At 46.5% G+C, this 68,128-nt stretch overlaps 1 protein-coding gene across 1 annotated transcript; it reads right to left on the bottom strand.

Moving 5' to 3' along the window:
• Nucleotides 1–34,853: 34,853 nt before the first annotated feature.
• On the bottom strand, nt 34,854–61,927 carry LGI2 (leucine rich repeat LGI family member 2). Its single transcript, XM_079773995.1, has 8 exons — nt 61,707–61,927; nt 59,771–59,842; nt 57,894–57,965; nt 55,787–55,858; nt 49,865–49,936; nt 49,027–49,196; nt 41,428–41,592; nt 34,854–37,905 (listed from the first exon to the last, which is right to left on the bottom strand). The coding sequence occupies exons 1-8, from the start codon at nt 61,910–61,912 to the stop codon at nt 37,088–37,090; spliced, it is 1,647 nt and encodes a 548-aa protein (XP_079630121.1). The 5' UTR covers nt 61,913–61,927; the 3' UTR covers nt 34,854–37,087.
• Nucleotides 61,928–68,128: the final 6,201 nt, after the last annotated feature.

Below are 68,128 nucleotides of genomic sequence, written 5' to 3'. Positions count from 1 at the left end.
AGGAGCTTCAGCTATATTCTGTGTGTGAGATGCTCGTCTGGTTTTCTTGCTCACTCCTTTCAAACAGACAGTAACCTTGGTCTTAGATGCAGTGTCCTCAGACTTGGAAACTCATTGGACCAAAAATGTCTACAACTTATTTTTCCCCTTAGATTCTCTTTTTTTTTTTTTTATTGATTTTCCATTTTTAGCACAAGATTGATCACCAGCCAAATACCAATTTACATACAAATTCTGCTAAACTCAGCATCCTATATACTTGGGACTTTTTCATCCATAAACCAATTTTTTAAAGAGAGAGATTCTATTATCAGAAGTGTCCCTGATGACACCAAGATGGCCTATCGGGAGCAAACTCAGGGGGCCCTCAGCCTGGTGGGGTGAGCTCAGCTGATTTGTGAGCATAATAATTATGAAGTCAATGTTGTAGGCTGATACCGTATGGGCAAGTTCATATTTTGCTTACTTCTATGGCCACGAGTTTGAACTGCAAACCTTGGTCAGCTGTCTTACAATTTCACTCAATAAAATTTCACAAATGGTCTTTGAGTACCTACTATGTGCCTGGCTCTGTTTAGGTACTGAGATTAGAGCAGGAAATAAGAAGAACATGGGCCTTGTCCCCATCATGTCTACAGTATAGTGGTGAAGGAGATATCAAACAGTTATGCAAATGATTATTTTATTAACAGAGTCATAAGTGCTATAAAGAAAAATACAAGGATACTATGAGAGCATGAATAGGAAATCTAAGTTAAGTGTCATTTAAAGCAAGACCTGAAATATGTGTAAAAGTTCACTGGGAATAAGGATGAGCTGAGAAGGAGTGCTACCCAAGCAGAGAGAACAGCATGGAAACAAAAGAACTTCATGAAGACCAGCTTAACCTGAGCACAGAGAGGAAGGAAGAAGTGCCAGGAGATTGGGCTGGAGGGGGGATCCGAGCCTTAGCCGTGTTAAGAAAGTTGGAATTTGTCACACAAATCTTTTTGAGTCAGACCCTTCTGTCTCTTGGGCCCTGGTGTGGTTATTGTGGGACTCTGCCCTCAAGATTCTTAGTTTTATTGTTTAATGAAGAGAATCTACAAGGCACACACTAAAGATCCTTAGAAGGCCTTTTATCTTTTTGGAAGAATTTCTAAGGTTGCATCTTCGATCTTTCTGAGATTTAAACAAAAGATCTTATAGCTACATCTTGAACTTACATTTTCTCCAAAGCCATTTCTTAATTTGGGATCCTTTCCTGGCTGAAAAAACTGTTCTAGGATCTATAATAATAAAAGGGTAATATGCTTTTATTAGAAGATTAGACCTTTGACTGGAGTACCTATCAGTCTGGCTACTCCATGTTGCTTAGCTTCCTCACGGACGTCCTTCTGGATGTTCTTCCTTCTGGACAAAGCTGCAGCGGGCGGGGGCCGTGGGAGAGCCCCCCCCTAGCCACGGCTGCAGCAGGCAGGGGCCGGGGCCAAGGCCCTTGCATGAATTTCATGCATTGGGACTCTAGTATTTATATAGTCTCCAAATAGCTTGAAAACTTAAGAATTCATTCTTTAGTCTACTTACTCCTCTGTTGGTGTTTTGTTTTGTTTTGTTTTGTTTCGACAGCACCTTCAATACTCTTCCTGGAAATCAAGTTTACTAGCTTGTATAGATATATTTTCTACTGATGCATTACCATAGGAAACAGTTTTGCTGAAATCTCTTCCACTACATTCAAGGCTCTCCTCTCCATCAGTTTCTAACATTTCCCTCGGTTTGCTTTAAGCCCTCATCAGCTCTCCTGAAGGCCCTCCAGCTTTCCCTCACTGTCCTCACTAAGGGCTTCCGGAGCCCACCTGCCACTGGGTCCCTAAGCTAATGCCATATGCTTTAGGTGTTTGTTACAGTAGTCCCCCACTTCCAGATTCCAGAGTTTCTATTTCTATTGCTGCCAATTCCATTCCTGTTGCTTCCAAACTTAGTGGCATGAAATACTATGCTAACGGTTTATGTGGATCAGGAATTCAGAAAGAACATAGCTGGGATCATTTGTATCTGGCCTGTCTGGAACATCAGCTGGAAATACTTGAAGATTGGGAGTGACTCTACAACTGCGAGTTTGGAGCATTTGAAGGCTTTTTCAATCAGTCTGGCACCAAGCCTGGAAGAACTCGAAGATTAGACCTTTGACTGTAGTACCTATCAGTCTGGCTACTCCATGTTGCTTAGCTTCCTCACAGTATGGCGCCCTCAGAACAGTCAGACTTTTCCCATAGCAGCCCGGCTCCCAGTGTGAAGTTTCTGGTGAACAAGTCAGAAGCTACATGGCCTTGATGCCTCTGCCTCAGAACTCATGCATGGTCACTTCTGCCACATTCCATTAGTCACATGGAAGTCACAAGCCTATTCAGATTCTAGAGGAGGGGACATAGACTCTTCTTCCTGATGGGAAAGTGTCAAGTTCACATTGTAAAGGAGGATGTGGGATGAGATATTTTTGAGGTCATCTTTGCAAACTATAATCTGCCACATCCAGGAAGGTCATTACTGATGAAGCAGAACTGAAATGCCGTTATTTTATGGCCAGACCCCAATTCCTTTGCTATAGCATGCTGATGAGTCAATAGCATCATTTGCATGAATGAAGGACCTTATGTTATTAGGAAAAAAAAAGTTGAAACATAAGGCAAGAAGCCAAATTCAGTCTCAATTGAACATTCTCTATCTTACAAATGCAGCATAAATGTGTTTTCCATAGTTCTCGCAGAGCAAACAGCTGCGTTTATTTGCGTCCAAAAACATGGAAAAATTACCAACTGTAAGCAAAGGGGAGGAACTCGAGAAAAATATTCAAACGTTTATAAGTGTAAATCGTCATAAAAATCGTTGTAAGGTTGTCTAAAGCAAGTGCTGAAACCTTCTCCTAGCCTGAGTGTTCCACTTTCAAATGACCCCTTCCCATATAATGATGATATTCTCTAGGTACTACTTCTATATTTGTCTAAGCAGTCAAATGCTTATTATACTTTCTTATGTTAACTTGATCAACCACTCCCTCCTATCTCCAACATACACAAGTTTAGCTTCTCTCTCTCTCTCTCTCTCTCTCTCTCTCTCTCTCCCTCTCTCTTCCTCTCTCTCTCTCTTTCTCCCTCTCCCTATCTCCAAACATACACACACACACACACTCACTCACACTCACACACATGCATACACAAAATTTCCTGTATCCCTCTAGAGTCCTTTAGAGCTCCTTAGATTCCTTATACAGAACTAGTATATTTTCTATAGTTAAGACTTGGCTTGGACAAAAACATAGGACATATACACCTGTGCCCAAGTTGATTTGAAGTTGATTTTACCCTACGTGAATTCCTTCCTTTTGCCCCATGAATAAAGACACAGTCTGAAAGAAGATGGCACCAAAGAACCTTTATAAAATTCTCATCCCTTTCCCGCCAACCCTTGATCATATTTTTTCTCTGGTTTGTGAATCTGAAAATGTCAGGAATGCATTGTTCCCTACAATTTAGCATTAGCAAGAGAGCTCTTTGAAAGGATTCTATTACATCTTTATGTATTTGCAAATAAACTAGGTCTTGTCTAAAAAGTTTGATTTGCAGTGAAAATTCCGAAAGTTGCGGTAAGGATTTTAAGAACTAAAGAAGGAAATACCACTCAGTGCTTACTGTGTCCAAAGCAACATGCTAGGTGCTTTTTTAGAGAGATGTGCGTTGTAGGGCGTGGCATAAAAGAGGTCATGATACGTTCTGTGTGTAGATGGGTCGGGTGTCCGGGAAGGAGGAGGTGGTGGAGGAGAAGGGAGAGGGGCAGCATCGGGGAAAGTGGGCACCTGATGATTGTGAAGGATGTCTAGAATTCCAACTGAATGGATGGTATGTGTATTGCTCTCACTTTCATAATTAACCCATGCCTCCTTACCACTGCTTATGTGTGGTTTGTCCAAAACTCCTAACTCTGCTCCCACTTCCCACTACCCTTAATCTTGTTTTCTCTGTTCTAATAACACCGGCCAGGTTCCCTCCCACTACAGAGCCTTTGCAGTTATGGTTCCTTCTGCTTTGAACACTCTTCCAAAACTGTGAGAGAATATAATAAATAGCTGTTGTTTTCAACCACCAAGTTTGTGGTACTTTGTTGTGGCAGGCCCAGGAATCCAACAGAGATGTACCATCATCTGCACAGAGTAGAGGGGTTTCCCTGTCCTTCCTAATGTGTCTGGGAGCTGAAATGAATCTGGAAGGCAAGGAAGGAGAATAATAAGAGGCACATGTAGCACTCCATGTGATGGGCTGAGTAGCACACACCCCTTCTTTAGGTGACATTTATGGTCCACTAAAATGAACTTGAATTATTGCTAAACTTCACCTGCCGGGTTGCTACAGTGTCATGCACTTAGCTGGTCCATCTGCTTGATTTAAATGAAGACGCACCCTTATTAGCATAGTGCTCTGACCCGTATCCTTTGATGCTCCTCAGAAAAGCTGAGGGTGGAGAAAAGCAGTCCCAACCCCAGCGGTGTTCAGTCCCATGATCTGGTGGTGATATTTGGTCCCGTTCAGAGCTGGCCTAAATGTGCTGCTTGGTGGCTTCTGTGTTCTCCAGATGTATTGTCCCCAAGCTCTGCTCTGCTGATTCTCAAAAGCAGCCTGTAATTTGCTGCACTTTTTCTCGTGGGGGCTCCCAGGGAGCAGAGGTCAGCCCAGGGCAGCTCCTGAATGATGAGCTCGAGGATTCTCAGAGTGAGACAGAAAGGCTTCCGGGTAGATGAGGAAATTTCCCCAAATCTCCTCTCCCTCCTCATCATTAGCATCGCCACCACTACATTTCCATAATCACCTTCATAATTATTTGAAGTGGAAAGAGAGCAGGTTACCTGCGTAATGAAAAATAGACGGGGGGAAATAGAAACTGTGGAGATAGGTGATTGAACAGCCTCTCTCAGAAATGCACATCATCGTGTGTGATGAGTGAGTTTGAGGGCACTGCATCCAACACACTGGTCCAGCTTAAACTTGCTCTCTTCTCTCTGATGCCTTTCACTCCAGCAAATCAAATCTGACTTCCTGCCATAAAGACTCCCCAATTCCCTTCCTCTGTGCCTACAACACCCCTCTCCCATCACAGAATCCTCCATCTCCCCTTCTCCTCAAGAAGACTTATCTAAACCTCCCTTGGAGATTTTGTCATTTTTCTGCCTTATATAATATAGTTTGTTTTCTACTAGATGATAAACTCCCCGAGGGAGACTTCCTGTTGCATTCTCCTCTGCATCCCCCATCCCCCAGCCACCAAGCATGTGCTTTGAATAGAGCAGGGGTTTAATCGATGTCTATTGAAAGAACAAGAAGCTAGAAGTTACTAACTCATCCTTTTAATGGACATATATCAAGAGGTGTGGCAGAGCCTATATTATTCCCCAACCATTTTTCCTCTCCTTCCTGGACACAAGATAAATGGCACTGACCTACCTATTTTGCAGTTAAAGAAGAGCCTATAGGTGTGTTCTGGCCAATGGAAAGTAAGAAAATATTCTACCACGTCAAGGCCTGGCCCATTACACCTCCATGCATGACCTTCTATTCTCTTTCTCTTCCGCCAAGCTTGGAGACTACATCTGGAAGATGACAAAACCACAAGAAAGAAGGGTCCTGGGTCTTTGACACATGAGGAGAAGCCACCTACCAATCAGGAATACCATTTTAGAATTTTGTGTAAGAAATAAATGTCTGCCATGTTGGAGCCATTACAAAGTTTTGGGGTTTGTTTGTTTGTTTGTTTTGGTACAGTAACTAAGACTACCTTCACCAATATAACAGGTTTTAGTATTTCTGGGAAAAGGTGCAAAAAACATGATTCCTTATAATGTATATAAAATTTTATATTAGTCAAGACAGGCTAGGTTATACTACAGTGACCATTAAGCCTAACCTCCCAATGGCTTCCTTAGCATATGAAAGCTTTATGTTTTGCTCATGCTGCATATCCATTATAGGGTTTTTATTTGTGTTTGAGTCCAAGGAAGTCTCTACTCCACACTGACACTCAGGTACCCAGGCTGTGGCCTTTCTACCATTTGTAGCTACAACATCTAGGAGGGGTGGCCTTCTCATTCACTGCAGTAGGAGAGGAGAGACCAAATACACCCAGCTCTTCCCTGTTCATCCCATTGGCCAGAACTTGTCATGTGACCCTGAAAAAAAAAAGAGCTGGGAAGTACCCAAATTAATTATAATATTTAGTGAGCATTACTGTCTTCGCCACTTTCCAGAAAGCCTCCCAGGTTCCCTCCAGCTGCAAACACTGTCTCCCACCTCTGGATTCTGATAGCACTGTCTGTGCCCCTTCCTTATAAGAGGTACTTTTTTACACTGTATGAAGACACACACACGTCCATATCTATGTAAAAGAGAAATCACTTGCTACATGCCACTCTCCTGTTTTCATGTATTAATTCATTTAAAACCCCACAATAGGCCCTGGCCAGGTAGCTACTCTTATTGTCTCAAACTAACAGATGAGGAAAGTGAGGCTAAGTTACAAGCAGGATTCCAGCCAGGATTCTAGCACAGCCTGTTCACTTCCACAGAGCATGCTCTGAACTACTCCACTACATTGCAGCTTGTCTTTTTAACTTCCTTATTAGCAGAGATTAAGATATAAAATTGATTTATTGCTTTATTTCCCATAATGCCTAGTACAGCGTTGGACACACAGCAGGTTTCCTGAAGGTACTGCACACAATTAGTACCTTTCTAATCAAGATTATCAACAGAGCTGGTCTTTTAGTAATTCGATCTTCTGCAATGCCAGTTGCTCCTGAGGTTTCGGGCAGTATTTTAGGAGATGCGATTGTTTCTCCTTAAAAAGCTACAGGTCTTCAAAAAGGTAAAATGGCTTCTTTGGGGACATCTAGGAGATAGCAAAACAGGAGGCAGCAGAAGTGAAGGTAAGACACTGAGGAAAGACTTGAGCCACTTTGCTTATATTGTGTTTGATTTTGTGCTTAAGAGACTGCTAAATTGCAGTAGGGAGGTGTGGCTGCTAAATCTATTTGGTCTTCATTTGAGTCCCCAAACTTCGTAAATAAATCCAGATCCCCAGAGAGGACTTCCCTTGGCTTAAATGTGGATTCCTAGTAAGCTGTAATCCCCTGCCATTGGCCGTGGCCTTCTACAGACTAAATTTACAAAAATTAAATTACAACCCAGCAATGTGGCTCCCAAATGAAATGTAGAGGGCAGAGCACCTGAAAACACCAGGGAAATGATCGTGAGAGGGAAGTGTCAGGGACCCAGTGGCCAATCTCACATGTCTACACTCAGAAAGGCAAAGGTCCCGTTCATTTAGAAAGAAATGGGATTGTGCGAGCCAATTTAGAGCCATCAGAGCAATGAGCGGGGAGAGGCGCCTCATTCTAATTATGACTCCGTGGTCCAACCAGGCATGAATGACATCACAGTAAACCTATTTCAGGGGAAGGCATTCCCCAGTGTGGCCGGGGCTGATGTCGTATGTGCAGTGAGGGCCAGTGAGTCAGGGAGGAAAAATACTAGAAAATGATCTTCTTTGATGACTAAAAAAGAGGGGGCTGTTCTCGCGTTGCCCTGATGGAAAAACTGGAATTAATAAGGAACTATCAGCCCCTGCTTGGAGTTCTATGGTGAAAGTAGAGACTTGTATGTATTTATTTATTTTTTATTTTTGTGAATAAAGTTTTATTGGAACCTGGCCACGTGCATCATTTACGTATTGCCTGTTGTGACTTTCTTTTTATTTTCTTTTTTTTAATAAATCTTTATTGTTCAGATTATTACAATTGTTCCTCTTTTTCCTCCCCATAGCTCCCCACCACCCAGTTCCCACCCCACCCTCTGCCCTTACCCCTCCCCCCACTGTCCTCATCCATAGGTGTACGATTTTTGTCCAGTCTCTTCCCGCACCCCCCACACCCCTTCCCCCCCGAGAATTGTCAGTCCACTCCCTTTCTATGCCCCTGATTCTATTACATTCACCAGTTTATTCTGTTAATCAGATTTTTTATTCACTTGATTTTTACCTTCACTTGTTGATAGATATGTATTTGTTGTTCATAATTTTTATCTTTACCTTTTTCTTCTTCTTCCTCTTCTTAAAGAATACCTTTCAGCATTTCATGTAATACTGGTTTGGCGGTGATGAATTCCTTTAACTTTTTCTTATCTGTGAAGCTCTTTATCTGCCCTTCAATTCTGAATGATAGCTTTGCTGGGTAGAGTAATCTTGGTTGTAGGTTCTTGCTATTCATCACTTTGAATATTTCTTGCCACTCCCGTCTGGCCTGCATAGTTTCTGTTGAGAAATCAGCTGACAATTGTGTGGGTGCTTCCTTGTAGGTAACTGTTTTTCTCTTGCTGCTTTTAAGATTCTCTCTTTGTCTTTTGCTCTTGGCATTTTAATTATGATGTGTCTTGGTGTGGTCCTCTTTGGATTCCTTTTGTTTGGGGTTCTCTGTGCTTCCTGGACTTGTAAGTCTATTTCTTTCACCAGGTGGGGGAAGTTTTCTGTCATTATTTCTTCAAATAGGTTTTCAGTATTTTGCTCTCTCTCTTCTTCTGGCACCCCCATAATTCTGATGTTGGTACGCTTGAAGTTGTCCCAGAGGCTCCTTACACTATCTTCATATTTTTGGATTCTTTTTTCTTTTTGCTTTTCTGGTTGGGTGTTTTTTGCTTCTTTGTATTTCAAATCTTTGACTTGATTCTTGTGATCCTCTAGTCTGCTGTTGGATCTCTGTATATTATTTTTTATTTCATTCAGTGTATGCTTAATTTCTAGTTGGTCTTTTTTCATATCCTCGAGGGTCTCGCTAAATTTATCAGCCTTTTCTAGAAAATTCTTGAAAAACCTTATAACCGTGATTTTGAACTCTATATCCAGTAATTTGCTTTCCTCCATTTCTTTCATTTGTGACCTGTTTCTTTGTCTCCACATTTGCTTCCCTGAGTTGATAGAGTGGCTTTGTGTGCTAGGTGTCCTATAGGGCCCAGTGGCTCAGCCTCCCCAGTTACCTGAGGTGGACACTCTTGGTGCACCCCTTTGTGGGCTGTGTGCACAGTCTTGTTGTAGTTAAGCCTTGATTGTTGTTGGTATCACTGGGAGGAGTTGACCTCCAGGCCAATTGGCTGTGAGGATCAGCTGTGTCTATGATGGGAGAACTTCTGTGCTGGAGACACCCTTATGAGACAAGACTTGCTTCAGTGGGGCTTTTGTGCTCACTGAGTCTGCCCCCTGAGTGTGTCCCTTATGGATCTGAGGAGTTGTAATCTGGATGGTCCCACTCTGACCCCTGGGTACACTGGTTCTTGGATCTCCAAGAAGGTGCTAATTTAGCCTCTGCCTGAGGCCACCCAGCAGGAGCTATGGAGAGATCTGCAGATTCCTCTTCTTTGTTTGGGTTTTGGAGGTGCCTAGATGAGGTCCAGCTGTGAAGCAATGCAAGCTGCTGTGGGACCTTGAGCCTTCTTTTGGATGTTCTGGGTCTCACTGACTCAGCTGCAGTTTTTTAGGTAAGTTTAGAATTCAAAGGACCAGGCCATTCATATGCAAAAGCCTCTGTGCTCAACTTGGATGGGGCAGAGTCTCAGGGCGGAGCAATCAGCAATGGCTTCCCGTCAGCCCTGCCCTAAGAGGCCCCTGGGTCTCAGTGTTCCGTGGTAATCACTGCAAGCAGCTCTGAGAGAAAGCCGCTCTCGAGTTTCGCTTGCTGCCAGACAGTGCAGTTTCTCCCCATATGAGTCTGGGTTCCCAGAGTTTCGCCTGGAACTGGAGTTCAGAGCAGTCGGGAGCTTTTGTCTCCCTCCCAATTGAGAAAGCCAGCTGCATACTCAGTTGCCAGACCTCTCTGCGCACACGCACCTCCATACCTCTGCCTTCCACAGCTCCTGTGAGTCTCAGTGTGCTTTTCTCTTTCCTTCTACTTGTAGAATTTCCACTCAGCCAGAACCACTTCCTGTGGTTCTGGATGATGTTCATTTTGTCTTTCAGTTGTAGTTTTGAAATTGTTGTGCGAGGCAGCAGTTTAGATGTTTACCTATGCCGCCATCTTGGTTTCTCTGAGACTCGTATGTATTTAAATGGGAGGGATGGGGCGGCACAAGAAGTCTATCCTGAGAAGGCGGGACTAAGTGGTGCCTTGTCATTAACCAACCCACAGGATTGCTCTGTACTACCTGCTGAAAGTAACAATGCCCAAGTCACCTTAAAACACACTGCAGAGCCCTAACCAGTTTGGCTCAGTGGATAGAGCATCAGCCTGCAGACTGAATGGTCCCAGGTTTGATTCTGGTCAAGGGCATGTACCTTGGTTGTGGGCACCTCCCCAGTAGGGGGTGTGCAGGAGGCAGATGATTGAAGTTTCTCTCATTGATGTTTCTAACTCTATTCCTCTCCCTTTCTCTCTGTAAAAAATCAATAAAATATATATATTTTAAAATGCACTGCAGAGCTTGACCCAAAGTATTTTCTAGATTAAACAAATGAACAAAAAGCCTGAAGTTTTCCTGGTACCATACTAGAGATCTCAGGTTTAAAAGAATATTGGGATTTAAAGAAAAACGTTTCCATGAAGATGGACATGATTTTTGCAGAAAAGTAAGGCTCATGTATCAGTTAGGGTTCTTGGTATTTTAATTTATTCTACAAATATATTTTATATTTATTATTTATTTATTTTTGTATCACACAAGTTTTTATTTGCTTATTTATTTTGCAGCTTGGTGTCACTCAACAAATATTTACTGAGTCCTAAAATAGACCAGGGACTGTTCCAAGCCATCCCTGAGAATGAGGTGGTGAACAGACCAAGTCCTTTTCCACATAGAGTTTTCTATGAGACAATGAACAGTAGGCAGATAAACTAATAATTGTGTGATTTCTTACTGATAATTGCGATGAAGGAAAAAAACAGTGTCTTAGTTTGTTCAGGCTACTGTAACAAAATATCATAAGAATATGACATGACAAAATACTATAGGCTGGGTGGCTTATACAGAACAGAAATTTATGTCTCACAGTTCTGGAGGCTGGGAAGTCCAGGATCAAGTGCTGGCAGACGTAGTGTCTGCTTCCTGGTTGGTAGACGCCATCGTCTTGCTATGTCCTCACGTAGTGGAAGGGGAACAAGATGGCTCTCTGTGGTTTCCTTTATAAGAGCACCAATCCCATTCGTGAGCTCTTTCTCCTTAAAGTGATAGCTTTCTATGTTTTCTGTGCAGCCTGAATGCTGGCGTGGGGAATTGCATGTGCAGTTCCTCTAGGACAGTGGTCGGCAAACTCATTAGCCAACAGAGCCAAATATCAACAGTGCAACGATAGAAATTGCTTTTGAGAGCCAAATTTTTTAAACTTAAACTTCTTCTAATGCCACTTCTTCAAAATAGACTCGCCCAGGCCGTGGTATTTTGTGGAAGAGCCACACTCAAGGGGCCAAAGAACCGCATGTAGCTCGTGAGCCGCAGTTTGCCGACCACTGCTCTAGGACATTGGTTCTCATACTGTGGAGGACTTCAATCCCCCAGAGGTCTTGTTGAGACTCAGTTTGCTGGGCTCCACTCACAAAGCTTGTGACTCAATATGCCTAGGGTGGGGCCTCAGAATTTACATTTCATGGGTAAACTAAGTTAAATAGTGTCACCACCACCACCACCACACACACACACACACACACACACACACACACACACGTACAGACATAAGGTTCCTGTCTTCCCAGAACCTCAGAAACTGATCTTATTTAGAAGCAGAATCTGGTCATATGGATCACAGTGGGCCTAAACCGAAGATGACTGGCGTCCTTTGGAGAAGAGAAGAGATAGAGACACACAGGGAGAAAGCCATGTGCTGACAGAGGCAGGACTGAACTGGTGCATCCGCCAACCACGGAACACCAGGGTCGCCAGCAACTACCAGAAACCAGGTTGAGACAAGAAGGCTTCCTTAGAGCCTTCATGCGTGTCCTTGAAGTGGCCTACACTTAGCTGGGTTGCAGAGGAATGAGGACTTAACCTTGTTCTTCAATTTTTTTTAATCACTCTAACATGACATTGTTTCAATTACAATATCTTGGTTTTTCCCCCTAATTATAAAAGTAATGCACATGTTAGAACAAAGGAAGGGTGCTTTCTAAGGTGGAGTTTTAAAAAAATCCCTGCTTAAAAAATAAAAATATCCCTGCTTGCCTTCCATTGGTTAGACCCGTGGTCGGCAAACTGCAGCTCGCGAGCCACATGTGGCTCTTTGGCCCCTTGAGTGTGGCTCTTCCACAAAATACCACGGCCTGGGCGAGTCTATTTTGAAGAAGTGGCGTTAGAAGAAGTTTAAAGTTTAAAAAATTTGGCTCTCAAAAGAAATTTCAATCGTTGTACTGTTGATATTTGGCTCTGTTGACTAATGAGTTTGCCGACCACTGGTTTACTCATTAGTCAACAGAGCGGTTTGCTGACCACTGGGTTAGACCATGAGAAGATACAATATTGATTAACTAGACTAGAGGGCTTTCCCCTAAGGAGGGGACACATTAAATGACTGTCTAAAAAGCCAATCCTGGTAAATATGAGCAACTTCATCCCAGCAAAAGGTGGGAGTTTCCTTTTCCTTATCCTATTAGGTGAGTTAATATCAACTCCAGGTTTATCATCAGTCTAAGATTTGCCTTAAAATCTCATTTATATTAACTCGAGGTGCACTCTTAGAGTTCAAGACTTGTGTTTTTCATACACAGTTATTTGTGGTATCTCAGTATTCATATGCACGCATAGCTTTTCCTCCCTGAACTGCACATTTCTTCCTCTCTGTGACACCATCTGCTTCCTCCACCTAAGCCACTTTGCAATGCTATTATAAAGTGGGCATCAACAGCTTCCCATCTGACCTGGAAATCAGGTTCCTGTGGGAGACAATAATATTTTTTTTTCAAACCATTAGATAGATCACAGCAACTTTTCTTCTTTTTATTAATGCACGAATACATTGAAATAATCTCAGCCAGGTGTTTATACCTGCTCTTTGCTTCAATTCCATCCTCCCGACCTGTACTAAATCACAGGTGTTTAAGTCAAACATGAATCCCATGAGCCTGCCCCAAGTCCATCCTTTTTGCCCCCCAAGAAATCCCAGCCACCCTTTTCTGAACCTCCCCAGAAACTTTCTACGGCATAGCAAATAGCCAGAACTGGCCACCACCCCTCCTGCATGTTGCATCTAAAAATCAAAATGCTACCTTTTAAAAATGAAAAAGCCAGTAAAGTGCCTTTCAAGGTTCAATCCGAGTTTAGAAAATTCATTACAATGAGAAGAAAAGAAAGAGGATTTTTTTTTTTATTTTGCTGGATAGTTAGTGGCATTGATAGATCATGGCAGAACCATCCGCAATATGGCCAAATAATTTCACTGGAGAAGATTTTATATAGCTACAGCTAAAATCCAATGAGCTGATGCAGAAGGCTCAGTATAAAATATAACAGTGACTGTGAGCGCCAAATCAATCTGGGGGCTTGAAGGGATGGGGGAGCCCCCTTCATGGATGCGACTAAGTGGAGCTGTAAATTCAGAGGCATCGGAGTGGCCGGGCCGTGGGTTACAGCGGGTGATTTAAGAGACCTAGCACAAAACACCAGCAAGTGGTTGCGAACACCGATGCTTAGAGAAGCATGTGACTCTGCAGTATGTCTGCGAGAAAAAGCTAGAAGGATATTCTTGAGGACAACTTAGGGATTTGCAATCAGGTGGCTAGGTTTGCAATCGGGTCAAGACCCCATGTCCTACCTCAATTTCCTCCCATATCCGATGTAATCAAAATAGATTGAGCACCTATATTCATTTATTCACTTATTAACTAGCAATAGAATACCTCAATGAGCCAGAAGCTATGCTACGCTCTGAGGTTAAGAGTAAATAGGACGTGATTCTGGTCTCAGGGGCTCACACACATTCCACAAACACACAGACCAAATACTTTTTGTGTGATTCCCAGCCTGGGAGAGGGGGCCCTGTAGACAGCTCTCCTTCCCGGCGGCACCGAAGTCGCCAAGTGGGGGCTCTGGCTTGGTCAACTGCCAATTGCCATGGTAGAAGGGAGGCCCCGCCTCCACGAAGAACAGTCAGTTGTGCACTTCGGACCCAGCACCCTCTGGGGGAGAGGGCATGGGCAGAAGGATGAGGCAGACGTAGCCTTTCCCCCAAGATGCTGCAGAGATTCAGGCGCAGACCCGGGCTCTTGGCTTAGGCGGATGGTTGCTTTAGAAACCTGCAGGTGCATAGAGGGCGGCAGAGGGGGCCATGAACGGAAGGATGGGCGACAGTCAAAGGGCTGTGGATCAGAGGCACTCTTCCGGCCTGGCCCCTCTGCACCTGGGGAGGTGGGAAGGGAGTTGATCCACCTGATGAGAAGAGTAGGGATGGTCCCAACGTTCCTCAGCCCTATGAGGGGACAGAGGGATATGCAGGCACAAAGCTGTGAGCACGAACTCTGGAGCCACACTGCCTGGCTCGAAATCCAGTCTGTGTCACCTGCTGACAAGTAATATATTTATCTTCAGTCTCCTCATCTGTAAAGGCAGAGTCGAACCCCACCTGATGGAGAGTTGTGTAGGTCAATTAATTGACCTACACAAAGGATTTAGAGCAGGGCCTGGCACAGAGCACGTTCCATGTCAATGTTAGTATTACTACTCCATGTGAATGTTAGTGTTACTACTCTAAGCCACGTCACTACCTTCATTTCCTGGTGGCTACATTGTAAACATACTTCAAGATGGCCCCAAATCAAGTGGAGTTGGAGGTGAAAATGTGGTCGATGGGCACAAGGCTGGAAGGCAAGGTGGAGCATCTGAGGCTTTGGAATTGGAGAAATATTTGCATCTTAGTTCTGCCACAAGCCATCTCTGTGATCCTGGCAAGGACTTACCTTCACCAGTCCTTAGTCTTCTCATCTATAAAATGGGAATAATGATAGTGTTTACCTTCCAGGGTTGTGGTGGGGCTAAAAGCAAATCATTCCTTTATTTTTCATTTACTTATGTATTCAATTTGCAGATTTGTCCCACTATGCAGCTGTGCTTACAAGGCAACAAACTTGTTTCGCAATTTGAGGGTGGGTCCAAGACACATATACGGTCCTTCCGGGCTTCTGATGAGAAGGCCCAGGCCTCAGTTGCTTCTGAATGGGATGTGCCCCATGTTTCTCGGCTCCAGCCTTCAAGGACTCGGACTCCATCAACACCCCAGCTCAGCATCTGTGGACCCTAAGGGACCCCTTCTGGAGAAAAAGCAACTGTTCCCCTGCTGGGGAGGAGGAAAGGGGCCAGGGGCAGGAGTGTGCAGGAAATTGCTGCCCAGTGCTGGGTGATTACCGCTTGTGTGGGTACCACTCTTGCCTGGGCGGTTACCAGGACTACAGGCAGTGAGTGACAGGTCAGATGCACGCCTCCTCATTCAGATTGCCTGTTCCCAAGGAGCTTTCAGGGCAAGCTGCCCCGAATGTTTCCATTCAGAACGATGCATCCCCACTCATCTTTGGAAGCTTTTAAACTTCAGGGTGGACAGCGTGGCCCTTGGGAATGTGCTTTCATGCATTGGGAGTTGATTTTGGACAGCAAATATGCCGCAGTCAGTCACAGAGGGAAATAATAACACAACTTCAAAAGAGCAGAGGCCAAAAGAAAGGGTATTATTAATGGAAGGAAATTTTAAAGTCATATTAAACAGCCTCGAGTCTAGTGGAAAAAGCCAGGAAATGGGAACAAAATTAGCATTATTATAGCTTTTCATGGTAACTTACTCTGGGTTTTTATGGTGGCTTAAAGGGGAAGAAAAGAAGGGGGAGCCTAGCTGATAACGATTTCTCCGACCAAATGCATTTCCCATCCAAAATGCACCTGCGATAGGGACTGTATTTAAAATGTTTTCTTTTTCTCTCGCTTTGTGGCTGTTTACACCTCACAGTGTTATTGGAGAAAGCAGCGTTTTGTTTGGAACAGTAAATAGTAAAGCTCTTTGAGGCCTTTCAGGAAGTGGTGCCACTTAGGGCCAGGAATTATGATTATTAATTTGCATCTTAATATTCCAGGACTTCCCAGAAGCCCACGCTGCGGACACAGCCTCCCAGCTCCGCAGAGGGCCGGCACTGTATATAAATGGGGCTCTGTGGAGGCCAGAGGGCAAGGAGCTTCCAAGGGCAAGGTCTTTCCTTCTCTCTTTGCAACAATTCTCTCCTCTGACGCTGCCCACTTCCCTCTGTTTCAATCACCTCAGCTGAACTAGACCACCCTTGTCGTAGAGCCTCCTCTTCCCATCACTTAAGACACAAGACCACTGATTCCCAGGGTCCCCCGCCATTGTTCTCCATTTGGCTTAAGACACTCACAATTCCACTCTCCTGACCCTATTACGGGGCATCAGTGTTCACATCCACATACGGTGTGTGCCCATGAAACTCACATAATCTTATTAACCAGTGTCACCCCAATACATTTAATTTTAAACTAGAGGGAAACAATCTTTGCTTTCATTTTCACCCAAGAAGATGTCAGGAAGCTTAATGAATGTCTTAGACTCCAAAGGTGATTCTGAAAAAAATTGGGGCACATCGTTAGAATACTGAGAGGCAACAATATAAACCTCAACATGTTCATGTGTCTTCTACCAAGTTAATGGGACCAGTGCCGAGTCATTTCTCCCTTTGCTGAGGGAGAAGCCGAATGCTTCTTGTGAGATGATGGAAAACCTAGTTAACCCAACCCGACCCCCTACAAGGGTTCCTCTGAACTTGCCCGAGGCCTGATGGTCCCAACTCACCCTCTTGGTGACCCTCTATTAACATATGTAAAGACTTTCAAAGTGACTTCTAAAGCTGTTCTGTTTTGTTTCAAGGCTGCTGACAGCCTCTGACTCCCTTCTCCAGACTGAATTTGTGAATTTACTACACTCCCTCCTGGGAGGACTGAGCCGGATCTAAGCCATTTCAGGCTATTCATGCAAATTGTTTTAGTGACCGGTAACTTCAGTTCTTCCCAGTACACACCCCACGCTCACACTCACACCTACCACAGGCCTTCACCACCACTCCGTGGCTCATTGATGTTTCTAAGGGCAAGACCAATGGGCAGCCGACAAGGGTACTGTTTAATATGTATGAGCAAGAGATTAAGGAGGAGAGTAGACTGAGGTCAGCTGCCTCCATAGGAAGTCATGACAAGCGCTAATTCAACTCAGAGCAATCCAGGACACTCCACCCCATGCATACTGTATGATTCCATGTACATAAAACTCTAGAACCGTGGTCGGCAAACTGCGGCTCGAGAGCCACATGCGACTCTTTGGCCCCTTGAGTGTGGCTCTTCCACAAAATACCACGGCCTGGGCGAGTCCATTTTGAAGAAGTGGCGTTAGAAGAAGTTTAAGTTTAAAAAATTTGGCTCTCAAAAGAAATTTCAATCGTTGTCCTGTTGATATTTGGCTCTGTTGACTAATGAGTTTGCCGACTACTGCTCTAGAACATGCAGAGGAATATAAAGTGACAGCAGATCAGCAGTTACTTGGGATGGAAGAAAAGGAGGAGTGAGCAGGGGGAATCTCAAAGGAAACTTTTGGGTCATGGATATATATATATACTCGCCATCTTGATTGTGGTGATGGTTTCATAGGTATATACATGTATCAACACTTATCCAATTGTACAGTCTAAATATATAAAGTTTCCTGTATATCAATTACACCCTCATAAAGCTGTGTAAAGATTACCAGGGAAAAGAAAGGCTCTTTCGGTTGAACTTGGAGTGGTGAGTATGTAAACCGGAGGCTCCTGGCAGCGGTCCTGACATTCTGAGGAGAAACATGCTTGAGAGAGAAACCAACACAGAGGAAACAGAACCAAAAGCAGGCCCACTGAGCGCCTGGATCCAGCTGTGCCTGAAACTGTCCTGTGAATTTTTGCTCCTTGAGACAACGTGTGTGTGTGTGTGTGTGTGTGAGAGAGAGAGAGAGAGAGAGACAGAGACAGAGACAGAGAGAGACAGAGAGATGACCTCAGTCTGAATCGACTTTTCTCTGTTGCCACGGAAGAGTTCCATGGATACTGTTCATAGTCAGCCAGACAGACAGAGAGGCCCTTCCTGGCCAGCACATCTTAAGGAGGGATTCTTCTGGGGACAATGGCAGGAAGCAGCCCTGCTCCCCTGGGGTCCCCCAGCCAGAGACCCAAGGGGAGGCTTCAGCGCTTCACGCTCGTGTGCTGGGCTGTTGCTGGAGAGTCACGGTCAGTTGCACATCTGCTTTGGAGTATTTTTAGAGGCAAATAGAGTGGTTTGTGAAAAACAAACGCCTGGAACAAATCTTTGAAAAGGAGAGCGCCCCGTGTGCGGCCCACTGCCAAACTAGGTCAGCCTCAGGCACAACTGCTTGCGACAGTTTGCTCCCGAAGGTGACCGCAGGTGCGTTTCCTGTCCCCACCAATCAGCCATCTGTGGTTTGAGACTCGCGGGCCTGGAAGAGACCTGGGACGCCCGGGCTCATGCCCCCACTTCCATGTGGGTGTACCCCCATCCAACTCAGAACCCAGAGCGGGGAAAATACCCTGAATTCCACCAGGGAACCCTCACAGCTTCTCTGTCAGCAATCCCAGGAAGTGTCGCCTTGTCTAGCAGCTACCATTGAAGGGGATAAAACAAGGTGATATGAATCCAGATGAAATACATGTGGTGTGAAGGAAGCTACACAGGACTGAAATCTAGCTCAGGCCCCAGCCCTCCTACCCCTCCCCCCAAGGGGTAGAAGATAGCTTACCCTCCCCCTGAGGTAGTGTCAGGATGGAGATGATAGTACCAAGGGGTCTGCCTCTTGGGAATGTTGACCAAATGATAACAAGCACATGAAAGCATTTTGAAACTTACACAGCGACACGTTATGTTCTACACCTGTGCTGCCCAACTCAGTAGCCATCAGTCACATGTAGCTACTTAACTCTTGAAATATGGCGAATCTACTCTGAAATGTGCTCCATGGAAATGCACACTGGCTTTGGAAGGCTTTTGGTATTTTTTTTTAAATAATGCAAATACCACATTAGTAATTTTTATACTGATTACCTGTTGAAAGGATGCTGTTTGTGACCATTGGGTTAAGTAAAATATATTACTAAAATTAATTTCACCCGTTTCTTTCCCCCCATTTGATGTGACTACTAGGAAATTTTAAATTGCCGATGTGACTTGCATTTAAAGCTCTCATTGTATTTCTATTGCACACCGCCGGTCTAAATTTGAGGGGCGGTGTGTTGGTGGGGGAGGTCCATGAGTCTGGAGCAAACCTCCGGTCAGGCCATGGGGGTGAGGTGGGACAGCAGTCAAAACCAATCTGCTTTGGTTGTTTGGTTGTTGTGTCTCTAATTCCCTTTTCTCATCCTGCCTCCCACCATTCACCTTCCAACGTCCTCCACAGGATGAAATGGGCTCAGCATTCTATGTGCTGGTCACAGTGAAACCACTGGCAATCTGGATGCAAAATCTAATCTACTTATGTTCACTGGTTTCCTTCCCTCAGAGGAGCTCTCCTGGCTTCTCTCAGTGGAGTAATCTCCAGGACTTCTCGGTAGGGTGACATCTGTGTTCTGCTGTCCAATGTCCATGTGCCCCTTTCTGGAAGCAACATGTTTTGTCTTTAGCCTGATTACCACAAAAAGGTCCTGAGGCAAGGATTTGGGTGTAAGTGATTTTGGGGGAAGGGAACCCCAAAAAGCACTGAGAGGTAGTAGGGATGTGACACAGGGAAAGGATGAAAACCAATAAAGGGTGGATGGATAAGACCACTGTGGGAGTGAGGGCTCAGTTCCTTGGGGGACTTTGAGACATGGAGTGAACTTCAGGAAGCCACCACTTGCCGACACTGTCACCATGAGAGTGCACAAAGGACCTTGGGCGTTAGCAGGGCTGATGCTAAGCACCATTGTTAGTGTTGAGATAAGTGGTGGCTCAAGGCAATTCCCTAACCTGATAATCCTTTTCCTGTCTACCAAACTTTACCTTTGATATGCCTGTATGCATTGCTAAAGGGAAAATGTGTATTCAAGTAAATAAAAGGTGGACCAGGCCAGAAATCAGGTGTGCCTCTTCAAAAAAGAGGTCTCCACCTGGCCCCCCAATGTCTTCTAAATTCATATTTCTTGTAAAGCATTTTCATTTGCGCATTGGCCCCTCCTTCAGATCCTGAACCCCACCTCGAAGGTTGCGTCAGTGAATCGCATACCCTAATGGTCCCACTAGGAATTAGCAGGCTACGCTATTTATTCTCTAACTTCTATTTATGTTTTTTATATTGACAGTCAGTTTGGAGGTGTTAACTCTCTGGTGTTTCCAGCTTGTTGAGTATACTCATAGGGACAGAGAATTCCCTCAGTAAGAAAGATGTAGGGACTCTTTATATGGAAAATGTCTACAAGTGAGCTTCAAGAAAGGATAAGGAGGAATGGGAAAAGCACAGGCAGTGCCTGCTACACCTTAGAAGACAGAGAGGAGAGAGAGGGAGAAATGGGATCCTGGGTGATGGTTCTGATCTGCTGGATCAAGCCTTACCTGAAACCTACACAGACTTCTTATTTATCGGTATCTATAAATTCCATATACTATTTAAGCTGGTTTGAGTTGAATTTTCTGTTAATTGCAACATAATGATTCCTAACTCATTTCTTTCCTAACCTTGTTCCCACTACCTAGGAGTCTCCCCAGGGTTTCAAAATTAGGAAACAGGGCTGATGGGTAAGTCACAATTTTCTTCCTTAAACCAGAGAGCAATGGTAAAATGAGGAGCTGCATAAAATGGTGGCCAAGTTCTCCTTGTGAACTACCAGCCATTCCAGGGAAGGGGACCTCACTCAACTCTCTCTGAACACTGGCAGCTCCATGTTCCAAAACAAACTCCACGTCCAGAGCATTGATGTTTATTCCAGAATCACATCAAAAATCTTCCTATAGAAACACAAAGTTTAAAAGGTTTCTCTGATGCTCTAAGAAGTCTCACAGAGTAATAAATGGAAAATACCATGTTCCATACAATATAAATACATATCTTTTTATACAATAGAACATAATTATTTCCACCAATAACTTATGAAACATACCTAGGGAAGAATTTAAACAGGAGAAGAAAAGAAGAAATTTCTCCTGCCATTCACATCATTTCACAAAATTTCATGGATTCGGGAGGATATCCAGGCTCCAGGAAGATTAAACAGAACATGCGAGACTCCCCAAAAACCTGCTTCTCTAGTATCCAATCCTAGACCCACCAGGTTGGATCAATTGGTCGTCTCACTTTTGCTTTTGGGGTGAGTGGGGAGGTGGGAATTGATACAGTCCCATTCCTGATATGGCCACAAGAGGGAGCGCCCAATGGTTGGCTGTACCTGAAAGGAAATTACAGTCCAGTCCATGGAAAGTGACAAAGAAAACTTGATTTAAAAGGTGTCTTCTGATGGACCTCAGCATATTCTTGCTAACATGCCAAGAACATGTCACTGAACACTTCTAGTCTGTTTAATGCATCCTCTCAAGATCTAAGTAAGAAGCATTGTCCTATTAAATCTAAGTCATTTGATTTAGGGCATCGGGTTTTTCTTGGGAGCTGCTCCTATATTTTACAGGGTGAATTTTTGAGCAACAAGATTAAAGCTTCAGAAAGTGGGTAAAGTTAACACTGAGCCCTGGGGCCTGCTAAATTGACAATTGAGCCAGAATGACTATTTACGGAGGAAGCTCTGATCTGCATTTCACAATTGTTTCTGAAGAATGCCACCATCACCTCCTTTCCCAGTACTTGTCTTGAGTCTTTTCAGCTCATATTTGAATTGATTCTCTCTCCTCTCTCTTTCTCTGTTTTATTATTATTATCATTTTGCCAGGGACTTTGGATCATTACAAGATTGCGGGTAATGACAGACTATAATTAAGCCTGAAACAGATTTTTCTTTCGGGGGAGAGAAGAATCTGCTCTAGCTGAGACTCCAGATTGCCTGGGCTGTAATTTGTGCTGCTGTCACAAAGGGGTCCTTCTTCCGCGTGGTGCACCGCGATGATGAGCGAGGAGCTGGAGTTGAGGGGTGTGGGCCTCTCCACGCACTCTCTCGGAGCCAGCAGAATGGACGCCTAAATAGCTGAGTATAGCTTGAGGCTGATTACAGGCCAGATCCTGCTATTGTGCCTCATCAGTTGTCATTGTTGAGGTTGCAATTGCATGGTATGCTTCTCTTTGTCGTCTGCTCCAAACTCGCTTCTAGGACAGGAGGGAAACTGTGTGGTGAGCCTTGAGGTCTGGGGTGGGGAGAATTGTTCTTCTGGTGTGTTGCTCACACCCACAGAAGGGCTTGGCAGCTCTTTGGAAATGGAAGATGGCCTGGCCTCCGCCATGATGCCAGTAGCCTTGGTATCAATTTGGCTCCCAGACTTAAGGATAATCTCTAACAAAGAGGATAAAGTCATGGCTCTGCCTTCAGTAGCTGTGGGAACTTATGCAAGCAGTTCAACTTCTCTGGGCTTGGTTTTCTCAACTGTACAATGGGACTAATAATACTTACCTATTCTAATCGCAGATTTGAGTATCCAACAAAATGAAATATAAAGAGCCAAGACAAAAAAAAAAAAAAAAAAAAGAGCCCAGAATTCATGCACGGAGAGGGGTTCCTCAGCCCGGCCTGCACCCTCTCCAATCTGGGACCCCTTGGGAGATGTCCAATCCCACAGGGCCTAAACCGGCAGTTGGATATCTCTCTCACAATCTGAGACAACTTTCCTGCTCCTAACCACTTCCCTGCCTGCTTGCCTGATCACCCTTAACCCCTCTGCCTGCTGGCCTGATTGTCCCCACCTTGCCCCCCTGCTGGCCTGATTGCCCCTACCTTGCCCCCTGCTGGCCTGATCACCCCTAATCTCTCTGCCTGCCTGCCTGATCACCTCTAACTGATCTCCCCTGACGGCCTGATCTCGCCCCCCATTGCCCTCCCCTGCTGGCCTGATCACCCCTAACTGCCTCTGCCTCAGCCCCCACCTCCATGCCATTGTCTAGAAGGAAGTCAGACATCTGGAAGATTGCCAGTCGATCTGGTCTAATTAGCATATTACCCTTTCATTAGTATAGATAGATTATATAGGATAGGATCGCTTAAATGGGGGGGGGGGGGGGAGCCTTTTTCAGCAGGAGGAGATGCCCTTAGCAGACAAAAACACATAATCCCTATATCTGGACTGAAAGCCAGCCATATGCACTATACTGCCAAACCAGTCATTAAAAAATTGAATCACTTTCTTACACCTTGCACCAAACAGCTGTTGTCCTTAAAACCCCTCCTCAACCCCCACCTTAGGGTCTGCCTTCACAGTTCACCCAGATATGGTTCTGATTGGTTGGTTTCTATGCCAGTTAGTATCTCTGGGCCTAGCTCTGGGCCTGATCATAGAGGTGGGGCTGATCAGCAGCTGCCCCAGGCTGCTGGTGAGCAAGCTAAACTGCTGACCTCTGGGAGAGAGAGAGAGGCTTGGCTGCCTGCGAGGCCCATCTCTCTCTCTCCCAGAGGTCAGCAGTTCAGCCCGCTTGCCTGCTGCATGCGCAGCTTGGCATTCGGTCGAGCCTTTGGTCATTTTAGATGTTACGACCTCGGCTCTTTATATATATACTAGAGGCCCGATGCATGAAATTCGTGCACGGGGGGTGGGGGGTTGTCCCTCAGCCCAGCCTGCACCTTCTCCAATCTGGGATCCCTCTCACAATCCAGGACTGCTGGCTCCCAACTGCTTGCCTGCCTGCCTTCCTGATTGCCCCCTAACGACTCCCCTGCTAGCCTGATTGACACTTAACTGCTCCCCTGCTGGCCCAATTGCCCCTAACTGCCCTCCCCTGCAGGCCTGGTCACCCTTAACTGCCCTCCCCTGCCAGCCAGTCACCCCCAACTGCCCTCCTCTGCAGGCCTGGTCGCCCCTACCTGCCCTCCCCTGCCAGCCTTGTTACCCCCAATTGCTCTCCCCTGCTGGCCTGGTCACACCCTCAACTGCCCTCCCCTGCAGGCCTGGTTCCTCCCAACTGCCCTCCCCTGCAGGCCTGGGTCCCCCTCACCTGCCCTCCCCTGCAGGCCTGGGTCACCCTCAACTGCCCTCCCCTGCAGGCCTGATCACCCCCAACTGCCCTCCCTTTCAGGCCTGGTCCCTCTCAACTGCCCTCCCCTGCTGGCCTGATCACCCACAATTGCCCTTCCTTGACAGCCATCTTGTGGCAGCCATCTTGTGACCACATGGGGACAGCCATTTTTGACCACATGGTGCAGCCATCTTGTGTGTTGGAGTGATGGTCACTTTGCATATTACCTCTTTATTATATAGGATATATTAGAATAGTAGATATAGCAACTACTGATATATACAAGGTGTCCCCAAAAAATGTATACACACTTTAACAGCTGATAGCCCAATTTGAAAATGAAATGTATTTTAATGAACACTGCCTTTATAATGATTCAAAGTGTGTGTATACATTTTTGGGACACCCTATATTATTATGGGCATTGTGTGTGGATGTTTGTGTGTGTGTAGTTTCTTAGTAACAGGGGTCAGATTATAGAGGGTTTTACGAGCCAGGAGATGGGGTCTGGACTTGACTGACAACAGTAATAATAATGATAAGCTTGCATGAGTGTTTCCTATAAGCCAGGCACTGCTCTGAACACTTTACATGTGCCAAGGGAGTGATTCTCAATAGAAGCACTATTGGCATTTGGGCAGGACGTTCTTCCCCCTCTTTGGGACTGTCCTGATCATTGTATAGTTGTCAAGGGTCTTGCAGGACGCTCAGCATCTCTGCCCACTGAGCACAGCTAGCACACCCTCCGTCATTCGACGGCCCGACTTTCGCACTTTTTAAAATACCCAGCTTGAGGACCAGCTTCCTAAAGCATGGGCCGTGCTGTCCAGGACCGAAGCTACGGGCCACACATGGCAACGGGGTGCTGAAAATGAGCTAGTCTGGACTGAGATGCACCAGAAATACTGCACACGAAAAAAAAAGTTTCCTGTGACTATTTTTTATAATGATTACATGATGCAACGATATCGCCTTGGATATTTTGTGTTAAATGTCACCTTTTTCTTGGTATTTTTTAAAATGTGGCTACCAGGAAATGGTGAAGTCCAGCAGTAGGAGACATTTGTGGTTTGTGTTACATTTCTATTGGACGGTGCTGGTATAGACGTTTTTGGAGAGGTTCTGAGCCAGGTCTTTTCCTTTAGAAAATGGGAATAATATTTACCTAAAAGGTTTGCAGGGAGAATTCAATGAGAAATGTGCTTAGCCTGGGGCCTGGAAATAGCATGTTCTCAGCAAATGATAACTGCTAATTCTCTTGCAGCCTCTTCCCCAACAGGCTAAGCTCCCAGCTCGCTCGTTAACCCCCGTATATTCAGGGCCCTTGTGGGGACATACCTGACACCCACTGCAGCATCAGGGAAGTGGGAAGCCTTAGGCAACCAAGAATTCCCACAGGTGAGATTTTGGTTCAGTTCTTTCCAAATAGAAAGCACACTGAACTTCTCCTATGACGTTGATGTTGCAGAGGGAGTCTCCTAGACAACTCTGCGATGAGAAATCTAGGCCACGTGATTAGCCAGAAACGCACAGGATCCTGGCAGAGGCTCTGAGCTGCTTCCCTCTTCTGAACTGAGTATTGGGGAATCAGACAGACTCCTCCTGACGGCTCCTGAGAGTCCTCTGGGCCTCACCTCCAAGGCCAGCCGCTTCTGCAGCGACCAGCTCTAGGCAGACCCTGACCAGCTTTACACGGGGGCTTTACATTGTGTGGGACACGCACCTCTCTCCTGCCTTGGGAGAACATACATCCCGATGCCATCCTACAGGGCACCCCCAGAGGCTGCCCAACCCAGGGGTGGGCAACAGCAAATGTCTGTAAGGCCAACGGTGGCCAGTGGAGATGAGAGCTGATGGAGCAATGCTTCCCTTGCATCGCCTCTGCAGGCGGCTCTGAAACCCATCCACACGGACACGTAGACGGTCCAAGTGGGATCAGGAGGCAGCCCCATGGCCCCAGCCACCTTGCTTCTTCATCCTGCTCCTCGCTCCTGATCCAGGGATCACACTCCCCAATAGCAATCCCTTCCAACAAAGCCTGTGTCCCAGGCCCTGTGTGCTGGGGGACCCAGCCAAGACAATCCCCATGGCTCTCCTGAAATGAAATTCATCCATTATAACCTTCATCCACACATTTTTTTTAAACCAATATCATGCCATAACTGTATTTTAATGGAGAAATAATAGGAGTAGTCTATTAAAAAAATAAAATAAAACATCTCGCAATGTGCACAAGTTCAGGCAAAACTCTTGCAGATGAGCGTGAGAGCAGCGTGGATGTGGCACCTTTGTGTGGATGTGACCGAGTGGTCAGAACCCTCGGAGGCTCGGGGACCTGGCTCCGGGCATCAGCTCTGCCATTAACCTCCTGTGTCATCTGAGTCCTTTACTCTGGGCCCCGTTTCCTCAAGGATAAAATGTGGCTTTGAACTGTATGCTCACCGAGGTCTGGTTCTGCTCTATTTCGGTTTGGTTTTCTGACCTTCTCTGAACACTTTTTTTTTTTAATTCCAGTCTCCCTCCAGCTGTTAGAGCAGCCGTGGACAGTTAAAATAACAGCGTGCACATTGAGGACCCACCCACTGCAGACACCGACAGAAGATTCAAAAACCTGCCATGGTGGAATCTACATTTAGGGAGGCGGCGGGGGGGGGGGGGGGGGTGGTGGTGGTGGAGAACAGGCAACATGCAAACAGATAAACATGAAGTGTGCCAGATAGCAAGAGGAACAGAGAAAAGCGAAATAGGTAAGGGGCCAGGAAACATCGGGGTAGGAGGCAAGGGAGGGTTCTGAATAAATACATCCCTTATGATGTTCATCTCAGAGAGTTATACGAGAACTCTCTTCCACTGGGAATGCCTGCTGTTCCAGTTACTATTGCTGCATAAACAATGGTCCCAACAGGCAGCTGCTTAAAACAATGATTGTTTCATCCTCTCGCGTTGTTTCTGTTGGAAAGTGCTCAGCCAAGTGGTTTTGGCGTGGGGGTCTCTCCTGCATTGCAGGGATACTGGAGCTGCCAGAGGGAGGCTGCAGCTGCTTGGGTGCAAACCTCTGTCTCTATTCATGTCAGCTCGGGGTTTCTCAGGGTTCTTCCTAAGTGGGGTGTTTTGAGCTTCCTCACAGCATGGAGGCCTTTGTGCAGTCAGACCACTCATTGGATGGCACAGAGCTCCAGGTGGTGTCCCAGCAAACCAGATGGAAGTTGTAACACCTGCTGTGGTGGATGGTCTCTAGAAAGGCCCCATGATTCTTGTCCCCTAATGTCTGCCCCCTGAGGAATCCCCTCCCCTTGAGGTTGGCAGGAAGTGTGACCTAATTCGAACCAATAGACTATGCAGGGCAATGGGCTGTCACTCCCATGATTACATTATGTAAATGGCAAAAATGTGATGATTTTTTCAGGTGCAATTAATGTCCCTAATCATTGAACTTTGAGTTCATGGTCCTGAATGGGCCCGAGCTAATCATGTGAACCCTCTGAACGAAGGTTCTAGACCTTTCCTGAAGTAAGAGGCTCCTAGAAGCAGAGACTTCTCTGTCCATTGCTTGCTGTCATGGGCTGAACTGTGTCCCCTCTAAATTTCTATGTTGAATTCCTAACTCCTGGTACCTTACAATGTGACTGGAGATAGTGCCTTTAAAGAGATGATTAAGTTAAAATGAGACCACTAGAGTGGCCCCTGAGCCAATCCAACATTATAAGAATAGGAAATTAGGACACATGGACAGACACCAAGCATGCATGTACATAGAGAAAGGACCATGTGAGGACAAAGACAGAAAGAAGGCCGCCATCTGCAAGCCAAACCTCTTGCCATCTGCAAGAAACCAAACTTGTGGACACCTTGATCTCAGCCTTCCACTTTCCAGAACTGTGAGAAAATAAATGTTTGCTGTTTAAGCCATCTGATCTGTGGTGTTTTGTTATAGCAGCTCTAGCAAACTAATACACTTATCTTGAAGAAATCAGCCGTCATGAAGTCTACAGTCATAAGGAAATAAATTCTGCCCCAAACCTGAGGAAGCTCAGAAGTGCATCCTTCCCTATTTGAGCTTCTTGCAAAGAACCCAGCTCAGTCACCACCTTCATTTCATCCTTGAGAGACCCAGCTAAGCCACACCGAACATATGACCCACAGAAAGTGTGAGATGATAGTAAGTGTCATGGTTAACCACGATGTGTGTGGTCATTTGTTATGCAATAGAGAAACCTAACCCATCTTTTATGATTCAGCCTTAGAAGTCCCAGCACCACCTCTGCTGCATTTTATTGGGTGCAAGTGAGCCATAAGCCCACCCTGATTCCAACCTTGGATGGAAGGTATTGCTGTGGCCAAATTTGGAAAATACAGCCTGTGTCACCTACATAATTGAATTTTCATTTGCGGCTTATATTCAAAACTACAGCTTGCTTTCTGCATTTATATCATCTTCGTTTATACCACATGCCCACTCCTTGGTCTTCTACTGAGGCCTGTTTGAGCCCCTCGGCAGATGTCTTTCTGTCCCTCTGCAGAGTCCCCAGCCTACACAATACCATTAGAAAACAGGCTTTTCCAACCATGCTCTCGTTTTTTATGACTCTTCAGTCAGGCATTTTCTCATTTAATAGGTAGAAACATTTATTTCCTTCACCCCACTTTTGCTGCTCCTGGTGGCTGGTTCAACTGGCCAAGCCTGAGGAAGCATGAGCGTAGTGAGCCAACTGGAGGTGTGAGTCCCAGCACCTTGTGACGTGGCCCCTAAATTAGGTTCACTCCACCAGTTTTCGGGGTTGCACCTGCTCTGAGAAGCCCCCAGTCTGGACTTGCACTGCTCATGGGGGCATCCCAAGAAAGCCAGAGTCCAGAGCCCTGGCCCTAGGTTGCAATCCCAGAGGTGCCCTCAGGGCTCCACCAGCCAGGCCACCCTCTCAGGTGTCCCCAGCCAGAGCCAGGAAAGACCTTGGGACATTCTGGCATCTGAGGCTCAGTTCCCTTCTCCAACAGCCCCACCTAGTGGACCTGCCAGAGTGCTTCTCCTGGGGATAATAATAACTCCCAGCTGCCCCAGGGAAGGCAAGGGCAGGTTCTACCCAGAAGAAAGAGGCCATTCATCAGCTGGAGTCTCTAAGCTGCCTTCCTTGACCTCTTTAGCAAGACAATAGTCTTGACAGCCAGGCACTGTCAAAACAAAAGAAGTTTCTAAATTCCTCTAGTTTCATTGGCCAACTGAATCATTTTACCATAAGACAAAGGAGAAAGAAGCCGAGCTGAGGCAGAGGAAATTGGAAGGCCATGCCTTCTACTTTGTTCATTGGGGATTGTGGGAGGAAGAAGAGAGAAGCTGGGGCAAGGCCCTGGAAGTCGGGGGGATGCTACAGAGGTCAGGGGGAGGGCCAAGAATTCTACAGAGCCAGTGCCACTTGCCATGCATTCCAAGCAGAGGCTGCCAGGGTCTAGGAGAAGCCCACCAAGTGACCTCTTCCTACATGGCACAAGGTGAGGGACAACAGCCCTGACAGAGCAGCACTTCTGGCCCCAGGGGATCTCAACATGTCTGTGCTCTGGTGAGGTGACCTGGGTGCTGAGGGGGTTGGCAGAGTGGCCTGCAAGGGGGACAAAGAGGCCACTGCTAAATGCCTATGACTGGGGCAAATGGCCAAGATCCAGTGATGGGCCTGCCCAACAACAGCAAAACATGTGACGTGTATTGAGCATTTTTGCCAAATGTGAGGCATTGCTCAAAGTGCTTTCCATTTAATATCTCATGTAATCTTTGAATTCAGCTTGTGAGGTAGGTACCATTACAACCACAGCTTTGCAGATGAGGAGACCTGCCAGAGTTCACTCAGTAAATTATATAGGATCAGCCAGACCTTAGTAGCCCCAAGGTCAGGTATCAAACCAGGTCAGGGTAAAGGTCAGGGAGTATCTGGAAAATTCTACATGCATGTGAGGAACCTTCCCTATCCCTCTCCCTCTGCCACAAGGTCCCTGAAAGTTCTCCTGAAGGAGAAACCCAGAGAGTGGAAATCTGAAAAATTGTGTGTTTAACTCACCACAGCCTGAATGCTCTAAGGAGACTATTTAAATTGTTCATTAGACTGAGTTTACTGGATTGGCTTACATTTCGTTTACTCATTACCCAGTGGGGTGGAGTCCATAAAATATATTAGGTTGATCAGAGGACAAATACAGAAGCTTAATTTTTTGCAGGCTTGAGTGGTGTGCGAGTCAATGCTTGATTTGACTTCATTTCTTAGCCTGGCCTGTCTAAAGCATTATTTGGTCTCAACTTGAGAATCAGACAGCTCTGGTTTGAATTCCTGCTGAGCTACTCACTTGCTACTTGACTTTGAACAGCTGGCTTAGCCCTCAAGGACTTCCTTTTTTTTCCACATGTACAAAGTGTGGGTTCTGGATTAGGGTTGCCAGATTTAGCAAATAAAAATACAGGATGTCCCAGCTGGTGTAGCTCAGTGGTTGAACATCGACCTATGAACCAGCAGGTCAAGGTTCGATTCCTGGTTGGGGCACATGCCTGGGTTGAGAGCTCAATTCCCAGTGTGGGGTGTGTAGGAGGCAGCCAATCAATGATTCTCTCTCATCACTGCTGTTTTTATCACTCTCTCCCTTTCCCTTCCTCTCTGAAATGAATAAAAATATATTTAAAAATACAGGATACTGTATCTGTTAACACTTGAATTTTAGAAACACAAAGAATAATTTTTAGTATAAGTAAATGCAATATTTGGGACATTCTTATGCTTTAAATTTTTGGTTTTTATCTGAAATGCAAATTTAACAGGCATCCTGCATATTTCCCATCCTCTTCTGGAGGTGTGTTCCTACCTCAGGTCTTATTCACTCTACAAACTTGAGCAAGTTACCTAAGTGCTCTGGGCCAGGGCTTCCTCGTTTTGCTGGTCTTTAGCTGTACAACCCAGGGAATCCTTCAACCTCTTTGTGCCTCCATTTTCTCATCTGTGAAATGGGGATATAAGAGTGCCTGATTCATGGAATAGTTGTGAGAATAAGTGGAGTTAAGGCATGTAATACCCTCTACTTAACACCTTCAATCTTATCCTTTCAGAGAATATCCATTGGGGAACCCTTTTGGGCTAGGTGACATGAGGGGTGCCAGGGAAACAGTGATGACGGACACAGATACAGCCTCTGAAATGAGAGTTTCCTCCTGCTGTGGCTCTTTCCACACCCACGGCTTGATTGGCTATACAATCCCCATGTCAATTTCATCTTTAATTTTCTAATGGCTCAGTGAGCATTTGTTTGAATTAACTTATTTTTTTCTTTGCAAAAGTCCACTTTCTTCTTCCTCTGAGCCATCCTGAATAGAAATGATTGTAGTTCCATGCTGAGAGAGAACCATTCTGGAACCTACTCATTGGAGGGTTTTACTAGTTATTTATTGTGACCGAAATGCAAATGCACCGGCAGTAAACCTAAGGGGGAAAAGCTAGCTCAGCAGTCCGCGCAGAACATAAATGCAGATGGAAGCGGTGGGAGAAAGTGTCATTTCTAGTAAGTGGAGCAGATATTCCACTTTGCTAAAAATATGAAATGCCAGAAAGTTCTCCTGATTTTCAATGTTACTGAAAGAAATTTAAAGTTGACCTGTTTCTTCTTCAGGATCCAGAATGATATTAGAGTTCACTATATTCAAAGTGAAAGGATAAAATAGCAAATAAAAATCTAGAAAGGGATTGTGAAAAAGAACAGAGCTTTACTGAATTCTATCAACTCCTGCCACCTGCCAGGGGTCCTCTCTCAGCGCTGGCAAATTTCCCTTGTCATCTGGTCTCTTTCATACCAGAAAGATCCTTTCCAAGTGGTTAAATGCATTTCTGTGGCCTCTGTGGACAACTTGCAAATAGATGGTAAGAAGTAGGAAGCTTGAGCTCCCCAGATCTGCTCAAATATGGAGACACTGCCTTGTCCCGAGTTGTTGATGTTCGGGGGCGTGGAGGGGGGGTGAGGCTTCCTTCCTACTCTGGATATCTCCTTCCACGTGGATGAGACCCCTAGAGCACAATACTCCCAGCGCCAACCCGCATGCTCCACTCTCCACCTGAGCCAATGGGGATGTCCTAATGTGACTGGTGAGTTAGCACAGAGAACCTGGACATGCTAAGCCAGCCTCCTCCTTCCCCTCCCAGTTTGCATGCAGAGAGCGAGGGTGTCTCCTGCTCTGTATACTGTAACTCTGCCATGCGGTGCCCATCTTCCATTTAAACATAAGCCACAAAGACACATGGGCACACTCAGCTGCCCGGGTAGGCATCCCTTCAACTCTAGGACTCAGGTGGACGTATCCATATGCAAGCAGACCCGAGATCAAAGCCATAGTAGGCAGGAGCTACTTTTTATTCATAGGTTTACAGGACATAGTGAATTAAGAGGCATATCATTTGTTAACTCTATTTACCAAAAAGAGCTAAGTATACATTCGGCCTTAAAATGCATTCATTGTAGCTTGCATACCGCAAAATTCACTCTCATATACAGATAAACTATTCTTATGTTGCCTAAGTTATGCATTTAAAATACATAAAAATAGTACCAAATGGCATATTGGCCTATTTTCTCACAGGTCTTATACATTCCTGATAGTCAAAGGGAGTGATGGGGAATGCATAGTTTCCTACTAGAAAAAAGGTGGGTTCTGAGACAAGCAATGGAATCATGTAGGGATCAGAGTGCCTTGGTTTAGATTTCAGTAGCTTTCCAGATAATTCTTATTCTCATTAGCGCTATAACTGGCTCTCTCCGTTAATAATTAGGATGCTGTTCATTTGCCTGGTCGTTCCACCGTCTACTTGCCTGGCTGAGGCGAAGGAAATCATTATGACTTGTTCTTTTCCTCCAGTTCACTTCCATGTTCCCCAAAGAGTCTCCTCCACAGCCATCTGCCCTGCTTTTCTATCCATTTCCTTTCCCTCTCCCCCAAGTCTGGACCATCTTACTCACTGTGTCGACAGCTGGGTTATTGCATTCTATTCCAGGGTGCCATTTAACAGAAGCTCTGGTCACTGCCTAATTAACTCTACAGCTTTGAGCGAGGGGCTGATACTTCTGCAGAAGAATCGGGAAACCGGCTCAAGAGATTTTCTTTAGGAGGCATGCAAATAGACTCCCCTCCCGCAGACCTTCATCTCTCTCCCATTACACCCCAGTGGAGAAATTTCCATCCTGAGTGCTCCTGGCAGCCAAATTTCCATCGTGAGTGTTCCAGCATCCCACGCTGATTTCTTCCCTAAAAATACACAGCCTCTCACTCTGTGGGGAAGAAAAATGCAACCCTGCCATTCCCAGCGTGCTCCCCGAGGGCTGACTCTAGCCCGGAGCAATTCATCATCACTCGTGCATCACGGTTTTAGTTTCCCCCCTCGCGGAACTGTTCTTGTTTATCTTGTGGACATTGTGACGAGAACCAGACCCGTCTTAACCTCAGCATCTTTCCCGTAGCTATGTGAGGGGAGAGGCAACCGGGCCCGTTAGAAACCCTCTTGAGAACAGAAGATTACCTGAAACTTCTGGAAGACTTTCAAGAGTGGGGCCTTGCATGTATCGGCAGTTCTGCGGTGTTGAATTGTTAAATGGACCGGTTGATTGGATGGTGTCTAGTCAGCACTCTTTTCCTTCTGGCTTATCCACATTTGGTTGCATTTTTTAAATTTTCTCTCAAGGTGCTGCTATCTTCAAAATCATGATTAAAACGTGTTCATTTGGAGGGTTTGGCAGTGCTCACAGGAAAATAATACCAAGCCTGCTGGGCAGAGGGCAAGTTCTAGTTTTGCCACTCACTACGAAAGAATCTTGAACAGGCAACTGACTTAGAATTTCTGTGTCTATTTCCTTCTCACTGTAGATGGAATAATAGCTGCCCTCCAAAAAACTGAAGAGCTATTTATGAAGAAGATGAATACACATGTACATGGAAAAATATAAAGGTTTGCTGAAATGCAAGGTGGTCTTATCATCCACTGTCTAAGGACACAGCGCCGTTCAATCTGAAGACTTATTTTTAGTCTTCATAAGGGATCTATTCCTGACTCTGTGGAGTTTGGGGACAAGTCCTCGCTTTAAGGCTGTGTGTCTTGGCCGCATCGCTATGTGGAGGGACTCAGTCTGGGAGCCGCGCCACCAAGATTGTAAAGACAAAACCAGCGGAGATGATCAAGCAGAGGGTTATGGGAAGGAACGGAGCAAAAAGCACAGCCCCTCCTAATGCTATCTCCACAGGGATGGTCCCCCAAGACTCTCTGCTTTGGATTCTTGTTGTTGCTTGGTGTTTTTTCTCTTACATTATTACGGGAAGAAATCTTCTTGCAGAAATTGTTTAAAACTTGAGGGACTCTTGGGATGGAGCAGTAAGATTAATGAAGCAAAGCTACCATCGCCTGGCGCCAAGAACATCTCCACTCCTTTAGTCGGCCAGAACAAATATCTCCTCCCTCAGGGCAGGGGCTCTAGGGACTGCAGACGAGGATCTTGTCTGAAAGTTTTTTAAAAGAAAAAGAAAAAAAAAAATCCTGATTGCAACTGAGTGGCTTCCTCACCCCCTCTCCCTCCGACCCCCACCTCCATCATAAGCTTGGGATTTTTCTTTCATCCTATCTCACCTGGACTCAGCCAGTCCCCCCAACACCCAGCCCGGCACCCTGCGCTCCCTGGTTTTCCAGATTCTGGGCAACGGTTACCAGGGTGGTGACTGCACGTGGTTAGCCCCTAATTTCATCCCCAGCGGTGAAGCTGGGAAACTGGCACACCGCTCCGTAGAGACAACGCCGTGATGTTGGCGCAGTTGCCTTCTCTATAAACGTCTGAATCGGGAACATCATTTCGATCTGGCACAGTGCTGGGCTGTCTAAACGTCTCCCACTTGACTATTCGCCAAGTGCCCGTTTTCCCACCCAGCCTTGTCGGAAGGGTTCCATGTGCCAGAAAGAATAGTCTGACCATCGTGACAGCCGAGGAATAGCTGAGCTCTCCCACGTCCAGCCTCCAATGCAGGGATCTGGGCATTTGCAGTCAATGCAAACAACCAGGAAGGGGAAAGAAGACGGGAGAAAGTCGTTGGTGCTTAAAAAAATGACAACACGCCACTTTTCTCCGGTTCCCTCGGTGCCTCACGGGAACGCCCCAAGCAACAAGGCCACCGTGTGTGAATGAGCTGGTTCATGAAGGTCCCTGGTGTCCGAGGCTGGGCGCCCTCAGCCTTCAGTCCCAGAATGTGCCCAAGAAGCTGCTGTGACATCAGCACATTGTTCTCTAAGTGCTATTTATTGCCTCGGTCCGCACTGCTTACAGTCTGGAAACCGCACACACACTCATATCTGTGTCAAAACATCTACCTACTCATGACTTGGCAAACACAAATCATTAAAAAAGTAATACAGTACAGCGATGATGCTATGTTCATGGCTACGAGTTGTGGGGTTACTCTTTGAGAGCCACTCCTGAAACCATTCCCTTCCCATTCTCTGAAGAGAACCAGCTAACCAGGCAGAACACCCCCTGGACACTCCACCAAACCAGAGCCCTGTCCCCATGAGCTTCCCGATGGTCCACACCAGAGAGACCCGTTTTGAAACAGGCCACCTGGGCCCCTGAGTGCAGACCCAGCCTATGGGATTCTACGTGTCTGGCTCCTAAGCTGGTCCCTATTGTTCAGTGCCCCCTGCCCCCCATTTCTGTGTAGAGGATGAGCCCCCTGTCAGCACATGTCCCCGAGGGAACAAAGGACAGGGACAGGGAGGAGCGTGCTGTCCTGAGCACCCCGGCTTCTACAATTTGGAGCTACAGCACCTTTGGAAGGGCTGTGCTGGCAGCAGCAATATCAGCAAATCAACAAAGCAGACGGCTACGTGAGCAGGGAGGTAGGCAGGTGGGCAGGTAGGTAGGTTGCTATGCAATTACTTGAAATATTAAGTTGCCCAGGGGGCAAAGGCATGCATCAATCCAAGGGCCATCTCTAGGTTTCAGAGTACATGGAGATGTGTGTGAAGTCCTCCTCCACTCTACAAACTCTTAGTTCGGAAATCCTCGTCAGATGGCAATACCTGCTCTATTGCTCTAAAGGACAGAATAGAAAGCACCATTCAGTCTTTGGGCTGTGTGCTGGCGACCCGCACACTCAGAGAAAGGGTTCTGAGAAGCGACGCATCAGGGAGAGCATCAAACAGGCATTGCTGCTCCGGCCACCACGGGGGTCAGCGCTGAACCACAAGAAGAGGAGACCTCCTTTGTCTCCCTCTTGGGCCCACAGCCCGTGCTGGGCCTAGACAGGTGTCAGCAGAATATTGTCTTTGTAGCAGAGGAAGCAATTCGTCAAACATTATTGTGTTGACACGCCCATGACAAGCATCCATATGAGCCAATGCAATAGCCAAGGTTCTGCTAGGAAGGGGGGTTGGGGGGGGGGGTCTGGAAATTGGGATGGCTCAAAATAGCAATGCTGAGTGTTACCCGATTTTTAAACTTACCATCAGCAAATCTTTTCAGCTGACTTTGGCTTTAAGAGTCCTTACCAGAAAGATAGCTAAAATGGGGTGAGAAGGGCCCATAGTTTGTTTGGTCTTTTTAAAAACTTCATTATAAGAGCTGTCCTATCTTATCCGATTTTCTCTTTCCTCATTAAAAAAAAATCTCACGTTACTTTCCTAGATGGTAAGAGTTACTACTGTACTCGTTTCTCAGGAATTACAGGCTTCCCTATGTCTTTTTAAATGGGAGGATGGACATGGCATGCAGTTAGCCAATAAATGTAATCCCTGATTAAAATGTGAGTTCTAAAAGTTGGAACACGTCTAACTATTTCCCCAATGCAGTGTTAACGTCAGACCTCTGAACCTGGCTTCCTTTTAAATATGTTTTCTCAGTTCTCTCCCGAGAGCTCATGCTGTGTGTCCTTTAAATTCACTGATCACAAACTTAAGTCAACAACTATGTGTTCAAAAATCTTTGTTTTCCCTTTGAAACTGGATGCAAAAAAGAAATCCCTCCTGTCGGTGGAGACGGCCGTGAAGGAACGAGGCGCCTGCACGTAGATCTCCTTGAACTTCTTGAACAGCTGCTTCTCCTTGTCCCACTGGTATATCTGGGAGAACGTGTAGTCGCTCCCCAGGGCCAGGTAGTGATTCTCTTTAAAAGAAAAGGGCTGCAGGGTCATGGCCCCCCGGGACGGGAGAGCCTGGATCTCCACGAACTGCTTATGGTTCCACCTCATGACCCTGGAGTCCCCGATGAAGCGGGTGAGGGACAGGTAGAGGGAGTTCTGCATTCGGAAGCTCTTCACGGCCAGCACGTCCTCCATGTTGGGGATGTCGCTGTGGGGGACGAACTTCTTGGAGCTCTTATTCCACTGCAGGATGATGGGGACCTGGGAGCGGCTGGACAGGATCAGGTGCGATTTCCCGTCTATGTCGACGAACTCGGCGTCCGTGTCCCTGAACCACTCGTGCAGGGACTGGTAGGAGTAGAAGCCTTTGCTGTTCCATTTATAAACCGTTGACAGGCCGGCTTTCGAGCTGTCGGCGATGACGAAGAACGTCTCGTCCTCGATCTGAAACAGCTCAATGTCGTTGGGCTTGGAAATGCGAGAGACTTCGATGTCTTGGAATTTGACAAACTTGGTCCAGCTCTCGTCGTATTTGTAGATGTGAGAGCCGCCGAAGAGCTGGGCCACCACCACAAACACCTGGTCGTCGATGAGGATGGCCTTGCAGCCCACAATGGACTGACCTGTGCCCCAAAAGAGAGGACAGGGGATTAGGGCAGCCGTGGTTAAGATGCTCCTCCACAGTGACACAGAGACCCTAGGGAACTGCTGGTGGGGAATGTATAATGGGGCAGCCCCTCTGGAAACCATAGAAAAGTTAAACCATTGAAAAATTAAATATAGAATTACCATATAATACAGAATTCCACCTCTGGATCTTTGGCCAGAAGAATTCAAAGCAGGGTCTTAAAGAGATATGTGTCCAGCCATGTCCATAGCAGCATTATTCACAATAGCCAAGAGGTGGAAGCAACCCAAGTGTCCACTGATGGGTGAATGGATAAACACATGTGGTCTACGCATCCAATGGGCTTTTATTCAGCCTTAAAAAGGAAGGAAATTCTACCCAGCCAGCATGGCTCAGTGGTTGAGCATTGACCTGTGAACAAGGAGGTCATGATTCAATTCTAGGTCAGGGCATATGCCTGGGTTGCGGGCTTAATCCCCAGTGTAGGGTGTGCAGGAGGCAGCCAATCAATGATTTTCTCTCATCATTGATGTTTCTCTCTCTCTCTCCCTCTCCCTTCCTCTGAGAAATCAATAAAAATATTTTTTAAAAGGAAGGAAATTCTGATACATGATACAATGTGGATAAATGTTGAGGACATTAGCCAAGTGAAATAAGCCAGTTCACAAATAAACAAATACTGTATGATTCCACTTTTATGAGGTACCTAGAGTAGTCAGATTCATAGAAACAGAAAGGGGAGGGTGGCTGCCTGGGTCTGTGAAGAGGGAAAAATGGGGAGTTGTTTCATGGGTGGAGATTTTCAGTTTTCCAAGGCGAAAAGGGTTCTTTTGGTTGAAACAATAATGTGAATGTACTTAACACAACTGGACAGTACACTTCAAAGTGGTTAAGGTGGTACATTTTATGCTTCTAGCCCATGTCTAGTTTCCCGTAATTAAAAAAAATTAAACCCTTTTTATAAATGGTGGCTCCATAGAAATATGTAAATGCTGGTCACCTGGGTCTCTGTGTCTTTAGAGGCAGGTGTACAAGTCAGGAAATTCACTGACACACCAAATGCATTGTCCTCATGATGTTCAAAAAGCACGTCCCAACTCCATAGGGCAGAAGGAGGCCATTAAATGGCTGTCTTCCCTTGGGGGTGGGGAGGCAGTCAGATGGTAGGAGTGAGGGCTCATGGGCAGAAGGAAACAATTTTAATAAGGGCTCTTGAAGACATTGGCCTCTTCCGATGGCCGGAGCCAAAGGAAATCTAGATAGTCTGGCTGCTGCCTACACTCCACCAACAAGGTACCAAAAACACAAAGAAGAAAATCAGAATCATTGGTCCTGCAAATGCCGAAATGATACTTAATATCTTGATATATTTCTTAATCATCAATCTATGCTAATATTCAAATGCACTTTTTAAAAATAAATTTGAGCTTATCATACAAATACATAGGCTTCTTATTAACCTGTGTTTTCACTTGACCATGTTCACTTGTGAATATTTCCCCATGTTATTTCCTCTTCTATAACTAGACTTTTAAATACTACACAGCATTCCGCTGTATGAATGCACCGTAGTTTGTTTAACTAATCCTCTACTATTGGACATTGCAGCTATTTCTAGCTTTTCATGATTGTAAATAACATGCTTCCTCGTAGAGAAATCGTTTTTGGAAAACCATCTGGCAGTGTTCTTATGTGTTTGCTGAGTCAAACATTGTGCACATTTTTTAAGGCTTCTGGGTTTAAACTACCACACCGCTCTTCGAAAGCTGCCCGGGCTGCCGCCTGCCAACACTAACTGAGGGTGCACGCTCCTGGTCTTCCTCCTGCAGCGCCTGCTGCCCAGAAGCACCCACTGGCCTGCCAGTCTCAGCCAAGGGGCGTGAGAGACAGAAAGAACTGACTTCAGAAATGCTCCCTAATGCCTCTGCCCAGGTGAACACTTCTAGCCCATGGAGTTGTCAGTAGCAGCCGAGATCATCGTGTGTGTGTGTGTGTGTGTGTGTGTGTGTGTGTGTGTGTGTGTGTGTTTCCAATGACACAAACGAGCGCCTGGCACCTCACAGGCCCACAGCCAGAATTGCCCACAAGCACTGACATTGGCTCTCCCCGCACAAGAGCAAAGCGTCACTCTGCTCCCACGTCCCGTCACGGGGAGAAGGCAGAGGGGCCGGCTCATTCACCCCTCACCACCTTCCAAGTCAGGAAAAAGAGAGGCAGAAACACGTGGGCCATGAGTCCTTTCTTGCCCCCCTTTTTCCTTTCATGTGGGCTGGGTGTAGGGTGCGAAGCCTCGGCTTCCCTCGGCAGGTTCACCTGTGCGGTTCGGAGCTGACTCTGCACTTGGACGAGCGGGGCTGCGCTCAGGAATGTGAGCTCAGCACCAGGCGGCCAGATGGCCGACAGCAACGTGCTCATCTGAATGGCCTCTCCGTGGCATCTGCATGTGTGTCTCACAGACCTCTCAGGGCTGCGAGATGAGGCTCATTACGACACTTTCCCTGCCTCCCACATCCCCGCACCTGCTGCGAAGCCACTCGGTGCCGGAGAGATCCCGAGGAGCCTCCCCCTCCAGAAATTCCACCTCCATCCGCTTCTCGCTGGAACAGCAAAACGCTGCTCCATCTCCAAATCAGGACTCTAAAGGAAATCCTCTCGTGGGGTAACTGTTGGGCCATTGTGACGCTGCTTATAAAGTTAGTATTATTATCCGGTTGCACTTGATAAATGAGAAGTGTTTGCAAGATTATTTTAACTTTACCCACTTATTTAAAAAGCAAGCAGACCCTCCATTTTTAGTAGCGTAGGACACTGGGAGCCCCTGCCAGCACTGAAAGAATCATTAACCAAGTCTTGTCCCAAAGGCCTGGATTTAGAGAGCCGTGCATTCTTAATTGTTTGCATTTATTACAAGGAAGCAGTGATCACCAGGACCTGGCAAGGGGGCAGGAAGAACAGCTAGACCGTGGAGGTGTGTTTATGTGCATGTGTGCATGATCGCACATGTGTGTGCACGTGTGACGACATGTGTGTGTGCCCATGTGTACGTGTGTGCATACACCTACATGTATGCATATGTGCACGTGTGCATGCATGTGTGTGTGCATGAGCACACATGCTTGTGTGCATGTGTTCATTACCATATTGTTAATAATCAGCTTAACAAAAGGTGAGGACTTGTTTAGCTGCTACAAAGTTGGGGCAATCAAAGGTGCCATAACTGCTCAAGATCAAGGGGTTCTCGGGGTGACCTCTCACCTCTCCAGGGAAATGCCTCCCACCACACGTAACCCGTCACTCTCTCCCTTTTCAAAAGGATCCCCGACAACAAACAGGATCACCACCTGAGGCTTCCGTTCTCACCAATAATGGACCATGTCATGAAACAATCAGAGATGAGGATGGGCTGGAATGTGTCCCTAAAATCTAACCAAGGGAGAGAGCCAAGCGGTCCCTCAGTAGGGCAGAGAATGTTTCTTCTCTCGCTGAAATTAGGCCAATACCTCAAAGCCACACACACCTGTGATATTGTCATAGCTCCGGAAATTCATTTCGATGTGGTCCCACTCCAGCACCATACAGTTCTCCATGCTGGGCTGGGCGATGGCCACGTACACGTCGTTCTTGGAGTTGAACGTATCCACCGAAACCGACTGGTAGGGCAACGTCTGATGAACGACAAAATCTGGGAATAGGTGTTTAAAGAGAAAAGCTCCATGAGATGTCCTGTGGGAGTCATCAACCACCCCTTCTTTCCTTTCTCTCATCAGTTCCAAAAAGGGGAGGGGGGACAGGAAAGAAGCAATGCTAACATCCCAGTGTGTTTGACTCTGGGAGATTCCAGAAGGTTCTGACGTGCACAGGATTCAGACTGAATGCACAGCTTCTGATACAGCTTCTTTGAGATACACAGCTCACAGGTTTGGCTGAAGGATCTCAATGTTTTAAACACATTTGGTGAGACCTGGCTTTCAAAAAGGCCAGATGGAAGGGAAGCCACAGAGCAGCACCCCTGACACTACCCTGAAAATTCCTCCGTGAACCAGGGCGGCCGTGGGCAGCCTCGTTTGAGGAAAGCTGTGTCTAACGCTCTCAGAAGAGCTGGGCAGTAAAGAAACCTGTTGCTGGGGTGGTTCTTAAGCTGACCTGGCCATGGGATCCTTTTACCACCTGCTAACACGCGCCCAGCTCTGCATCACCCTGGTGGGGAGGCTGCCTCGGCAGGTTCACCATGAGAAGTCAACCCCCCAGTGGCTCCCTGCATGTTTGGAAACCAAGCCAACCCCTCCCATGCGGTCTCAGAGGCTTATAAAGACCCCCCTGTGGGGAAGGAAAGACAGGCACTGGCTCCTGGGCCTGGTGCAATGAGTGACGGCTCTGCCTGGGGTCTGGACAGCTCAGCAAGCACTCGCGGGAGGTCTGTTGCATTTTTAAGCAACAGAGAACCCGCCCAATGTGAGCACATGCTTGACTCTTACATTTAGTGGTAAATTAAAACTCCTCGTCCACACAGCTCCCCTGAGCTACGACAGACTCACTGTATTAAGTCTCGGTAGGAAATGTACAGTTTTACCAAGGAACAGGGCGAGGATGTCCTCAGATGCAAGGATACTTAGTCCGCGGGATAGCTGGAGAATCGATGAAGAAAGGGGGGAAAGTTCACTAATAAAGTTTAAGTTCTTTCTTTAGCCAGAGAGCCTTCAGGTGCACTGCTTCCTGGCAGGTTAAGTGCTCCCAGGGTAAAATGACGGTGCACGTCTGGCTAAGGAGAGTCGCTCTGTGAGAAAATCCTCACCCCTCAGTTCCCCACACTGTCCTTATTGGGGCCCCTCAAGTCCTACCTCCTCTGCAAAGCCTTCCCTGACCCCTCTAACCGCTGGGACTCTTCCTAATTCATTGGACACATAACCAGGCACTGTTGTTTACATCCCGTTATCCACACAGACTGACTCTTCCACATAGCGTCACCAGAGTCAGATTTGGGGACATGGGAGCGATCTTAGAGCCGTGAGTCATTTCACAGAGTCAGAAGCCCAGAGAGGGGGCACGTCTGGCCATGGGCACACAGCACGGTGTGTCTCCCGAACAAAGGGCTTCCTAAGGTCAGTCCCCATGGCACGAGCCCACAGCAGCCACTCAAGAAATACCTCTGACTGGGAAGCCTCATACAGCTGTTACACCAGAAAGGCAGTAAGAGGACCGGCCACTCCGCAGGGAGCCAAGAGGGACAGTGCTGAGGGAACGGGGCAGGAAAGGAGGTGGAGCAGCTGAGCAAGTGCTGGAGTGGGAAGCGTGGTGACAGGAAGAGCAGGCGACAGGCAGGGGGCAGGAGGGAGGGGCAGGGCTGAGGGAGTGAGGGCAACGTGGGGCACCAGGAGGAGCACTGTGCCTGGAGTCAGGCCACCTAAAACCACTGCCTGCACTGGAGACCCTGGGTGCACACTTCCCCTTACAAGGCCTCAGCTTACCTATCCACAATATGGGGGCAATGGTACTTACCTCCGAAGCTTCATGGCAGAGGGACACATTGGGTAACGTTGCCAGAAACGCCTGCCTCAAGGCTTAGCACAGAGCAGCTGCTCAATAAACATGGAACTAAGGTCCAAGAAAGGACAGTCCACCCCCTCTGTCCTCGCCACCACCCCTGGCCTGTCCCTTGGGGGAGTGTCCATTTCAATGACATCTGAGATAAGATGCCAGAGCTGCGACTCCACCTTCCTGCTGTCTTACCCTCTCTCTGCCTCGGTTTCCTCCCTGTACGTTATGATTCTACTCACTTAGAACTGCACATAGCACAGAGTTAGTGCACAAGGCATGCTACCTTTCAGAGGTGGCCCTCCCTGTGCACAGCAGGTGCTTAATAAAGGCTGCTGGCTTAATGAGTGTGGGGGCGCTGGCTCATTCTGAGGACTGGGGTGGGGAGAGGATGGGGCTGAATGAGTGATGCTTGCAGGTGTGGGGAGAAGAGGGAGACGCAAAGAGGAGGCTGCCTCTGCACCCGGACAACAAGAAGTGGCCAAGGGGGGTGGGGACAGGTGGCAATCATGCATGAGGTACCCTCCCCCCCACCCCAGGGAGTGGACTATCCAGAAGAGCTGGGGCTCAGGCTCCCACCTACACGTTAGCCTGCGACCTTGGGCAAGACACTTGAGCCTCAGGTTCCTCGGGAGTAAAATGAGGGGGATGTTTATTCCGTAGGTGGTTGTAGAGACTCAGTAAGAGTGTGCACGTAGTGTCAGCACAGAGCCGTCTATGGAAATGCCTCCGCGGGGTTAGATATGTAACGGTACAGTTACATGGAGCCTGACAGTCGTAGTTCCAATGATAACGTTATGCTGCCTGCATGAAGATAGGGAAGAGCCCCAACCCCCTGCCAAAACCCCCAAATACCAGCGCTGATCAGCCCAAGAGGAACAGAAAGCATCAGCCTCGGCTCTTTCCTGTTGGCACGCGCAGGACCAGCGTAGAAGCCAGGAAGCGCTGGCCGAGGACACAGGCTCCGAGGGCTCTGTGCTCACAGGTGGCGAGATGGGAAAGGGCAGCCGGCCTTGTCCGCCTCTTTTTCCGGAGTTAGCGAAGGACTCTGAGGACACAGGTGCCCTCTTTTCATTGCAACCCGGAGGCCTACAAACCACTCCTCTGCCAGGGGCATTCGTCTAACCCAGGGCTGCAGAAGCTTCTGAACATGCATGCGATGCCTGTAGCGAGCGGCTTGTTCTAGTCTGGCCCCCGGCCGCACGCTGGCTTCCCAGAAACATGAGCGTCTGCTTAAAAACGCAGGTCATTTAAAGTGCAGGCCCCAAAGTCAGCGTTTTATTAACGATTCCCAGAATGAGGAAAGAGCTGCCAGACTGGAAAGCATTTTACAAATCTGGCCTTCAATGGTCTGATTGTCATTTATTTTCCCAAAACATCGGTTTCATCATATTTTGTATAAACTGAGTATCTTGCACAACACAGACTGTTAACTCATTTGAATTATAAATCGAATTGCTAATAGGAGACCCCTTTCTCCCTCCACAACCCCTCCTCAGAAAAAAGGAGGAGACAGCCCTAGCTGGTTTGGCTCAGTGGATAGAGCATCGGCCTGGGGACTGAAGGGTCCCGGGTTCGATTCCCGTCAAGGGCACACGCCTGGGTTGTGGGCTCGATCCCCAGTAGGGGGTGTGCAGGAGGCAGCCCATCAATGATTCTCTCTCATCATTGATATTTCTATCTCTCTCTCCCTCTCCCCTCCTCTCTGATATCAATAAAAATTTATTTAAAAAATTAAAAAAAGGAGGAGACAGCCCAGCGGCATGGCTTAGTGGTTGAGCATCAACCTATAAACCATGAGGTCACGATTCCATTCCCAGTCAAGGCACATGCCTGGGTTGTGGGCTCGATCCCCAGTGTGAGGCATGCAGTAGGCAGCTGATCAATTATTCTCTCTCATCATTGATGTTTCTATCTCTCTCCCTCTCCCTTCCTTTCTGAAATCAATAAAAAATATAATAAGTAAAAAAGGAAGAGGGAGAGAAGGAAAAGAGAAAAAAACAGGTGGAATAAAATGATCGATACATATGAGTGTGTGTGCATGGGGGAGGGAGGGGACTCAAATTTAAATATCGTCTTCCATCCTCATCTTAATTTATCTTTCACGAGCGGCAAACGCACAGCCACGTGGAAAGCTCTCGGAGAATGAGCGCATTGATATGACACCAATTTACTAGTGTTTAAGTATTATTGGGATCTCTGCAAAAGCCTGCCACTTCCATTCACACTGGATTAAGTTCATGATGTCAGTGGGACTCTTCCATTTCAGGCACGGCTCCCCCTGGAATCAACAGATTTTTACATAGCTATTTATAGCACTTGCAGAGAATAAATTATACATGATGCCTACCCTACTGGGAGAGAAACTGCACATTAATGCATTATTTCTCTTTGCATTTTCATCAGCCCTGAAACAGGGCAGCTAACAGGACCATTAGGATGCAAAATTCACTCCCTCTAAGGAATTTAGTGAATTATCCACCTAACACGGGGAATCATGAGCAGGTAACAGGGATTTCTGAGGTGGATAAAAATAGACTTGAGGCGGAAGGTTCGGGAAGGACTGTGATTAATCTAGAGAGCTGAACACAGTCCAGGGTGCTTCGTGGTGCTAACTACACCCCTGTGCTGGGAACAGAGTGGTACCAGTACCTTCCTCTCCCTGGGAAGAACAGCGTCTGCCTCCCCTCCTCCACCTCAAGAACTCACTCTTTTCCTGAAAATCTGAGCCACGAAGGAAATGATACACTAAGAAGATGCGCTTCTTCCCACCTCCTTGGTGAGGGTGCGGTAACAGTCCCATGACCTAGGAACGGGCTTTCCCTCTTCCTCACGCATTTCCTCCCAGCCTCTGATAAAGCCCAGACGATGACACTTTATCTGAGCAGGAGAGAGGAGCCCAAAACTCACCATCGATTGACCTATGTTCTTACGAGGCAAGGACTCTATTTGGGGACAGGTTATAACTTGCCTGTGCCTTTTTTTTTTTTCATGATGGAAGACCCTAGGAGCAAGAGGCCCTTTGTCCATGATTCTTTTTTGGTGTTGATGTTAATCCTCACCCAAGGATATTCTTTCCATGGATTTTTAGAGAGGGGAAGGGAGGAAAGGAAGTGGGGGGAGAGAGAAACATTGATTGGTTGCCTCCCACCCCCTCCCAAACCCCACCAGGCATTGAACCTGCAACCCAGGTACATTCCCTTGACCAGGAATCAAACCAGTGACCCATTTGGTGCATGGAGCTGATACTCTAACCACGAGAGACACCAGCCAGGGCCATTTGTCCATGATTCTTAAAGGGATAAAACAATAACAAAGATAGAATCCTCATCTTCCTGTTACCAGGGAGGTGTGATGACTTTCTGGATTTTAATAGGAAGCTGTTTAGCGAAGATATACACTGAGTGGCCAGATTATTATGATCTCTGAATGCATAATAATCTGGCCACTCAGTATATATATATATATATTAGAGGCCCAGTGCATGAATTCGTGCATGGGTGGGGTCTGGCCAGCCTGGCCAGGAGGAGGGGACATGGGCGGTTAGCCGGCCTGCCTGCTGGTCGAACTCCTGGTCAAGGAGACAATTTGAATATTAGCCTTTTATTATATAGGATATACACTGAGTGGCCAGATTATTATGCGTTCAGAGATCATAATAATCTGGCCACTCAGTGTATATAAGAGAGAGAATGCCCTAAAATGTGTTAGGGACTCACACTGATTCTGGGTTTATGACATGGACTCTGGGTTTATGACAGATTTCAGGATGGGCCACCTCAGTTCCAAGTGCCCTCTGTTCCCATGACAATTCTCAGAGCTCAGATGGTTTTCATAACCATCCATGGGGCTCTAAGCTCAGAAATAAGGTTGTCTCATGTAAATTATTCCCAAGTCCCTCAGTCCCTCTATAGCCCGTGTCCTTTCTCTCAGAGCTTGGCAAACTTTTCATTTACTATGACCAGGTGTGACTAGAACAATGGAAAAGCTGCTAATTTCACCTGGGGGTTAGAGAACTCTCTAGAAAAGCTGGGGAAGAGGTAGAAGCAGCCCCAACGAGCTTTGGTTTAGCATTTCATACCCAATGGCCTTGGATGCCACCTTCCAGTGCAAATGTCATTGACTCGACCTCTCTGATATTTTGCACTCCTCCACAATACAGCGAATAACCTGACGCAGCCGCACTGGCTAAAGGGCACCTGCCGATTACACAGCTGAATAAGCCCGTGTTTGGTGATGAAAGACAAGGTCATTCCCATAAGATTTCAGATTTCCTCTCAGAAAAGAACAGAGAATTGCAGGAGCCCTTATTTACAAAGACATCTGGAAATAATTTTTACTTTGCGAGTGTTTGTTTATTTGGAGGATGGCAGTTGGACTGGCCTACATGGGATATTTTGTTCTTGAAGTTTTTTTGTCTTTTGAGTTTCGGTAACTATGTTCTGACTTCTCATTCATACTGCTCCTACTGACATGCCTTGAAGCCCGGTAGATATCAAATCTCAGCCTGTTTACTTTTCTAAGTCTGATAAAGCAGGTTTCATACTGTGGATTGATCTTTTCTCCTCTGGTATTAGCCCTGGTTGGTGCTGCTAAGTGGTTAGAGCATCAGGCCATGTACATAAGGATTCAGGGTTCAATTTCCAGTCAAGGATATGTACCTGGGTTGTGGGTTTGCTCCCTGCACCCTGGTCGGGGTGCATGCGGGAGGCAACCAGTTGATGTGTTTCTGTCATATCTCTCTCTCTCTCTCTCTCTCTCTCTCTCTCTCTCTCTCTCTCTCTCTCTCTCTCTCTCTCTCTTCCACTGCCCCCTTCCACTCTCTGAAAAGCTATGGAAAATATATCCCCTGGTGAGGATTAAAAAACAAATAACATCTGGAGTCGGAAGCTGTGGCGACTCTATGTAAGCCTTTCATATGGAGACACTCACCTGCTCTCTACAAGATGTGCGGAGAGTTGAGGCAGTTAGTATTTTAATTTTATCTTTTTAATGTATAAACTGGACCCTGAGGTAGGTCCTGGAAAACAAAATCAAACTTTACATTTTTCCCTCAATGTGAGTTTCCTCTTTTGACAATTAACTCTTAACTTATATTTCTACTTTGCCTAGTTTGGTTATAATTTACCTAGTTATCTTTTTTTAGATGGGACTACGAACGCAATTTATAGATTTTTAAAGTCTCGTATTTACTACTTAAATTTTCAATAAAATTCATGTAATCCAATCAAGAGAACAGAAGTTTTGGCCTCTCTGCACTGGCTTTCTATGGAAACCCAAACTGACTTGAAAATGTTTTTATGCCAAACTCACCAGTTTATATTTGACTTAAAAAAAAAATCTTTAGAGAAATTTAAATTTTGTAAAGAATCGATAATAAAGCCAGTGCAGTTAACAAAAATCTAAACTGTTGAGATATTTTCCTTACCACATCAGTGCATACCTTTTGGAACTTAAATTTCGTCTAAAATAACGTTGACAGAAAGTTTTTGCAACAACTTTTCCCCAGTCCCTGTTGACAAGCAAAAGGCAAAACACAGGGATAGTTCTAATTAACCGCCTTGGTGACAGGGGACCTGCATACCTGTAGTTGTGCATTCGTAGTCAAAGCTGGTCACATCGTTTAGCTTCTTCTCCTGATATTCCGGGGGACCGATACACAGCACGTCCGAAACGGTGGAGTTTGTCATCTTCAACCACAGATACAGCCACTTGGCTTTGCAGTCGCATTCAAATTTATTGCCCCTTAAATCTCTGAAAAATAAAACCAAGTACAGGCACAGGAAAACAGACATGCCTCAAATGTTTGGGCACTGGTAGGAGACTCCAGAATTATTAATATCTTGATATATTTAACACCCCAAAATGTAATTTAAATTTTTTTATATTTAATACATCCTATTTTTTTGTTCTTATCACTGACTTTATTTAATAGTCTTCAGTGCCTCTGGTTTTAACTGGACAGCCTACAGGGAGCTTTCAGAGCTAACATACCACCATTTCTCCAAACTCTCTTGAAACTGTCGCCATGCCATGCTGGACACGGGAGCGATGACGGAACACCAGCCAACACAGGTTCAACACAAACACGAACAGGACATTCCAGGAAACCAGTTTTCACAAACACACTTGAAACGCTAAGATCTTGTTAAACTACGTCCAGTAAAAAGTGACCAACACTAGAAGGTAGATCAGATGGATATGCTATCTCGGGGAAGGCACCTAAGGCTACTAAGGATATTCTAAAATGGCACAATCCAACCCCATGCAGACTCCATGCTGTTTCCCAGAGGGCACAGCTCTGTCATAGGTTCTTGAGCTACAGTGTGAGAGAAATGCAGCAAAGGGGGAGAGAGGACTTAATGGCAGGATTTACTGGGGCACAAGCACAAGCAGACACAAACTTGATTTTCATTACTTACAGTTCAATCAGGGAGTCTAAATCACTGAAGACATCTCTTGGGAGTGCTTTTATGTGGTTATTGGCCAAAGAGCTAGAACCAGAAAGCAACATTTTAATGTGGTTATTATCTTCATGCCCTATTACTCTGAAGTTCCTTAAATAAAGTCATTATTTCAAACAGAGCTCTAATCCTCTTCAGCACAACATGGTTCAATTTCTGGCTCTGGTCATCGATACTGAGATAAAGAACTGAGTGTAGTTATACAAAAAATAATATAAATGCTGGGGTACAATGTAAGTCTTTTGTTTTTAAAACAAGCATTTATTAAGCTCTTGATATACATTGGTTAAGCCTCAGGTAGCACTCATGTTTTCAAAATAAAAGCCACAGTCCCTTTGATGGCATGCAAGACCCTCCATTGTCTAGTTCAGTGGTCGGCAAACTGTGGCTCGCGAGCCACATGCGGCTCTTTGGCCCCTTGAGTGTGGCTCTTCCACAAAATACCACGGCCTGGGCGAGTCTATTTTGAAGAAGTGGCGTTAGAAGAAGTTTAAGTTTAAAAAATTTGGCTCTCAGAAGAAATTTCAGTCATTGTACTGTGTATATTTGGCTCTGTTGACTAATGAGTTTGCCGACCACTGGTCTAGTTTACCTCCATTCCCACCTACCGATGGGACATCTTAACCACGAAGATCCAGCTGCACTGGCCTCTTCGTTATTTCTCAAACAGGAGAAACACAGCCCCAGCTCAAGGCCTGAACTTGCTGTCCATCTGCCTAGAATGCTCTTTCCCCAGACACCCCACAGCTCACTCCATCACCTTCTTACATCTGTCCGCAGCTATCACCACCTTCCCTGACCTCTACACATCTCCCTCCCCTGCTATGTTCCTCATTGCACAACTGTTACTTGACATACTATACATTTTATTTATCTACTTGTTTATTGACTGTGTATTCATCCTATACGTAAGCAACATGAGAAAAGATTTGTCTGTTTGTCCACATCTGTATCCTCAGCTCATAGAACATGGCCTGGCATATAGTAGGTACTCAGTAAATCTTTGTTGAATGAATTATGCACTAAAATGACAATGATTTTTTAAAAAAGGGATGGACAGTCGTGTACCAAGAAGTTCCCTATTGGTCCATTTAATGAATTTTATCACTTGTCACTTTAAGAAAGGACTCAGTAAATATGCTTTTACCTAAAGACCCTCAGCTCTAACCCTGACAATAATATTAAACCTCAACGAGCCCCATTTAGGGAATGAATGATGGTGATCGATTTTGTTTTCTCACTAACAACGGTTGACCAGAAACCATTCTGCATTTTTGCTGTTAGTTTTTAAGAATTTTCTAAAACATCTTAGCCCCCACTTCCCCTCTTCCAGAAGAAGACTCTGATTGAGCACCATCAACTCTTTCTTGGATGATTCAGGATTCTGCAGTGCCCTGTCACCATGCTAAAGATGAATGTCATGGGGCTGGGCTGCTGACGTTGAAAGATGCCGGGTGTTTAAATGATGTACATTGAGTCTGTAATTTCCCCCAGGCATTGTGTTCTAATATGAGTCAGCCAAGAAACTAATGGCTACTTTTTTTTCTTTTACATATGAGTACAAATAGCAAAACCATAAATGAGAAACATGTAGGCAATTCATCACCAAATATATATGTATATATATTTATATATGAAACTAGAGGCCCAGTGCACGAAATTCGTGCACGGGGGTGCGGTGAGGGGGTCCCTCAGCCCTGTCTTGGTCTGCAAATACACCAGCATCCCTCACCCTGGCCTATAGCTAGAGGTACCTCCCCTCCTTCTGCACAGCCTCTGGGAAGATGCTTGTCCTGGGGCCTCCTCAAGGCCCTGGCCCACGACGCCCTGCAGTTCGGGTACCCGGGGGCTTGGGCTTTCAGGTCTGGCTTCCAAATATATATGTATATATATTTATATATGAAATATGTATATGAAACATATATGAAGTTAGTCTTCTGTAGCATCATAATGACCCATCCCAGAAAGAGGAATTAAAGAAATGCGTGTCCTCCTTAGACTCAACTAGAATAGAAAGTTTTGAGCCCATTTTTTAAAATGTTACATGTTTTCTTTTTTAAAAAAATATATTTTTATTTATTTCAGAGAGGAAGGGAGAGGGAGAGAGAGATAGAAACATAAATGATGAGAAAGAATCATTGATCGGCTGCTTCCTGCATGCCCCATGCTGGGGATTGAGCCTGCAACCTGGACATATACCCTTGACCGGAATCAAAGCCAGGACCCTTCAGTCTGCAGGCTGGCACTCTATTCACTGAGCCAAACTGGCTAGGGCCTTTGAGCCCATTTTAACCAACCATTCCAGCTTCAAGATACTAACAGAATATGGGGATACCCCTTCCCATCTAGGTAACCACAAATGGATTAAAATGCCATTTCTTGTATTTGTTTATCCTTTATTTCCTAATATCTGTACATTTTTAAAGATGTTGGAAAATAGACTGAATATGTAATCAGACTGAACATACTTTAGAATAGCTTTCTGACATTAAAAAAGAACATGTTTATTTTGATTTTTTTTTCTGGTTGATGGTCACCTTACCTGAACATGTAAAGTAAAAACTTTTTTAGCTAATTAAAGGGGAATTTTTCAGCTAATTTTTTTTTCTACTTGAACTGTATGGTATTGAAGTGATAAGAACATACGGGATATTCAAGGCCAAAAAAGCAGACTATTCAGCAACCGTTCCAAGCGTTCAATTTGGATTTCAGAAGCTGAATTATTTAGATGGACCATCCACCCCACTCACACTCAGTGCATAACATCTCACTTTCCACTTCATTTTATCTTCAAATTCATGGCACTTACTTCATTTCTAAAACTACTTAACAGCAACCTGTCCCTTGGGCTTTACGGACTGCTGGAAACAACTGTCCTAGATTTTACTTACAGATTGGCACCGCTCCTTCAGGGCCCTGAAACCTGACCCGTGTTTCTTTACATGAAAACGTGACCCTGCTGGTGTTGGAGAAGTTTATAAAGGATAAAAATCAGAAACTTAAACAAGCAAATTCCAGACAGTGATTTCCTTCATCACGGGAGTGAACTTTAGAGAGCTGACATGTGATCTTTGCTCAGAGTTTACAAAAAAAAAAAAAAAAAAAAAAAAGTGGGGAAATGGAAGGACCAGTTCATTCTTAAACAATGTACTAAATGCTTTAATGACTACATGCATCTCCAGCCCAGAGGAGTCCACCTGACTTTCCCAGAAGTAGAGTCCACATGGAAAATCCAGCTCAGTAAGGAACCCACTGGTCAACCAGTGAATCTGAAAGGATGTCCTGCTGGCTTAGCCCTGTGCTAGATGCTGGATGAAGAACACAGCTAATGCAAGATCCTCACGGGCCCTCCCCTCAGGGAGCTCTCACTGCTGCTGGGGAGATAAAACTAACACCATGAAATCGCACCAACCAGTGTGGCCCGAGTCTACAGTAAGGCGCTGGGTGTGTGGAGCCAATAGGGAGGCTACAGGAGAAGTGAAGGGGAGACCCACATGGCTCCACATGGGAGATAGAACTTAATCTGGACTTTGAAGGAAAAACAGATCCCAGGAGATGGTGGGCAGAAGAAAGAGCACCCAAGGCCAGAGAAAGGATGTGAAGGAAAGCCCAGGAATGAGATGAGTTGGGTATGTATGGGAGCCCCCTGAGAGCCCAGTGTTCTGAGGACATTTAGGGAAATGAGGTTGAAGAGCTGGGGATAGAGGGGGCCTGGTGGGCTTGACTGTCAAGTGGCAATACAAGCTGAGATGGGTGTATTAGTGCATCTGATGCACTCTGGACCCAAGCAGAGGACTCCTTTGTTCCCTCTGCATTTCTCACAGAGAAGGAGGTGCCTCATACACATATGTACATCTGATATATGCATTCATGCACCCGGCCTCTAATATATATATATTAGAGGCCGGGTGCATGAATGCATGGGTAGGGTCCGGCCAGCCTGGCCAGGGGGAGGGGACATGGGCGGTTGGCTGGCCTGTCTGCTGGTCGAACTCCTGGTAGAGGGGACAATTTGCATATTAGTCTTTTATTATATAGGATATACACTGAGTGTCCAGATTATTATGTGTTCAGAGATCATAATAATCTGGCCACTCAGTGTATAGACACATGTAGAGAAGTCCATGCACCCATGTAAAAGCTATGCAAATATACATGTACAGTACCTATACGTTCTCCAGACCAAGGACCATAGCCAACTGGTCAAATGAAAGTTGACATCTGGGCTAACTCAGTCTCATGGGCTTTGCTTTAGGTTCACAATCTGCCCAGAGTCTTTGCTCAAAACAAAGCCCCTCATTCCTGACTTCTGGGAACTGGTTTATCTGGCCACAGCTGTTCCTCTCAGATGCCCACAGCTGTCTACTTAGCAGACTCTGTCTGGCCACCCAAACTGCCAAGGCTACTCAGCATTCCAGGGAGAAAATTGAGACTTCTTAAAGATTGGAGGAAGGGAATGAGGTGGTTGTTGATGATGATGATGATGATGATGACGACAATGATATCAATGCCAATCATACCTGGAGCATTTACCTGGGTGATGGGCTGGGTGCTTTGCAAGCAAACATTAACCACCATGTGCGACAGTCCTCTGGGGTCAGTATCATCATCCCCACATTAAGGATGAGGAAACAGGCTCAAAAAGGCTAAGCAACAGTAACAAATGATGGCCTTGAGATTGAACCCAAGTCTATGTGACTCTACAGGAATGTAGGGATTGGGCATGTAGGTTGAATTTGCTGGGGAGAGAAATCAAGATGTTTACAGGAAGAAAAGAAAACCTGGAGTAATTATGCCAACAGGAGTCAGATGCTCAGCAGGATGACTGTGCTGATCCGGATGTTTGGACCTCCCACTCTGCTCCCTCATCTCCTTACTCTGTTAGCTTGAACTCAGGCAGAGCTTCTGCTTGGTAGGATTCCAGAACCAAGTGCTCCCTGAGCCCAGGGACAGACACTTTCGCCTACATCAGGGTTTGATGTAAACTCTTCAGATGCTGTATCAGGCAGGGTGATACCCGCCAAGGATATTACCACTCTTGCCCAACACCCCAGTCAAAGCCCTCCCATTTTCTCACTTCTCTTTTTACCACACATGACCTGACTATGGAGACTCAGACACAAAATATCCATCCTGGCTAATAAATGGCTTCTACCAAGACAATGGCTATCTTTACATTTTCATAAACGCGGTCCCTATTTTTTCCAGTTTTCTACATTTGTTAAGTGTGTGCACTTGCTTCATTCTGATATGCCAATTCAAATCAATTTGTTGAATGTTTTTTCTCCAGAAAGCTATTAAAAATCCCAGAGAGCTTAGCTTAAGCTGCCGATTAATCCAACATAAAAGAAAAAGCTATTTGCATTCAAATTTGAGGAACCACAGAAAATGTCTCTATTCCACTTTGTCCTAATTCTGACCCTGCATTCAACCTTCTTCTATGAGTCTTTAAGTGCCAGTTCCTAAATCTGTAAAATGGGGACTCACAGATTATCTTGAAAAATGAGAAGAAGGCTCACTAAGCACCCAGCCGTGTGCCTGGCACAGAGTAGGTGCACAATACACGTCAGTCTCCTCCCCATCTCCTCCGTCACTCACATAGGTAGGCCCCTGGAAGCAGAGTGCTCCCTACTTGACATGCAGTCCTGTGGTCCATGACAACAATCCAGAATGATGGAAAAGGTAATCAAGACAACTGTGTCTTTATTTTCGTGGACTGGTGATTGGTCCATAACATAGAAACCTTTAGGGCAACCTGGAAATTAGTTTCATTCTGAGGATGTTACGATATGGACAAAACAGTCAAGAAAAAGAGAGGCACCAGGAAGGGAATCTTCCTTTGCACCTTGACAAATTGACAACACTTTTCATAGGACTTACAGGTGAGTCAGGTCACGGAGGCCACGGAAGGCATTTCTTGAAATCGTTTCTATTTTGTTCCCTTCGATGAACCTAAGGAGAACAGCAGTATAGGCAAACGGAACTTTCTCAGCTTAACCGCTCTCGGAAATGATATTGGCATGCTTTTGAAACAAAATCTAAAACATGGACACAAGTGTTTGTTCTGCACTCTCTCCAGAAGCAGCACACACGTCTTCAAATTCAGAGTTGGCAACAGGCATAGAAACATGTTTGGGGGAAAAAGAAGAAAGCACTGGACCAAGGCAAGAATGTTCAAATCTCCGCAGGCCTGGAATGTTCCCAGACATCAACCCTTCTTACATTTCACGGCCTGGCTACTCCTACTTCTGTTAACATCTTTGTCCCTTGAGGGGAGCCCGTTGTTTCACATCTCCTTATTAAAGTTCTCGCTGAGGGAGAGTCCCATTAAGCTTAGCTTCTGGCAAACTCTTGAGTTCATCATGTCCTACCCAGTCTAATCTCAGAACAAATCGGTGACGAGGCAGGGTCCTCTCAAGATCTCGAAGGCACAGGGAAGTGGGAAGTATAATGACATTGAATGCGGGCCAAACTTCTTTCTCTGCGCTAAAACGTCTCGGGGCTTGAGCTAGGATCCTGCATTAATAATAACTCTGGCCATGCCGTAAAATCTTGGTGAGAAATAGATGCACTACAACTATGCCCTCGGGCCATAGAGACCTACAGCTTAGTTTAAGGCAGGGGTGGGGAGCATCACATAAGGCCCTCGAAATTATGGGGTCTGGCCCTGCCAAGGCATTAGGGGTGCGTTAATTCAATGTTTGACCAAATATAACAGGCATTTTTAAGTTGATAATTTTGTGTGGACCTTGAATGATGTTATACAGATCCAAATGTCCCTTGGCAGAAAAAAGGTTCCCCACCCCTGGTTTAAGGCATCACATTTCATCAAATGGAAGAGGGTCTTTGATGAGATGGTCCAAGGCTTTGCACACGATGCCATTCGTTAATGAAATAGTTCTTGATTCTTGCACTGAGAACGTCCCCTTGCCTGCTTTTTAAAGATCAGGGGTCTATTCCATGATAGACTTCAGGATAAACTAAGCTGACCTCCTCCTCAATCATCTTGACACTAAGATAAACTGCTCACAGGAGAAAACCGGTAGCTTCACATTCACTCCTTGTATGGCGCGTTCACATGCTTTGAGAGACCCTAGCTGGACTCAGTGCTGCAGTCCTACTTGTCTTCCATGTGAAGCATGCTAGTACAATGTCCTGAGAGCACACATAGTATGTGCATCTGGAGAAACAACTCCAGAAACATCCTTCCTGAGGCCATAACATCAGCAGAGAGCTTCCTTAGACCTAGGATGTGTTCGGAATTCAAACATCTACCTGCTCACCTCAGATAAGAAAGCAGAGAGAAGGCTTTAAAAACCCCTCTGAATGCCAGGTAAGGAAATCCCATCTGATAACGGGATTAATGTTATTACAAAGTTACACAAGACAAGGATGAAAGAATTTAATCGGAAAAAAGACATCAGAGGGGGGCAAAGGCAGAAATCAGAGAGAGAGCAAAGCTCATTGCTGGGGGGAAACTGCACCTCTGAAAAGGGAAAAATAATCATTCTTGAAAGCAGAAAAAAGAAAATTAGACCCTTGTCAGCAGCTCCCAGGCGATACTGCACACAGGACATAGGCCAGCTGAATTAAAATCATGACACTGTATTCCCATATAGGGAGACTTTATTTAAAACTAAGTAACCCTCAGAATCCTTTCTGGCTGATCAGCAAATCCATGCCTCGTTATGAGAGGTAAAAATATCCAACACAATTTCCAATTGTGCTTACTACATGGCAAATTAAATGTCAGCAGAGAATGAATGGATATCTTTCCTTCTTTGTTTCCTTTCCCCCTCTTTGTCCCCAGCCTCCTCCTGTCCCGGCATGTTTATACACAAGTGAACTATAAAAGGTCAGCGCTGGAAAGGGAGTGGGGTTTTATCCACCCCAAGTTCTGTAAGAGATGCTGTTCGGCTTGGAAAGCAATAGAGCAATTGTACTGACGGACCAAATGCTCAGCAAACAGACAAAGCACAGCACTTACAGGTATTCGAGATGAAAGAGTCCAGCAAAAGCATCATCGCGGATGACTGTAAATGAGTTAGAATTCAGCAATCTGAAAAGAAAGGACAGGTTTCAATGCGGAGATGTAAACCTGGAGTCCCATGGTGAAGCATTTGTTTCTTTCCCTATGTCCTGAGCCACGAGCAAATATGGGTTCTTCTCAACCTAAGCCTGGCCCATTAGATGCACAACCCAACTCGCAGATGCTGATAGAACACAGCAAGTGGGTTCTCTTTGGCCAGATTTTCTGGTCACTCCCATTACTCTACCCTTTCTCCCCTTTGGGTCTCAGGGGAGACCCTGAGAGCTGTTATTTCAAAGCATTCTAAAGCCAGCACAACTAAATAGCCAAAGAATGCTCAATTATACACTAGCAATCATGGAAGTAGAGATCTAAAGGGAGTTAATCCAACTCCATTTTTGGAGAAACCTGAGCCCAGAGAAGTTAAGAGACTTCACCAAAGTAACACAGCTGAGACATAAATAAATAAATAAATAAATAAATAAATAAATAAATACCTTTCTACTATATTATACATTCCCATGATAAATAATAATAAAAAAAAGTTTAGGAAGTCTTCAGAATACTCTTTAGCACCAATAGTTTTTTAAAAAAATATATTTTATTGATTTTTTACAAAGAGGAATTGAGAGGGATAGAGAGTTAGAAACATCGATGAGAGAGAAACATCGATCAGCTGCCTCTTGCACATCTCCCACTGGGGATGTGCCCGCAACCAAGGTACGTGCCCTTGACCGGAATCGAACCCGGGACCTCTCAGTCTGCAGGCCGACGCTCTATCCACTGAGCCAAACCAGTTTCGGCAGCACGAATAGTTTTTTATGAGTCACACCTAAGTCTCCTTGGTAAAAGTTTATATGAAATAGATAGTTACCACTTAAGACTATTGGGTAAAGTACCTAAAACTGTATTTCTATTTATGGAAAGTATATTTTAATAGAACTAGCGTTATTAAGAAACTTCAGAATTTAATATTATAAGTAGGTACATAACATTTCAAGAACAAAAAGATCAACAATCAGTCAACTTAGGATGAGTAGTGATCCATATTCCATTTCTTCATGTTTTTCTGTAGTCTATTGCTTTTGATTCATCTCAAGTTTAAGAACCCAATACATACACAGAGAGTGTGCTATGTACTCATGACTTTGCCTGTCAATGATTTGCTTTTGAAAGTTGCTTTCTGGACTTCTCTTTTCATTAGCAAACATGAACTGACCTGGGCAACAGGGCAGGACATAGGCACTCGCCAAGAGGGGCTGGGATGTAGAACAGTTATGAGTGTGGGTTAGAATCCTGACTGTGATTTTGAGCAAGTTACTTAACTTCTCTGAGCCTCAACTTTCTCATCTGTCAAATGGGAAAATAAAGATACCCTTCTTGTCAGGATAATAGGATGATTAAATAAAATTTTGCATATAAATGCATAGTATGCTTCCCAACAGTTTATGTACTCAGTCAACTAGAAATACTGCTATTTCCAGAGTAACATTAAGAATTGAAACTGTAGGTTTGCTCTTAAAGTGAGAGAAACAGTTCATTTAGGTGAAGCTCTAGTCAAAATTCCATGGACTCACATTCCTAGTTGCCAGATGTGTGGGCTGGGGTCTACAATCCAATCCTTGGGCCAGAAGTAGGAAAGGGCACTGGGCTAAGAGCCTTCAGACCCAGCTTGGTGAGAACACCACAGCCCATGTTACCACTCAGATCCAGCCGTGACTTACTCATGAGCTTGAGCATCTTAGGAAGAATTGATATCAAAGACGCAGAGATTGCTTCTCCCAGGACCACACCTCAGGGGACCCCCATTTTCAGGGAGAACTTGCCATACTCACAGCAGCTGCAAGGAAGGCAGATGGGAAAACATTCGGTCCTTGATCTCGGAGAACGTCCCATTTACCAGGCTCCTGCAGGCAAGCGAGGAACAAAACAAGGCCTGGGTGGTTTGAGAAGTTCTGGGCAGGATGGGCAGTGAGCCTTACCCTCCACCTGTACTACGAACGCCTCCACTCAGGAATGAATCTTAAAACCGCTGGCCCGGGGCTTCTCGGGGTAGGAACAAGGCAAGTCAAGTTCATGTCCCAATGAACGGGATCAATATGAAAACCGGTCTGAATAACAGAAACCTTTACCATCAGACTAGCTCCTTCCACAGACGTTATCTCAGCCCTTTTAACTCAATCCCCCTGCTTCCTTTTTCTCTACGACAGGAGGCCCTGGCTGCAAATGGATAATTGCTTCACCTCTGCCCATGATTCTGTTTGTGTAGACACAGCGTTAATGTTGGCCCACGAAACTCCAGAGCAGCATTAAGCATTCCCCTTGGGAGCCCAGCTCTGAAAGACACTCGAAGCACTTCTGATTAAATGCACCGTGAAAGCCTTGGGGGGAAACTCTGAGACACCTGAACTTGGGTGTGCAGTGGGAGGCAATGCCATCTGCCAGATTTAACGGTCAATGGGGGGGACAAGAGGCTTGGCTCTATTATTGCCACCAGCCGCGCCCTCCCCCCCCCCCCCCCCCATCCTTTCTGGCCACAGCAGGACCTCAACACATGATTTCAGAATGACTTCAGTTGGCATGCAGATAGATTAAGCAGCTGCTGGTCTGAAGGATTTAACAAGGGGAATTCTAATTTCTGGGATCCTCCATGTCACCCGATTTAGCAATATGAGGAACCAAAAAGGCCCTCTTCGCCTGCCAGCCAGACTCCTAACTTTCTAGAAATGCAAACAGGAAGCCCTTCACTCCGGGGTCCAGGCCTCTGTGCCTTGCCCAGGGGAGGAGGCAGGGCAGTGTAGTGCAGGAGGAAGTGCCCTGAGCATAGCTGCTCCACCTGGGAATTCCCTGCCTCTGCATGGAGTGGGCATCCCCAGCACCTTGGCCCGAGCAGGGAGTCATGTCAGCAGGAAAGATAGCGCCCCGAGCCCCTTCACAGCCATTAGGAGAGCTGGTCATGCGGCTTGGGAGGCCACGTGCCGGCAGGTTGAAAGCATCTCTTCGTAGGTGGGTAAATGATGTGGAGCCTTTTCCCATCAGCTCCTCCATCATTGAGAAAGCAGCCAATGTAATATGTGGTGCGGAGATGGGGGGAGAAGCCGGCGTGGACTCCGGGCAGGAAGTCAGGCTGACTTCCAGCACCTGCCCCAAGACTCTCCAAGCTCTGTGTCCCCTCTTCCAGGCCCCATGGGGCACCCCTCGCCCCCCCTTTCCAGAGGCTGTCCGGAGGCTGTATGACTTTACTGAGTTCTTCCCATCCTGAGCTGTGCAGAGGTCGGGATGAGGCCGCGGGGTAAACCGCAGCCCAGACTTGAGGTGGGACAGTGAGGCCTCACCCTTCCTGGGTACACTCACTCCAGTCACGCTCACTGCATCTGCATGCCCATACACAACACTGCTCTCCCCCGCCCCCACGCACACATCCTCCCAAACTTTAGTGCATCTCTGAATCCCCTGGGGACGCCACATGCAGACCCCCAGGCCCCACTCCAGAGCCCCTGCTGCAATCAGCGCGGGCCCCAGAATCTGCACCGGCACAATCTCCCCCGGGGGGGGTCCCATGCGGGGGGCCCGCGGGCCACACTCGGAGAAGCACTTCTACAGGGACTTGTCCGGGTTCCCAGACTCCGCGTCCCGGTCCCCTCCATCCTCCCCAGGGCCTGAGACTCCACCCACAGCGCGCCCCCACCCAAACACCGAGAAACCCGCTAAGGAGTGGGGTCAGGGCGCGCCGTCCCAACTCCCTGGGCCGGACGGGTCCCACTGACTCACAGGGAGCTGATGTCGCCCGGCACGACCCTGGGCACCCAGGAAGAGCCCACGCAGATGATGGACTCCTTGGTGCAGCTGCAAGTGGTGGGGCAGCGCGCCAGCCGCCTCACCTGCGCGCTCGGCGGGACCAGGCACGCGGCGCTCAGCAGCAGCAGCAGCAGCAGCTGCAGCCCGGGCGCCCCGCCGCCGCCCCTCCGCAGCGCCATGCCGGGTCCCCGGTCCCCGCCCCGGCCCCGATCCCCGCCGCCGCGCCGCGCGCTCGGACCCGGCGCCTCTGCAGACCCGGGCGCCGCTCGCTGCTCCGCCGCCGCCGCCGCCGCCGCTGCTGGCGAGGATGAGGGTGCCGCGGGTGTGGGAGGCCGAGCCGCAGCCGAGCAGCATGCTGGCCGCCACCCCCACTCGGCGCCCCCCCACCTGAGCCCGGGCTGCTGGGCGGCCGCCGCTGCGCCCGCCGCACTCGCGCCCGCCTGACATCAGCACTAGCGCCCGCAGCCCGCTCTGGCCAATGAAGACTGCGGGGCGGGCGCCCGCCCCCGGGGAGAGGGGGCCGCGCCCCGCCCCCGCCGCGCCCCGGACCCTCCCGCACCCGCCCCGGGAGCTGCGGGAAGAGGAAAAAGTTGGGTAACCTTAGGGGAGGGGCCGGACTTGGAGGGAGACCCCCTGGGGCCCGCGGGGCGGTGGGAATCGGGTCCCCGCAGTCCCTCCACCAGCTCTTTTTGCTTTTTGCCCGGCCAAACCTGACCAGGGAGAAGGGGGGGAAATAGGGCCCGGGGAACTGGCTTGAAGGCTGGGAAGGGAGATTTCGTCCTGGGTGCTTTGAAGAGTGCAGAAGGTGGAGCAGCTTCTAAAAAAGAAGAAATGAAACGAATGCTGCCACAGAGCTGGGCGGGATGGCTTCGCTCATCGTTTGCGGTGGGCGGTGGGGTCTGGCTGCCATTCCCGGGACACCGTGGGGTCCCTGAAGCCAAGCCAGCCACCTTCCCTGCCGAAGGGATGGAGAAAAGAAAGCCTGCCACAGCCGGGTGCGCCCCTGCGCTCTGGGCCTGCCTGCTGCTTGCGACAGAGCTAAAAAGGCAGAGAAAGTTTCCCCTCACTCCATGCTCTCTGGCACCCCACCCACCCCCAGTTAAAGGACTGGGGTGCTTGTTAACAGAGATTTCGTGCATGATGCATTCTAGGCGCTGTTCATTTCATCTTTCCCATGAATATCCTTAATTTACTGGTGAGGAAACTGAGGCACAGAAAGCACCAGTAACTGGCTGGTGGTTTAGGAGTAAATGGCTGGGCAGAGGTGGGGATTGGAGCCTGGGATGGGAATTGGTAACCAGGCCCTACTGAGCTTCACCCTTTTGCATTCTGCATGTTTGCTCCACTGAGCTTGAATCTTATTACCGCAAGTTACTGTCACCTGGGAAATCAAAGAAAATGGCCAAAGCAGAACCAGAATGATGGCTAATAGCCCGAACTGCTCAGAGCGGGGAATCCCAGGGCACCGTCATCAGGCTACTAACCAAGGCAAACGGTTTCTTACATTAAGACACACCCAGAGAAGGCAGCAGTCGACACAAAAGGCTGTTACTGTAGGAATCCTCATTACCATCCCTTCTTCCACAATCATTCTGAACGAGCGTTTCTTGGGCTGGCCATTGTGGGAGGGGGCAAAGGGACAGGCCCTCTCCTCAGGGAAGTCTAACTGGGCAGATGGCCCTAACAAAGTAACTGCACACAGTACACGGGGTCACAGACTGACCAAAGGGGTTCAGGAATTGAAAGTGAGTTGGTCGCAGGTAACCTACAACGGAGGCAGTTGGATCTTCATTGCAGGAAGCCTGTATCCAGCACCTAGCATCGATGTGAACCAGTCTACATTCATCATCATTTAATTCTCACACCTCCCCTGAGAAGTGGGTCTTCCCGTTTTATGGATGGGAAAATTGAGCTCAGAGATGTTTTCAGCTTGCCCATAGTCCCCAGGACAGAGCCAGGAGGCTCCTTCTCCAGAACTGCCGCCCTGCTGTGCTGGCTTGCATCCCACAGCTGGGGGAATCAAATGCTTCACTCAGCAAGGCCCAGTGCTGGGGCGGAGGATGCAGGCTATGGTCTGGATAGGGCAACTGGCGGCAGGCGCTTGGACCCCCAGTCATGGATGTGTGTCCTTCGTGCCTGAAATATGGCTGCTTTTAGAGGGATGGGCTACTGGGAAGGAGAGGGCAAGGTTTCTCTAATGCAGTACCTTCCTGCTGGGCCAAGAAAGAGAATCTGGTTCTCACTGTGTTGGAGTGGAGCGAGGAGGAACGGTGGGGAAGGTCAGCTCTCTGCCCCCAGGACTGGACAGGTTTGAGTTAGCATCCCAGCATGCCTGTCACGAACTATGTAATCACAGGCAAGCTGTGCCCTGGTTAAGCCTCAGTCTCCTCACCTGTAAAACAGAGACAGTTGTACCCACTTTGGGGGGTTAAACATGACCAAGAATGTAAAGCACCTGGTGCCACACAGGAGGTACTCGGCATCTGCTCAGAATTCTGAGTGATGGGGTGGAAAGGGCAATCCTCAGCTAACCTCTGTGATTGCAGGGAACCGGCAGGGGTTGGGGGAGGTGCTATGAAAGGAGATGAGTTTTCTTGACCCGTGTGCCTTCTTTAAAATCAAGGACAGGACACAGTCTAGCATGGTGGCTGTCAATTAGGGGTGACATTTGGCAATGTCTGGAGATATTTGGGGTTGTCCCCGTGAGAAAGGTGCAACTGGCATCTAGGGTAGAGGCCAGAGATGCTGTGAAACGTCCTGCAATGCAAACAAAGAATGATGCAGCCCAAAATGTCACTGATGCCGAGGTGGAGAGACCCTGCCCGGGTGTCCTGGGAAGACCCTTGGCATGAGGAGTTCCAGAGACACAGATTCTAAGCCTGGCTCCAGCGCTCATCAGCAAACCTTCTTGGTCATTGTCGCTCCCCTCTCAGCCTCTATTTCCTCACCTATAAAGTGGGAGTCATGAGACAATGACTTCCTCTCTCTTCCCGATATAAATGTAACATATCATTATTACTATCCTTACCCTCCCCAAGCCAGGCTGACTCCAGCCGATCCTCTCCAACCTGGAAACTAGAAAGTTCTGAGAGGAAAGGTGCAGAGAGAAGACTTGGGTAGCAGAGCTGGCAGGGTTGGTATTTGTTTCGGCTCTGCTAGCGACACTAAGTGAGTGCTTATAAATTACAAGGTGCCGTTTATAAATGAAGATATAAAAATGGAAATGCAGATTACTTTGGTTTGGTTCCAAAATCTTCAGCAGGCTAAAAAAAAAAACTTAATAGACAATCAGAGAAACACAATCTGTTTCCAAGAAATAGCAGGAGTTTTTGAAAATGTAAAAATCTGTGTTCAGTTGTACGCTTACTCAAGCTGTCTCCATGACATGAGCACACATCCATGCCTACCGGGGCTGAGGTGGTGCCGGCTGGAGTGGCAGCTCAAAGCATTGTTCATTCTTTCCCCAGCTCGTTTAACCACCTGTCTGTCTGGTCAATATTGATTGAGAGTCTACTAGGTGCTGGCTTGGATTTAGCTTTCAAGTCAAATGAAACATGGAGAATGACTCCCAGGTTTTAGCTTGAGCCAGTGGGTGGATAGAGGCACTATTTTTGGAGATGAGAAAGCCTAGAAGAGGAGAGGGTTTGGTGGAGTGAGAGGTATCAAAAATTTGGTGTTGGAGATGTTGGCTCTGAAATGTCTAGGAGGCATCCGTGAGCAGCTTGTTGGCAGCTAGATGACCAATGGGAATGGTAAGGAAGAAGTGGGCAGGAGTAGATGTGAAATCTTCCTACTCTAAATGAAACACTGATTCGACCTCAGGAAGCCCTCAGGGTAATGTTGGTTGATTGAATGAATAAAGGAGAGAAGAATAAATGAATGAATGACATTTTGGACATACAAACACTAAAGAGAAAATATTCTCAGCAAGAAATAACAGAAATCTCACAGAAGAGGGTGAATCTAGGGACGCTATAATTTGGGAAAATCTAATTTTAGACCAAAAATAACCTTTAAGTACTAAACCAAACTGTAAATCTCCTAAGAATCTCAGAGACCTCATCATGCTTGTAATTCCCCTCTCCTAGTTTCCAGCCACTGCCACCCCACAGCTGGTCTCACCAGAACCACAGGCTTTGGAAAGCTTTCACTAATGTCTGGCACTTCTGGCTCTGATGCTCACCGTAACAACGGAAGAAAAACTATTCATCCAGACCTCAAAGGCACTCACTTTGAATGCCCACAAATTGGATTCCCTGGGGTAAAAATATAAATAAATATAAAACAAAACCATCTTGTCCATTTTTTAAATCAGAGAATCTGCCAAACGCTCTTTGACCACATCACCCAACATGCCACTCTTGCGGTTGGCTGCTGGTCAAGTGTAGATGCTGTTTCTGGCTTCCCATCATTTCCTTTCTTCATAAACTCAGTGGGTGTCACGAGTCTGGAGCTCGCTCTGAATCGGCCTCAGAGTGGCCTCTTGATTTTCAATCATGCTCTTGAAGGGCCTCCTGTGGATATCTCATGCAGTTTCCTAAATCAGCTGAAGGGCCCTCAAGACCCTGGCCAAGGTTTCTGGTGACCTTGGCCACCTCCTCCCCACCACCAGTGTAATAGACACCTGTGAGATATTTGCCACCCAGCCTCAGCTGCCCCCTCTTATGACAACAGGACACAACTGTGCTTGGGAGGGAATGACTCCTCCACATTCAATCCATGTGGCTCATTTGATAAATACTTCCATCTCCCATTGCACATGTCATCTGGACTAAAGCATTCCAGAACATCCCATTCTCTCGCAGTAACTAGTTTAGTGATGAACATATCACCCAACTGGAGCAACCCTGCGAAGGGTGAATTGCCTTTCTGCTTGAGCTAGGACATCTGTCCTCTCCTATCCTCAGACATCAGTGCTCATGTTTCTCAGGCTTTTGGATTCAAACCAGGACTTGCACCATCACACTGCACCCTACCTGCCCACCTCCTTCCCCATTTTTAGGCCTTTGGACTAAGCTGAATTACACTACCGGTTTTCCTGGGTCTCCAGTTTACAGACGTCAGGTTATGGGACCTCTCAGCCTCCACAACTGTGTTGGCTAATTCCTATAATAATTCTTCATGTATATGTTTTCTGGAGAAACCTGAATGCCTTTAGCTATGTTCCCAGTTCTAGGAACCTAGTCTTTTAGTTGGGTTGAATTGATTGGAAATAGATCTGTGAGTCACAGACAGTGGGTCTGAGTAAAGTCAATCCCCTAAGATAAGGTCTGTTTTCTAAATAACAAACTTTCATGGTCTCGCATCCACAAGTCAACATAATTTTATGGGAAATCTCTTTGCTCTTCTTAGCAAACAGAAATTCTACTTAAGGAGAACAAGTTACACAAGGAGTATAGATTTAACTTAAATTTATAATAATGGGCCTATACATATCCTCTAAGCTCTTCCCTTATTCATAAACAATGGTTAATTCAATGCCTTGCATTCTCAGAGGCTGTATATTCTCTCAAGATTCCTGCTACTGAAGCCTGTGGCCTCTGGTCTCAATTTAGCTTTAATCAAGACTAAATTAAATGGATGGACCTGGAGAACATTATGCTAAGTGAAATAAGCCAGTCAGAGAAAGACAAGTACCATATGACTTCACTCAGATGTGGAATCTAATGAACAAACTGAACTAACAAGCAAAATAGAGACAGACTCATTGATAGAGAGCAAGCAGACAGCTCTGGTGTGGTGGGGTGTTGAGGGTGGGAGTGGAGGGATTGAGAAAAAAAAAGAGAAAACTCATGGGCACGGACAACAGTGTGGTGATTGTGGGAGGCAGGAGGGTGGGTGGAGGTGGAGGAGGAGATGGGGGGGATGAATGGTGACAGAAAGAAAATAAAGAAAAAAGAGACTAAATAAAAGGTATTTGAGGCTTATAATTTTCCATTCTAAAGCATCTGAGTTATTTTGTGCTCTTATGCCCTCTGCTCAACCCACCCCAGCCCACATCAAAAAGTGTTCTGAGGCAAGTGTCAGAAATGCATCCACATTTAATCCCAATGGCTGTTTATTCATTGAACTGCTCTTCTCAGGGACATTTGTGTTTGAGCATCACTCTCAGAAGTTAACTAAACACCAGGGGGCATGTTAGAGAGTCCCTGAAATAAAAAAAAAATGGACTAAGGCTTCCACTGCTACCTACAGGCCCCAGCTAAGAGTCTCTCCTCTTCACCCCACCTATGTCTTATAGGAAAAGTTATTCTGAAAAAAAAGTATCCAAAACTTGTCTTCAGAGACCCCCACCCCCACTCCTGCCCATGTCTCCCTTCCCTGAGCTCTTCAGAATCTAGGACTAACACTGGTGTTGTGAGGGGATCCTGCAATATGCTGGGGGAGGGCCTGAT

The sequence above is a fragment of the Cnephaeus nilssonii genome (genome assembly GCF_951640355.1).
Source record: "Cnephaeus nilssonii genome assembly, chromosome: 1".
Taxonomy (NCBI): domain Eukaryota; kingdom Metazoa; phylum Chordata; class Mammalia; order Chiroptera; family Vespertilionidae; genus Cnephaeus; species Cnephaeus nilssonii.
This window is presented reverse-complemented; position numbering and strand designations above follow the sequence as displayed.

Bases quoted from the DNA above. Each gene is read 5' to 3' on its own strand.
- LGI2 (XM_079773995.1), bottom strand. From the start codon at position 61,912: ATGGCGCTGCGGAGGGGCGGCGGCGGGGCGCCCGGGCTGCAGCTGCTG. The intron at 49,197-49,864 runs GTAAGTAATGAA...TTTATTTTTCAG, and splicing joins TTAGACTCCCTGATTGAACT to AGATTTAAGGGGCAATAAAT. The intron at 41,593-49,026 runs GTATGCAGGTCC...ACCTATTCCCAG, and splicing joins CTACGAATGCACAACTACAG to ATTTTGTCGTTCATCAGACG.